The 60948-nt window shown below is 43.4% G+C and overlaps 3 protein-coding genes and 1 pseudogene across 6 annotated transcripts in view; 1 reads left to right on the top strand and 3 right to left on the bottom strand.

The window, feature by feature from the left end:
- Window positions 1-3108: 3108 nt before the first annotated feature.
- Window positions 3109-7769, top strand: LOC106581278 (serpin H1). Of its 3 annotated transcripts, none has more exons than XM_014163238.3 (6): window positions 3123-3252; window positions 4144-4187; window positions 5312-5934; window positions 6077-6175; window positions 6300-6532; window positions 6700-7769. In XM_014163238.3, the coding sequence occupies exons 3-6, from the start codon at window positions 5349-5351 to the stop codon at window positions 7000-7002; spliced, it is 1221 nt and encodes a 406-aa protein (XP_014018713.1). In that variant the 5' UTR covers window positions 3123-3252; window positions 4144-4187; window positions 5312-5348; the 3' UTR covers window positions 7003-7769. The 3 variants fall into 3 exon arrangements, with proteins under 3 accessions (XP_014018714.1, XP_014018713.1, XP_014018715.1); XM_014163240.3 differs by having other exon boundaries at window positions 3183-3252; window positions 4144-4205; XM_014163239.3 differs by lacking the exon at window positions 4144-4187 and having other exon boundaries at window positions 3109-3252.
- Window positions 7770-8411: 642 nt separating this feature from the next.
- LOC106581277 (retinal guanylyl cyclase 2) lies at window positions 8412-37943 on the bottom strand. The gene is made up of 17 exons (XM_014163236.3): window positions 37646-37943; window positions 37008-37362; window positions 36828-36912; window positions 35638-35734; window positions 35417-35551; window positions 35210-35290; window positions 34762-34938; window positions 34402-34558; window positions 33652-33801; window positions 33162-33310; window positions 22638-22801; window positions 22243-22435; window positions 21878-22052; window positions 12018-12116; window positions 11499-11593; window positions 11316-11401; window positions 8412-10318 (listed from the first exon to the last, which is right to left on the bottom strand). The coding sequence occupies exons 1-17, from the start codon at window positions 37937-37939 to the stop codon at window positions 10234-10236; spliced, it is 2577 nt and encodes an 858-aa protein (XP_014018711.2). The 5' UTR covers window positions 37940-37943; the 3' UTR covers window positions 8412-10233.
- Window positions 37944-44903: 6960 nt separating this feature from the next.
- Window positions 44904-46500, bottom strand: LOC145862380 (retinal guanylyl cyclase 2 pseudogene; annotated as a pseudogene). Its single transcript, XR_014381792.1, has 2 exons — window positions 45938-46500; window positions 44904-45739 (listed from the first exon to the last, which is right to left on the bottom strand). The product of XR_014381792.1 is annotated as a retinal guanylyl cyclase 2 pseudogene (transcript).
- Window positions 46501-55473: 8973 nt separating this feature from the next.
- Window positions 55474-60948, bottom strand: part of LOC106581275 (sialate:O-sulfotransferase 1) — a 12098-nt gene continuing 6623 nt past the window's right edge. Inside the window, exons 2-10 of the mRNA XM_082966715.1 lie at window positions 60464-60700; window positions 59896-60356; window positions 59555-59669; window positions 58527-58711; window positions 57656-57777; window positions 57318-57492; window positions 56908-57072; window positions 56507-56707; window positions 55474-56304 (exon numbers count right to left, since the gene is read on the bottom strand). Coding sequence (XP_082822841.1) covers window positions 55952-56304; window positions 56507-56707; window positions 56908-57072; window positions 57318-57492; window positions 57656-57777; window positions 58527-58711; window positions 59555-59669; window positions 59896-60325 — 1746 coding nt within the window. The 5' untranslated portion in view covers window positions 60326-60356; window positions 60464-60700 and the 3' untranslated portion in view covers window positions 55474-55951. The remainder of the gene's footprint in view (window positions 56305-56506; window positions 56708-56907; window positions 57073-57317; window positions 57493-57655; window positions 57778-58526; window positions 58712-59554; window positions 59670-59895; window positions 60357-60463; window positions 60701-60948) is intronic.

Here is a 60948-nt window from a genome sequence, read left to right as displayed (position 1 = left end):
TATTTGTTTTGATTGCCATCTAGTGTCTATGTATAGAATTGCATGGGATTAGTCCCATTGTGAATATTTACACGTTCAATTTGCCACCCTCTTTAATTTGAATGCTTATCTAAATGGGAAAAGAAACAGATTAATGAGTATAATTAATCAAATATGAAGTCCATATTTAGAAGACAGATAATGAGAATAGGAGTTCAATCAGAGCTAACCTCGGGGTTATATTAAAGCCGCAACAATATATTTACAATTCTTTTAAACTGCTAAAATGTGACCTCAATTAAAAATGAGCAAAACTTGAGTCACCCTCAAGTTTAGCACTTGCACTGTGAAGAGGAAACTTTGTTGCCGTTTATGGAAAATGTGAACCTCTTTAGACCACCAGAGGGCATGCTAATCCAATAGACAAGTATTACGAGCCCTTCCCTAGAGAACTATTTTATACAGTCTTTGAACCCACCCCCAGGCAGTTATTGGCCTATTCTGCCAGCTCAGCACAGTCACAGACCTGAAGAGGAGCAAAAGTTAATCAAATCATAATTAAGACAAATCAAATTTAATATGTTGAGCTCAAGAGTTTGGATCAAGTGCTGGATGTTGGAAAAAAATAAACTTGATTGATTCTAAGCGATGGAAGTTTAGTTACTTAAACTTGATAGAAAAATGCAATAGTTGTTTTTCCAACATATTGTTGTTGGTCAATGATTACACATACTATCAACCACAGTATCAACATTTATTGATATGGCATCAAAATGCTTCCTAATGTCACGTCCTGACCAGTAAAAGGGGTTATTTGTTATTGTAGTTTGGTCAGGGCGTGGCAGGGGGTGTTTTTCTGTGTGTTTTGGGGTTATGTTCTATGTTCTTCTATTTCTATGTTTATTCTAGGGTATCTATTTCTATGTTGGATTTGTTTGGGGGTGGTCTCTAATTGGAGACAGCTGAATCTCATTGCCTCTGATTAGAGACCATATTTAAGTAGGGGTTTTTTTTCATTGTGTTTGTGGGTGGTTATTTTCTGTTTAGTTCAAGTTAACCTGACAGAACTGCTGGCTGTCGTTTTCTTGTTTTGTTTATAGTGTGTCAGTATAATAAATACAAATATGAGCACTCAACACGCTGCGCCTTGGTCTACCTTTAACGACGGCCGTTACACCTAAAAGATAACCAGTACATAGATGTGTTATTCATGGTAGACTATTCGCGATATGTGAATTGCATGATTGTGATATATTCTTTAAATATGCTGCTCTCTACCTATCTACAAGATGCGGATCTAAAGGTAATGCCTCAGAAATGTACATCATTCAGCACCGTGGCAACATCACTGAGGTCTGACATCATACGTTAGTCTTGGCCGCACCCCCCAAGCTTCCTTTAACTGAATAGATCCCTTGTGTCTCTCATCTAGCTGAACGAAGGTACAGAATCCTGCACAGCGATACTGTTTTACATAACTCAAGCACCGAAAACACTGTTAGTGTATCTAACGTCAAACAAGCATGAGAGCAAAATTAGTTCAGCTGGGTTATGCATGGGAAAAAATATGACACTGAAGAACATTGAGATTAAAAATGAAATTAAATGTTTACGAAACCTCTTTAGTAGCAGCTGCAGACTTCTGTTTCTTGTCCTTAACCTTTTAACTTTGTGGGTTTAGTAATAAATAGTATCACCCCAAAGGCCTTTTAATTTCCTATATAAGTGTTGTGTACAGAAGAGCGACATAAATGTGTAAAAAATGTCCCTATCTCCACCAGGCGTACTAGTCCCTCCACCCTTTCACAGGAGTTTGAATTTGTATTAGTCGTATGTACAGGATACACATGGTATACACTGGCCAACAAAATGCTTAGCGCAGGTTCCTTCTCTACAATGCAACAGCAATAAGAAATAAATTATAAGAATATGAATATAGAGTAAATGGCTCAGTAGAATAAAATCTTTCACAGGAGCACCTTTCAGTCCATGTTGGTTTGCTGAATTAAAATGGAATATGCATGTATGAGGCCCTAGTGAGTTTTATAGAGTTCTCACTCAAAAACAAATGTAATGCTAATCAACAGGATAGGGGCATCTTTGCATTAGATAAGATCCATTGGGGATTGGACCTGGCTAGTTTGAACTAGGCCTGGCCTGCCTCATGCAGGTGCTGAGGAATTTCAGAGTATTTGACTCCTACAGAATGAAAAATCGGAGCCTGGGGGAAGGTGTGGGGACATGGAACAGCGGCATGGGTGTGGGAGCGAGGTTAAGTTTGTAGAAGCCTCAGGGAACCTTCTCCCCCAATCACCAAAAGGCAAGTCTCTCATCAGCTGGCAGATGTATGTTTCTGGAGAAAAACTAGCTACATGCACAGTGAAATGATGTGATTTGAACTGATGGCATCAGAATTACATTTCACTATACCTATTTCAGAGAAGTTCTACATGGTACCGGCAGAATTTCACATTGTATTACAATTAAAGCTTACTTTTAGTTTAAATGGTGTAAAAAGTGATTTAAGTTGCTTGTATTCGGACTGGTGAGGACATGTTTAGGACAGAGCTTGATTTCTAGCTGGTTTACAGCACTGTTGCTCCTGCTCCACAACCCCCATCCTAAACAAGCCTGCAATCAGCTGAGGAAGACGTGGCAGTATGGGGGAGGGGTGAGTGATGGAGAGGCTGAAACTGTAACTACTTTTACAAACTTCTAGTAACTACGGTTACAACTACTGTTATAAATGCCATGTGGATTCCCTTCCATAATCATTGATTTTGAACAGGATTATTGAAAATACAATACAGGTATACACATGTATATGAACATTGTGCCCGGTGTGCCCATTCACAACTACAAGAGGAAGCCAAAGGGATATCATCACTGACATGCACATATCCACACTATTGTACTTTACTTTTCTTGCACTTTTCTGTATAAAAACAAAATGACCACATCCATACCCATATCTATTGTGCTGGTGAAAGTTAGAAAATGTGTGAAAGTTAATATGATGAAAGCTGTGTGTGTGATTGAGTCAGTCTACAGCATTAGGACCATGCAGAGCACTGCATCAAATGGATCCAAGGGGAGGTCTGAAGTCTCCGCTCCAGAGGAGAGCCATAGGTTTGCATTTGCATACCCCATTCCCAACTTCCAGAAGTTTCTTTTCCATGGTCTATAAAGGCAAGAGAAAAACTGTAGGATCAGTCAACAGACGAGCGAACCCAGAGAGTGAGGGCTGAGAGAGATCGTGCCAAGCTCTGTCAGGTAAGGATTGGGAGAGACTGGGAGAAAGCTCTCTTTTGACCATGTTTTTTTGGGAAAGCTGTTGTTTTGTTTTAATGGTTTAAATCGAAAGTACAGTGCATGCATTTAGGTTCTGAAATGGCACTCCTTTTAACATAACTTTGTAGAATGTGGAATGTATTCTGATTCAGGCACTCTTGCACAGTCTTTACGTTTAGTAAAACGACATATTTCCTATTATCTCAACTGTTTGGTGAGATGACTGGAGTAGCTGATAGGATGCCGCATTGATTTTCATGCAATGTATCTGTAAAGGGTATTAGATACGGCAGTTATAACTGTACTTTGAGATAATATCGTTGCTTGATGATGCATGTTGATGTTTGGTTTACAATTATTCAATAAATTAAGAGAGAACTACAAATCATTGCATTAACTATATATATATATATATATATATATATATATATATGCCAGTTATTTATTGGGTAAAACACAAATGTTTCGGCATCACTGTGCCTTTTTGAGGGTAATTGCACACACAAACAAGCAGAACAGCTACTGGCTAACATTGCATAGATTATTTTGGGAGTGGTGGGATGTTATAAAAAAATCCGACTTGGTTCTCTGTGGAACTGATGCTGTTCCACTGTGGCATTTCTGATTGGATGGATGTTTTTCTGGGACATGCACTGACCAATGAGAGAAGTTTTACGTGTGTGTATGCATTATATAACTAGCTACGGATCATTATTCAAGAAAATACAAAATGTTTTCAACAATGAACCCTATATCAAGGGAAGATGGAAAGAATATCAAAATGTAGATGTAATAAAATAACTCCATATGGGTCTTACTAATGCTTTATCACCTGCTCTATGGAGATTACCACATGCACCTCTTTTCTTTCAGAATGAAAAACGAAAACCTTGACATCAGTATGAAAACATTTCAAGGTATCCCAAAAGAATGATGTAAAGACATACAAAGTGAAAAATTCAGAATCTGTGAAAAAAAGCTACACAGCCTTATATACTGCCATGTTTTTGAAGGCAGGAAAGCAATTTACAAGTAGTGGAAAATCAAAGAATTGATCAGAAGCCACTCCTCCACATGTATCCCGAGGTTACATATTTGTTCCTTTTGTTTGAACAACTCAGACAAATTAAAGAGGGCTCCTGTTAGTAACAGCTAAAAAGTACCTCCATAGGTTTTATGTTGACACGATCTATTGACACAATTGTGCTGTAATGATACCTCTGAGAAATTCTTAATATCACATTTTATTTTAGAAATTGTGAATGTATGCTTTTTTGTTTTACAGTTAACAAGAGCACAGAGAGGTATCAAATTACACCCTCAGTCAGAGCCCAGCACTCTTGGCTGCTGCTATAGCTCAAGATTTCTACAGCTGCTGACGTGGCTAGAAACATGGCTGCCTAAAATTGGGACCTATTCATTTGTGTAGCCAACGTGGTGGCTAATGTCATTCAATTGCTGAATATGTGAAACCTCATTCTAAAACCACACTGTAATAACACATTACACTCAGTAAACAAAACATTAAAAACACTTGCTCTTTCCATGATGAATCCAGGTGAAAGCTATGATCCCTTATTGATGTCACTTCTTATGAAGAGGAGACAGGCTAAAGAAGGATTTTTAAGCCTTTAGACAATATAGACATGAATTGTGTATGTGTGCCATTCAGAGGGTGAATGGGCAAGACAAGATTTAAGTGCCTTTGAAATGTGTATGGTAGGTGCCAAGCACACCAGTTTGTGTCAAGAACTGCAACACTGCTGGGGTTTTCACACTCAACAGGACATCCAGCCAACTTGAGACAACTGTGGGAAGCGTTGAGGTCAACATGGGCCAGCATCCCTGTGAAACGCTTTCGATGCCTTATAGAGCCCATGCCCCGATATATTGAGTCTTTTCTGAGGGCAAAATGGGGGGGTGCACCTCAACCTCAATATACTCAGCGTATACAGGCCATACAAAAATAGACCCTTTGAAACAATGGTCTCAAATACCAACACAGGATTTCCAACATTATTGTATTTCTGTCTGCTTTCAGGCTTCTATAGCTGCTCAAAAACCAGAAGACAGAAAGGATGTGGGTGACCAACGTTGTAGTTCTGTGCCTCCTGGCCGTTGCGGCCTCCGGAGAAGACAAGAAGAAGCTGAGCAGCCATGCCACCACCATGGCTGACAAGAGCGCCAACCTGGCCTTCAGCCTCTACCACACGGTGGCCAAGGAGAAGGACCTTGAAAACATCCTGATATCCCCTGTGGTGGTGGCCTCCTCCCTTGGCATGGTGGCTCTCGGGGGCAAGGCTTCCACCGCCTCCCAGGTCAAGTCTGTCCTCAGTGCTGACGCCCTGAAGGATGAGCACCTGCACACAGGCCTGTCAGAGCTTCTGACTGAGGTTAGTGACCCCAAGACTCGTAACGTCACATGGAAGATCAGTAACCGCCTCTACGGCCCCAGCTCGGTCACCTTCGCCGACAACTTTGTGAAGAGCAGCAAGAAGCACTACAACTATGACCACTCGAAGATCAACCTCAGGGACAAGAGGAGCGCAGTGAACTCCATCAACGAATGGGCGTCCAAGTCGACAGACGGCAAGCTGCCTGAGATCACCAAGGATGTGCAGAATGCCGACGGAGCAACGATCGCCAACGCTATGTTCTTCAAGCGTAAGTTGAGTTATTCAAAAACACACAGTAGCCTAGTAGTTAGTACCTTTGACTACTGTTATTACTGTTTATATTGGGGAGTATTCAACAGTAAGATTGTGAGATGTGAATATCTTTAGAAAACATTATCCTCTTTCTCCAGCTCACTGGGATGAGAAGTTCCATGAGAAGATGGTAGACAACCGTGGCTTCCTGGTGACCCGTTCATTCACAGTCTCTGTTCCCATGATGCATCGCACCGGTAGGTTTCACTAACCTTTTGAATAGAGACATACCTTACTATACGCCTTAATATAAGACATTATCTACATCATTATCAAGAGAACTTGACTCATCTATTCTCATCCCATGACTGTGTTCCACAGGTCTCTATAAGTTCCATGATGACACAGAGAACAGGTTGTTTGTGCTGGACATGCCACTGGGCCAGAAGCAGTCCAGCCTGGTGTTCATCATGCCCTATCACCTGGAACCCCTTGACAGGCTGGAGAAGCTGCTGACCCGCAAGCAGCTGGAAACCTGGATGGGAAAGATGGAGGAGAGGGCCGTGGCCATCTCTCTGCCCAAAGTCAGCATGGAGGTTAGCCACAACCTCCAGGTAATCACATCATTGCGATTATATTGTTTGCAATAGATTTAAGGGTCATTAAAGACTTATCTCATAAACTATGACTCAACTCGCAAGCTTGACTATAAAATAACATATTTGACTTACATATGAAACATTTCTCCATATTTCACCGTCTATTGTACTCTTCTCTCCAGAAAACTCTTGGTGAACTTGGTCTGACCGACGCTGTGGACAAAACCAAGGCCGATCTGTCCAACATCTCCGGCAAGAAGGACCTGTACCTCTCCAACGTGTTCCACGCCTCTTCAATGGAGTGGGACATCGAGGGGAACCCCTTCGACACAAGCATCTTCGGAAGCGAGAAGCTGAGGAACCCCAAGTTGTTCTATGCTGACCATCCCTTCATCTTCCTGGTGAAGGACAACAAGACCAACTCCATCCTCTTCATCGGCAGAATGGTGCGACCCAAAGGAGACAAGATGCGTGACGAGTTGTAATAGTTAATGGACAGTTTGAGAGATACTGTTACTGATTTAATCATGCCAGGAAATAGTATGTGTATTATGGTATGACTGTTACCCAAAGAACACATTCCAATAGGTCATCTGTGGACTGAATATCTAGACCTACTATTGTATCACAGACACATTAAGCACTCCCAGGGAACAGGAACATTCAAATAAATGCTGTTTGGCCTTTGCAATGCGCCATAATCAATAACATTGTCAAAGTCTGCATTTCAATACATTTCAGGAAAAAGCCAAACACCACAAGTGCCTTTTTAGAGTACCTGAACATTGAATAGCAGACGACCCAACAGCATGCTTATATTAAGTATGATCTCTCTGATTTTTGCCTTCCATAAAATCAGAAATTTTCCACCATTCTTTTCACCAGTATAGGTTTGGCTTCTCTCTCTTATTGGGTTTGTGATATGTGTAGTTAGTTGCATTATCTTTAATGTTTAAAGAGAAAAAGATTGTTGCACAAGCTAATTTCATGTCATACTGTTTTCCACTTTCCACCCTGCAAAGTACATTTCTCATGCTTTCAGTTGTTTTTGCCTCCCAGGTGCACTGAAACTGTTCCTCTGAAACTGTTCCTCTGCAGTCTTTGATTTGATTGAGTTATCTATGCCATTTGCCAACCAAACTGTGTGACTTTGTTGTAGGCATTTACCACTAAACCTTGGAAAGTTGCCATAATGCAGTGTTGTGTCATTTTTAACTCTTTTTTTTTTCAATAAAAAGAAACCTAAAATGAACTTGGTGTCTGATTAACATTGAGTTTATCCAAGTAAGAATCTGGTCAGTTTCCTCAAAGCATACTGCTACATCATGATCAAGAAAGGGTTAGAGGTAGCATAGTAAAGGGCTCATAAGGGGCCATAATCAGGATGCAAGCCTCTGAAATGAACTACATTTTGCAGTGAGTGTGCAATTCTGCAGAACGTGTCTTAACTGTCTGGCTTCAGTGAGGCGAATGATACTCGTTCCAGTCGACCTGATGGCCAACATTCCTCTGTCTACAGAATGGATGTGGAGATTCTTTCCCCGGAGACCCTAAGTTGCAAACCTGCGAAAGTCACAATTCCAAAGGATTCCCCAACCTTACAGACCTTACCCACTTTTAACACAGTAGTTAGTACTGTCAGAGTTTATGTTTTGTATAGATATCACTAAGTTAGGAAATTCTCATTATAGAGCTAATAAACCTAGCTGGGTGAGATTGGAGTGCAAGGTTAACATGGTAAACAGGGAGAAAGATCTACTCAACAAGGAAGTAAAATGTATGACACATCTCTACTGTCAATTGACAGACCTCAGACACAAAACTGATTCAGAAACTGTTAATCAACCATCATAAATAATTATGAAAAACAGACATTTTGTAGAATCTGGGGTGTTAGAAACAAAGTTGTATTCCATCATCACATGCTGGTAAACAATGTAGAGTAAAGGACAAAGAGAATGGAGGGGACAGAAAGAGCAAGAGGTGATCTCAGCGCCATCTCCTGGTGAATAGAGGAACCATGTGGAGAATACTTTCCCTTTCTTTTTGTCTAGAAGAGCCATTGAAATAAGTGTCACATACATGTAAATAAAACAGTGATTTATTTAATTAAATATATCATATTTACATTAGTCTTTGTGTCTCATAAATATCCAAGACTTATAACATAATGAATGCATCTTTACGTTACTGATTACGGATTGCATTATTGATTACTTTAGTCATGTAACTGTAATCAGTAACAAATGACATTTTTCAACACTGTGCATCTTGAAAATTAAAGTTGCATACTGTATATTATTTTAATTCATTGTTCTCATAGTCTATGAAATAGATGAAATAATAGAAGACAATAAAAGCTCACCAATATGTATCATCAAACATCCATCTGCATATATCATTGCTCATGTTATTTGGTAATGATCTATTCATGTTTTGCGCTGCATAGGTAACCCTAAAGTATGAGCTCATAGCGCCTGTAATGGACGCTCATTCATTTTCATTTATACAAGTCATACCTTCAACCAAACAAGAGATGGTACTCTTGTCCATGAAGGCATAGACATCAGACATGACAATTCTTTACTTGTCTTGTCTATGGAGAATCAGTATACTCCGTGGCTCCAAACGTCCTGCTTAAAGGAAAGACGTTTTACAGAAACATTACATAGACAATCTATAACAACGGGACACAGCATGCATATACTAATTAGGTTTTGAATTTCTAGAGGTCAATGTAAAACATAGAAATCCACAGTGTCTGTCCTTAGTTTTTGCATTGTATCATTGTCCTCAAATAGCACTCTTTTTTCTCATACAAAAAAAGGGAATTATTTACCTAGATGCCAACAAACTTGTGGTCCATTAACAATACAGTAGATATATATCCGATTTCCTCTCACAACTTTGGAACGCTAACCTTACATCCTTACAAAGCTTTTCGGCCATAACTTAAAAATGGAATATCATATTTTGCCATAACTAACAAAATGTCTTATTTCACCCCAAAACTCTCATCAGGTGGAGAGAAGTGCTCCTTTCAAAATGTTTCGAAGAGTGATGAAACATTAAAAAAGTAACATAACTCCTATTATGCATGTGATTAGAAGCTACAGTACAGTACGGGAGTGGAGTGATACAGTAGTACATCCTGTTGAGCACTGGGGCCTCAACTCCACTGGCCATGGGATATACAATTTATGTCAAATTGACGTCAAAAGTTGATATGTTTTGGATTTTAGCTAACCCTAAACCTAACCCTTTTCCTAACCTTAACTTAATTTTCCTTAGCTGCTACATTAATTATCCTAACCTGCTGCGTAAATTCTCCTAACCTGCTACGAAAAATCAATTTTGACATAAACTGTATCCCATATAGACAAAACCACTCCACTGACACGAAGCCACTTAGTGGCCAATGGGAGACCAGAGACATAAGTGTATGGTTCATTAAGAAGACACGCACTATCCCTGTCGCAGGACAGTAATACAACAACCTTCATTTCATTAGTGCTCTCTCTTTCTGCTGTGCTGGCCACAAGCAGATCACACAGACAGAAGCCAGGAAATCCTATTAAAGGAGGCCACGTAAGCTGCAGTGAGCAGGCCGGTCCATGTCCTCTGTCCTCCAGTCCTTCATCATCCCTTTCTCTTCCTCTCTCTTTGGATGTGTCCTCTTCTCCCCATGTTTGTTTCCCTCTGTCTGTCTCGTCTGCTCAGATTTTAGGCTTGTCCACCTCCCGGTTGGCCTTGCGAAATATCGTCTTGATCTCATCTGTCACCATCTCTTGCCAGTTGTCCCTGAGAATGGAAGATCAAATAACATTTAAACATACTTCACTTAAAACAGTAGTCTAGTAGGCCTATCAGATTATAGCAAACAAGACAGCTGGTGAGACAAGATGAGACGAGAGGACATGGCAGAAGAAGCATGACTAAGAATGTTAATTGTCTTAGAGAACAGGAGGCTGGAGAGGGAAGGACGGCTCATAATAATGTCTGGAATGGAGTGAATAGAGTGAATTCCATTCATTCCGTTCCAGCCATTTCTATGAGCCCGTACTCCCCAATTAAGGTGTCACCAGCCACCTGTCTCAGAGGTGCTGCCTCAAATGAGAGGGTGAGAAGAAAGGAAGGACGAAAATGAGGGTGAACCACTCACAATGGAAAGAGATTATCCAAAATGAATAGAGCTTTTCTGGGATGGTCAAGCTCTGCTTTAACGGTATTGAAGGTGATAAGATCAGAATATTAGAGAAGAGATCAGATCAAGACTGGAAGAGATCAGATCAAGAGTCTATGGATAGACAGTATAGGGGGCGGGGGTGGTAGTAGAGGGGGCTCAACAAAATCCCACAGATTGTGAAATCCACAAACTACATGCAACAGAAGAACCCACACAACAACTAGCTTTCCACCATGACACAACAGAGCACGGCATGCAAGTTGCTAGCTACCTCCTCGATTTTGACTCAGAGAATCAAGCTTTTTTCTCTGCTTTTTTCCCCTTGTACGCAGCTATATCCTCTGGGTTCAGTCCATGATTGTCATCCCTAAAGTAGGCAAAACATGTAATGCCACCATAACAGCCTCAATCACATCCTAGTATTCATTGGGGCTCCATTTTGCTCATGTAGTAAATGATGAGAAATGTGTGAAATGACTACACATAAACACATAGAACTGCTGTATAATCAATGCACAAATATTCACCAAATGAAATGTTGACATGTTAAGATTCACTTAGGGTGGTTCTCGCCAGGGTGTCAACATAAGGTACTGTATTGTGAGTTCTTACCCTGGTTTAATCTCTGGAGGGTTCGGTAAAGGCTTTGTGAAGTTTTCTTTCCCAACCAGCCAGTATGTCTCTTCAATGCCTTTACCCTGTAAGAACACATCATTATTCATGATTTATTTATAAACAGCTGAAAGAAATCCTACAGGTGAACACAGAGGATAATGTATTGTGAGGTGTTTATACCTTCAGCTCTGTCATGCCCCTGACGTCTATCTTGTAGCCCTCGTTGAGGGAGCGCAGGATCTTCACAGTGCTCATGTTCACATGAATTCTATAAGCTGAACGGAAATAACACTGTCACTACAAACCATACCATAATGCAGACATCCTGAGCAGAAATACACTGAGTGTACAAAACATTAAGAACTGTTCTTTCCATGACAGACTGACCAGGTGAATCCAGGTGAAAGCTATGATCCCTTATTGATGTCACCTGTTAAATCCACTTCAACCAGTGTAGATGAAGGGGAGGAGACAGGTTAAAGAATGATTTTTAAGCCTTGAGACAATACCGACATGGATTGTGTATGTGTGCCATTCAGAAGGTGAATGGGCAAGACAAAAGATTTAAATGCGTTTGAACGGGGTGTGGCAGTAGGTGCCAGGCCAGGTGCACTGGTTTGTGTCAAGAGGATGCAACTCAATATTAAAAAGGTGTTCTTAATGTTTTGTAAATCAACACCAAGAACCTCTGATACTCACGCAGCCCTGTGGATTCCATACGAGAGGCAGTGTTGACTGTGTCTCCAAAAAGGCAGTACCGAGGCATGGTCAGACCCACCACCCCAGCAACACATGACCCTGTACACACACAACACGAGCATCACATCTCAGATATCACATTGAGAAACCAAACCTTGGCCTGCTACTGTTTCAGCCGTCCTCATTATGACTGATGGATCCCCACATACACACAGTTAGAAAAGAAAATAGAATCAAAGTGATTGATTGTGATATGAAGAGTTTATTTCCAAAACGTTATATCCACACATTTTTCACATTTGTGTTTTTTTTCACTTTAAATGATTGCTGCTTATGGGTACCTTCATGTGTGTGTAAAATATGACTGTTTAAATTAATATATTTTAAGTGTGCATTAAAATGTAGATCTTATATTTGCAAAACGCTATATCCATTGTTTAGCTGGAATGGAATGTTTGCATACTGTATATTTGACTGTGATATTTGGTTGTCTCACCTACAGTACCAGTCAAAAGTTTGGACATACCTACTCATTCAAGGGTTTTTCTTTATTTTTACTATTTTCTACATTGTAGAATAATAGTGAAGACATCAAAACAATTAAATAACACATATCGAATCATGTAGTAAGCAAAAAAGTGTTAAACAAATCAAAATATATTTTATATTTGAGATTCTTCCAAGTAGCCACCCTTTCCCTTGATGACAGCTTTGCACACTTGGCATTCTCTCAACCCCAGTGTCACGACTCCCACCGAAGGTGGCTCCCCCTCCTGCTCGGGTGGCTCTCGGCGGTCGTCGTCACTGGCCTACTAGCTGCCACTGATTCCCTTTTGTTTTCCCCCCTTTCTGTTATTGTTTGCACCTGTTCTGTGTTGGGGTGATTAGCGGGGCTATATTAGCCAGTAGGCCCGCCTGCTCTTTGTGCGGGATTGTTTCTATATATGCTGTGCTTGGTGACACACTGATCTTGTATTTTGCCTTAGTGCGTGTGTTTGCGCCAACAGTGTTTTGTCCCCTGTGTTTGGGGCACTTTGTTTTGTGTGCGCTCATTTCGCTGTTTGGGGTGGCTTGTGTTTTAGCCGTTGTGCTCATTAAAGCCACTACCCTGTATCGCTGCTTCCTGCATTTGATTCCTCGCCAGCACAACAACCAAGCCTTACAGAATCCCGCACCACTATGGAGTCAGCAGGAGCAGCTGCCAACTCCCTTCCCTCGATGGAGGAACGCGTGGTCCATCACACCTCAGTCCTCCATCGGATTGGATCCGCGATGGACCAAATGATGGAGAGGATGGACCGATGGGAGAGGAGTGGTCTCCTCTCTCCACCTCCGGCTCCTCCGACTCAGCCACATCCTCCTCCCACTGCGTCTGGCTCCGGCGCGCTGCGTCTTGCGCTCACGAGGAAGTATGATGGAGCGGCGGCTGGGTGCCAGGGATTTCTGCTCCAGCTCGAGCTGTACCTGGCCACCGTCAGACCTGCTCCCTTGGGGGAGGAGAGTGTAAGTGTCCTCGTTTCCTGCCTGACGGGCCAAGCTCTGGAGTGGGCGAACGCAGTCTGGAATGGTCCGGACTCGGCGAGGGATCACTATCCGGAGTTCACCGGCGGGTGAGCGGCTGGTGAGCGGCGGGTGAGCGGCTGTTCCACCTCAGGCAGGAAACGAGGAGCGCGCAGGACTTCGCGCTGGAGTTCAGGACCTTGGCTGCTGGGGTGGGGTGGAACGACAGGGCCCTGATAGACCATTACAGGTGTAGTCTCCAGGCGGACATCCGCAGGGAGCTAGTTTGTCGGGACACCGCTCTCTCCCTCGACGAGTTGATCGACATGTCCATCTGACTGGACAATCTGCTGGCTGCCCGCGGGCGTTCGGAAAGGGTCCTGTCCGTTCCACCTCTGTGCACTCCCCCCCCCCCCCCTACTCCCATGGAGTTAGGGGGGCCCTTGCCGAGGGGTACCGGAGGAGGTGGCTCCTCCTGCACCAGCTGTGGTCGGAGAGGACACACGGCCGACCGGTGCTGGAGGAGTCAGTCTGGGAGTTGAGAGGGCAGGCAGAACACTTCTCGGTCACCCCAGGTGAGTCAGCACCAAACTCACCCAGAACCCCCTGTTGGTCACATGTTCGTATTCATTTTGTTTTCTGACTTTTCTCCCTCTTCCCAGCATAAGGCGCTAGTCAATTCAGGCGTAGCTGGGAACTTTATGGATCACGGACTCGCCATCAAGCTGGGCATTACGCTAGTGCCGATAGATCCCCCCTTCCCCGTGCACTCCCTAGATAGCCGGCCATTAGGGTCAGGGCTGGTCAGGGAGGCCACGGTTCCACTGGACATGGTGACGCAGGGGAATCATAAGGAACGGATTGGTCTCTTCCTTATCGATTTACCTGCATTTCCGGTGGTGCTGGGGGTTCCCTGGCTGGCTGATCACAATCCCCGGATTTCGTGGAAACAGGGGGTTCTCCAGGGGTAGTCAGAGGAGTGTTCAGGGAGGTGTATAGGAGTTTCCATAGGTGCCACGTCGGTGGACAGTCCAGACCAGGTTTCCACCATGCGCATTCCCCCTGAAAACGCCGATTTGGCGATCGCTGTTTGTAAAAAGAGGGCGACCAAATTACCACCTCATCGACAGGGGGATTGTGCGATAGATCTCCAGGTTAACGCTGCGCTTCCCAAGAGTCACGTGTACCCATTGTCACAGGAGGAGACGGTGGCTATGGAGACATATGTCACGGAATCTCTGGGACAGGGGTACATTCGGCCCTCCATTTCACCCGTCTCCTCGAGTTTCTTTTTTGTGAAGAAAAAGGAGGGAGGTCTGCGTCCGTGCATTGATTACAGAGGTCTAAATGCTATCACGGTGGGGTTTAGTTACCTGCTACCTCTCATCGCCACGGCGGTGGAATCATTTCACGGAGCAAGATTCTTCACAAAACTGGACCACAGGAGCGAGTATAACCTGGTGCGTATTAAGGATGGAGACGAGTGGAAAACCGCATTTAGTACCACATCGGGCCATTATGAGTACCTCGTCATGCCGTATGGGTTAAAGAATGCGCCAGCCGTCTTTCAATTCTTTGTAGACGAGATTCTCAGGGACCTGCATCGGCAAGGCGTGGTTGTCTATATCGATGATATTCTGATATATTCCGCCACCCGCGCATGTGTCCCTGGTGCGCAAGGTGCTTGGGAGACTGCTGGAGCATGACCTATACGTCAAGGCTGAGAAGTGTGAGTTCTCCAAACGAGCCGTCTCCTTCCTGGGTTATCGCATTTCCACCACGGGGGCGGTGATGGAGTGTGACCGTGTTAAGGCCGTGCGTAATTGGCTGACTCCAACCACGGTGAAGGAAGTGCAGCGGTTCTTAGGCTTTGCCAATTACTACCGGAGGTTTATCTGGGGTTTTGGCCAGGTAGCGGCTCCCATTACCTCACTGCTGAAGGGGGGGCCGGTGCGTTTGCGATGGTCGACTGAGGCGGACGGAGCCTTCAAAAGGTTGTGGATCGGTTTTCAAAGTCCTGCCGTCTCCTCCCGTTGCCCGGTCTCCATACGGCCCTGCAGACTGCGGAGGCCCTATTTACCCACGTCTTCCAGCACAACGGGGTGCCGGAAGACATTGTCTCTGATCAAGGTTACCAGTTCACGTCCAGGATATGGAAGGCGTTTATGGAGCGTCTGGGGGTCTCAGTCAGCTTGACCTCCGGTTATCACCCCGAGAGTAATGGGCAGGCGGAGAGGGTGAACCAGGAGGTGGGCAGGTTTCTGCGGTCGTATTGCCAGGACCGGCCAGGGGAGTGGGCGAGGTACATTCCATGGGCGGAGTTGGCCCAGAACTCACTTCGTCACTCCTCTACTAACCTGTCACCCTTTCAGTGTGTTTTGGGTTACCAGCCGGTCCTGGCACCATGGCACCAGAGCCAGCCCGAGGCTCCTGCGGTGGAGGAATGGGTGCAGCACTCCAAGGAGACCTGGAGAGCCGTCCAGGAATCCCTTAAGCAAGCCAGTGGACGGCAGAAGAGGAGTGCTGACCGCGAGGAGTGAGGCCCCCGTGTTCATACCGGGGGACATGGTCTGGCTCTCGACCCGAAACCTGCACCTCCGTTTGCCCTGCCGGAAGCTGGGGCCGCAGTGTGTGGGGCCCTTCAAAGTCCTGAGGAGGATAAACGAGGTGTGTTATAGGTTACAACTCCCTTCCTATTACCGTATTAACCCCTCGTTTCATGTGTCTCTCCTCAGGCCGGTGGTAGCTGGTCCCCTGCAGGAAGGTGAGGTGCCGGAGGTCCCTCCGCCCACTCTGGACATCGGGGCCTGTAGTACCTCGTGGACTGGGAGGGGTACCGGTGGAGGACGTCTTGGACCCGTCCCTGTTGAGGGATTTCCATCGCCTCCACCCGGATCGCCCTGCGCCTCGCCCTCCGGGTTGCCCTCGAGGCCGGTGTCGGCGCGGGGGGGATACTGTCACGACTCCCACCGAAGGTGGCTCCCCCTCCTGCTCGGGTGGCTCTTGGTGGTCATCGTCACCGGCCTACTAGCTGCCACTGATTCCCTTTTGTTTTCCCCCCTTTCCGTTATTGTTTGCACCGAACTTGCTTCCGGTTTGGAGCGAGCAGTCGCACTACGCTTCGCTCCACAGGTAAAATTACACTTCACTACATTACAACGGCTTGATTTGTTTGGTCTGAGCAATTCTTCTTAGCTAGCTACATAGCCGTCTTTGTATCAAAGATAATTGTGTAGTTTAGAGTAATTGAGTAATTATCGAGGCTAGCTATCTTCGTCCTCCTAACGTAGTCAACACTGCTAGCTGCTAGCTAGCTAGTCATCACTGCTAGCTAGCCAACTTCTACCGACTAGCAGCACTGTAGAAACTATTACATTACAACGTAACGACTTGATTAGTGTGGTGTTAGTGTTAGTTAGCCAGCTACATAGTTGTCTTTGCTGTCTCTGTATCTAAGATAATTGTGTAGTTTGAGTAATTATCGAGGTGAGATAGCCAGCCGCGACGCGGCGCCAGACTTAGTCAACACACCTAGTCATCATTAACCCACTGCTAGCTAGCCAACCGTTACCGACTAGCAGCGCTGTAGATACTAATACTTTACAACGGAACGATTTGACTAGTGCAGTGTTAGCTAGCTAGCTACTTAGTTGTCTTTGTCATAGCTTGATAATTGTGTAGTCTAGTAATTACCGAGGTTAGCTAGCCAGCCATCGAGGTTAGCTAGCCAGCTATTTCCGTCCCCCGCGACGCCATTTTTCCTAACCCAGCCAACTATTACCGACGAGCAGCATTGTAGAAACTAAATACATTACAAGGAACGTCTTGATTAGTGTTATGTTAGCTAGCTAGCTACAAAGTTGCTTTGTATCATGACAAGGTGTAGTACTGAAACTATCGAGGTTACCTAGCCAGCTACACGTTCAAAGTCAACAACGCAGCCACTGCTAGCTAGCCTACTCCACCAGCCAGCAGTACTGTATCATTTTAGTCAATAAGATTTTTGCAACGTAAGCTTAACTTTCTGAACATTCGAGACGTGTAGTCCACTTGTCATTCCAATCTCCTTTGCATTAGCGTAGCCTCTTCTGTAGCTTGTCTACTATGTGTCTGTCTATCCCTGTTCTCTCCCCTCTGCACAGGCCATACAAACGCTCCACACCGCGTGGCCGCTGCCACTCTAACCTGGTGGTCCCAGCGCGCACGACCCACGTGGAGTTCCAGGTCTCCGGCAGCCTCTGGAACTGCCGGTCTGCGGCCAACAAGGCTGAGTTCATCTCAGCCTATGCTACCCTCCAGTCCCTAGACTTCCTGGCGCTGACTGAAACATGGATTACCACAGATAACACTGCTACTCCTACTGCTCTCTCCTCGTCTGACTACGTGTTCTCGCATACCCCTAGAGCATCGAGCCGCGGGGTGGGGCACTGGCCTCTCCCCCAAGTGGACATTCTCTCTTTCTCCCCTGACCCATCTGTCTATCTCCTCATTTGAATTCCATGCTGTCACAGTTACCAGCCCTTTCAAGCTTAACATCCTTATCATTTATCGCCCTCCAGGTTCCCTTGGAGAGTTCATCAATGAGCTTGACGCCTTGATAAGTTCCTTTCCTGAGGATGGCTCACCTCTCACAGTTCTGGGTGACTTTAACCTCCCCACGTCTACCTTTGACTCATTCCTCTCTGCCTCCTTCTTTCCACTCCTCTCCTCTTTCGACCTCACCCTCTCACCTTCCCCCCCTACTCACAAGGCAGGCAATACGCTTGACCTCATCTTTACAAGATGCTGTTCTTCCACTAATCTCATTGCAACTCCTCTCCAAGTCTCCGACCACTACCTTGTATCCTTTTCCCTCTCGCTCTCATCCAACACTTCTCACTCTGCCCCTACTCGGATGGTATTGCGCCGTCCCAACCTTCGCTCTCTCTCTCCCGCTACTCTCTCCTCTTCCATCCTATCATCTCTTCCCTCTGCTCAAACCTTCTCCAACCTATCTCCTGATTCTGCCTCCTCAACCCTCCTCTCCTCCCTCTCTGCATCCTTTGATTTCCTCTGTCCCCTATCCTCCAGGCCGGCTCGGTCCTCCCCTCCTGCTCCGTGGCTCGACGACTCACTGCGAGCTCACAGAACAGGGCTCCGGGCAGCCGAGCGGAAATGGAGGAAAACTCGCCTCCCTGCGGACCTGGCATCCTTTCACTCCCTCCTCTCTACATTTTCCTCTTCTGTCTCTGCTGCTAAAGCCACTTTCTACCACTCTAAACTCCAAGCATCTGCCTCTAACCCTAGGAAGCTCTTTGCTACCTTCTCCTCCCTCCTGAATCCTCCTCCCCCTCCCCCCCCTCCTCCCTCTCTGCGGATGACTTCGTCAACCATTTTGAAAAGAAGGTTGACGACATCCGATCCTCGTTTGCTAAGTCAAACGACACCGCTGGTCCTGCTCACACTGCCCTACCCTGTGCTTTGACCTCTTTCTCCCCTCTCTCTCCAGATGAAATCTCGCGTCTTGTGACGGCCGGCCGCCCAACAACCTGCCCACTTGACCCTATCCCCTCCTCTCTTCTCCAGACCATTTCCGGAGACCTTCTCCCCTACCTCACCTCGCTCATCAACCCATCCTTGACCGCTGGCTACGTCCCTTCCGTCTTCAAGAGAGCGAGAGTTGCACCCCTTCTGAAAAAACCTACACTCGATCCCTCCGATGTCAACAACTACAGACCAGTATCCCTTCTTTCTTTTCTCTCTAAAACTCTTGAGCGTGCCGTCCTTGGCCAGCTTTCTTGCTATCTCTCTCAGAATGACCTTCTTGATCCAAATCAGTCAGGTTTCAAGACTGGTCATTCAACTGAGACTGCTCTTCTCTGTGTCACGGAGGCTCTCCGCACTGCTAAAGCTAACTCTCTCTCCTCTGCTCTCATCCTTCTAGACCTATCTGCTGCCTTTGGTACTGTGAACCATCAGATCCTCCTCTCCACCCTCTCCGAGCTGGGCATCTCCGGCGCGGCCCACGCTTGGATTGCGTCCTACCTGACAGGTCGCTCCTACCAGGTGGCGTGGCGAGAATCTGTCTCCGCACCACGTGCTCTCACCACTGGTGTCCCCCAGGGCTCTGTTCTAGGAACACTCCTATTCTCGCTATACACCAAGTCACTTGGCTCTGTCATATCCTCACATGGTCTCTCATATCATTGCTATGCAGATGACACACAATTAATCTTCTCCTTTCCCCCTTCTGACAACCAGGTGGCGAATCGCATCTCTGCATGTCTGGCAGACATATCAGTGTGGATGACAGATCACCACCTCAAGCTGAACCTCGGCAAGACGGAGCTGCTCTTCCTCCCGGGGAAGGACTGCCCGTTCCATGATCTCGCCATCACGGTTGACAACTCCCTTGTGTCCTCCTCCCAGAGTACTAAGAGCCTCGGCGTGACCCTGGACAACACCCTGTCGTTCTCCACTAACATCAAGGCGGTGACCCGATCCTGTAGGTTCATGCTCTACAACATTCGCAGAGTACGACCCTGCCTCACACAGGAAGCGGCGCAGGTCCTAATCCAGGCACTTGTCATCTCCCGTCTGGATTACTGCAACTCGTTGTTGGCTGGGCTCCCTGCCTGTGCCATTAAACCCCTACAACTCATCCAGAACGCCGCAGCCCGTCTGGTGTTCAACCTTCCCAAGTTCTCTCACGTCACCCCGCTCCTCCGCTCTCTCCACTGGCTTCCAGTCGAAGCTCGCATCCGCTACAAGACCATGGTGCTTGCCTACGGAGCTGTGAGGGGAACGGCACCTCCGTACCTTCAGGCTCTGATCAGGCCCTACACCCAAACAAGGGCACTGCGTTCATCCACCTCTGGCCTGCTCGCCTCCCTACCTCTGAGGAAGCACAGTTCCCGCTCAGCCCAGTCAAAACTGTTCGCTGCTCTGGCACCCCAATGGTGGAACAAGCTCCCTCACGACGCCAGGACAGCGGAGTCAATCACCACCTTCCGGAGACACCTGAAACCCCACCTCTTTAAGGAATACCTGGGATAGGATAAAGTAATCCTTCTAACCCCCCCGTAAAATATTTAGATGCACTATTGTAAAGTGGTTGTTCCACTGGATATTATAAGGTGAATGCACCAATTTGTAAGTCGCTCTGGATAAGAGCGTCTGCTAAATGACTTAAATGTAAATGTAAATGTGTTCTGTGTTGGGGTGATTAGCGGGGCTATATTAGCCAGTAGGCCCGCCTGCTCTTTGTGCGGGATTGTTTCTATGTATGCTGTGCTTGGTGACACACTGATCTTGTATTTTGCCTTAGTGCGTGTGTTTGCGCCAACAGTGTTTTGTCCCCTGTGTTTGGGGCACTTTGTTTTGTGTGCGCTCATTTCACTGTTTGGGGTGGCTTGTGTTTTAGCCGTTGTGCTCATTAAAGCCACTACACTGTATCGCTGCTTCCTGCATTTGATTCCTCGCCAGCACGACACCCAAGCCTTACACCCAGCTTCATGAGGTAGTCACCTGGAATGCATTTAAATTAACAGGTGTGCCTTGTTAAAAGTTAATTTGTGGAATTTCTTTCCTTCTTAATGAGTTTGAGCTAATTAATCATGTTGAGACAAGGTAGGGGTGGTATACAGAAGATAGCCCTATTTGGTAAAAGACCAAGTACATTTTATGTCAAGAACAGCAAATAAGCAAAGAGAAATGACAGTCCATCATTCCTTGACATGAAGGTCAGTCAATGCGGAAGAAATCTATAGAACTTTCAAAGTTTCTTCAAGTGTAGTCGCAAAAACCATCAAGCGCTATGATGAAACTGGCTCTCATGAGGACTGCCACAGGAAAGGAAGACCCAGAGTTACCTCTGTTGCAGAAGAGAAGTTCATTAGAGTTAGCTGCACCTCAGATTGCAGCCCAAATAAATATTTACGTCACAAATGTATCAGTTCTTTATTAAAAATGTATTTATTTGTTACAGTACATTTGACTGTGTAAAACCTGGCAGTACTACTTATTTATTGGTGAGTGAGGTGGATACATAGCGTTTTGCAAAAGAACATGATTATTTGTCTCTGAAATGAAAACATCAAGTGATAGATTTCAAACAAATACATATCTGTTATTGAACATCCCCATGTCATGATTAGATAGTGAAAAAACACACCAATCGCTTTCATAAGTTCTTTAAACTGTAGAAGCTAATTTACCAAGATTTCTGAAAATGGATATATTGCATTTTGGTAAGAAACTCTTCATCTTTATAAACACCTCACATTGGGATTCAGCCTTTGAGCAATATTGATCAACTAGCTAATATGTGACCCAACTTCAGAGTGTCTGCCAGGCAGGGATGACCCAATGCCCTCTCTCACCTGAGTGTATCCCTATTCGTATCCTGACGGGCATGCCGGGCATGTGGCGCATCTGGAAGGTGCCCACAGAGCTCAGGATGTTCAGGGACATGTTGGCTATCTCCGCTGCGTGTTTGTTGCCATTCCTCTTGGGTAGACCTGATGCCACCATGTAGGCGTCACCAATGGTCTCCACCTACACAATGAAAACAAACAGGCATACAGTAAACATTTCCACATTGATACTCAAAAAATCATCACGTCACTTGATTTGTGCTGTTGTGATGCTTCCCTAGCACCGCACCCCAACCCGTTTCCAGCAACTATGATGCCTCTGCTCAGCTCATTTTGGTTCAGCTCAGTAGTGTGAAAATAGTATAATTGACCTTGTATACGTCGTGGTTGCTGAGCACAGCATCGAACAGCGTGTACAGGTCATTGAGCAGGTCCACCACCTCGATGGGATCACTGAGGGAGGAGATGGTGGTGAAGCCTACTATGTCACTGAAGTAGATGGTGACCTGGTCAAAGTACTCTGGCTCCACCGTCGCACCCGTCTTTAGAGCCTCTGCCACAGAACTGTAATTTGACAAGGGACATTTTGTGTTTGTGGTAATGTGACACAGAGCAACAAACAATCATTAAAAGTCAAAAGTATGGTACTGTATCATGTTATGAAAGGATAATACCCTTGGCATTGTACAAGAATGATATCTTGAAATAACAAAATGGCCATTGTCTTCTTTAGTTGTCTGTGTGTGTGTTATAACATGAAGCTCACGGAGGCAGCATCTCAGACAGCAGTTTCTCCGTCCTCTGTTTCTCCACTTCCAGCTCCTCTGTCCTCTCTCTGATCAGGTCCTCCAGGTTAGATGAGTACTGTTCCAGCATCCGCAACATGGAGTCAATGATGTTGGTCTTCTTGCCCTTGTTGATCAGCTTGAACTGTGACATAACACCATCATCATCATCATTGGTGCACCACTACATTATGTAATATTATGTATGACTTATGCTCTCTGTAAAAATCTATAAAGCTATGAGCCAAGACTTTGTCCGTGTCTGAATATCCATACTAGCGTTTGCATTTTATTTTATTTTTTAAATATATATATTTCAGGGGTGGATCAGCTTTAATATTGCGGATAGATGGTTACTTCCATCAATGTAATTGTCTGCATCATTTCCAATCACCCAGATATTTTTTGGGATAAATATATATATATCCATATACGTACATACCCATACATACCCATATACAGTCGTGGCCAAAAGTTTTGAGAATGACACAAATATTAATTTTCACAAAGTCTGCTGCCTCAGTTTGTATGATGGCAATTTGCATATACTCCGGAATGTTATGAAGAGTGATCAGATGCATTGCAATTAATTGCAAAGTCCCTCTTTGCCATGCAAATGAACTGAATCCCCCAAAAAGCATTTCCACTGCACTTCAGCCCTGCCACAAAAGGACCAGCTGACGTCACATCAGTGATTCTCTCGTTAACACAGGTGTGAGTGTTGACGAGGACAAGGCTGGAGATCACTCTGTCATGCTGATTGAGGTCGAATAACAGACTGGAAGCTTCAAAAGGAGGGTGGTGCTTGGAATCATTGTTCTTCCTCTGTCAACCATGGTTACCTGCAAGGAAACACGTGCCGTCATCATTGCTTTGCACAAAAAGGGCTTCACAGGCAAGGATATTGCTGCCAGTAAGATTGCACCTAAATCAACCATTTATCGGATCATCAAGAACTTCAAGGAGAGCTGTTCAATTGTTGTGAAGAAGGCTTCATGGTTCCCAAGAAAGTCCAGCAAGCGCCAGGACCGTCTCCTAAAGTTGATTCAGCTGCAGGATCGGGCACCACCAGTACAGAGCTTGCTCAGGAATGGCAGCAGGCAGGTGTGAGTGCATCTGCACGCACAGTGAGGCGAAGACTTTTGGAGGATGACCTGGTGTCAAGAAGGGTAGCAAAGAAGCCACTTCTCTCCAGGAAAAACATCAGGGACAGACTGATATTCTGCAAAAGGTACAGGGATTGGACTGCTGGGGACTGGGGTAAAGTCATTTTCTCTGATGAATCCTCTTTCCGATTGTTTGGGGAATCCGGAAAAAAGCTTGTCCGGAGAAGACAAGGTGAGCGCTACCATCAGTCCTGTGTCATGCCAACAGTAAAGCATCCTGAGACCATTCATGTGTGGGGTTGCTTCTCAGCCAAGGGAGTGGGCTCACTCACAATTTTGCCTAAGAACACAGCCATGAATAAAGAATGGTACCAACACATCCTCCGAGAGCAACTTCTCCCAACTATCCAGGAACAGTTTGGTGATGAACAATGCCTTTTCCAGCATGATGGAGCACCTTGCCATAAGGCAAAAGTGATAACTAAACATCGGTATTTTGGGTCCATGGCCAGGAAACTCCCCAGACCTTAATCCCATTGAGAATTTGTGGTCAATCCTCAAGAAGCGGGTGAACAAACAAAACCCCACAAATTCTGACAAACTCCAAGCAATGATTATGCAAGAATGGGCTGCCATCAGTCAGGATGTGGCCCAGAAGTTAATTGACAGCATGCCAGGGCAGATTGCAGACGGTCAACACTGCAAATATTGACCCTACATCAACTTAATGTAATTGTCAATAAAAGCCTTTGACACTTATGAAACGCTTGTAAATATACTTCAGTATTCCATAGTAACATCTGACAAAAATATCTAAAGACACTGAGGCAGCAGACTTTGTGAAAATTAATATTTGCGTCATTCTCAATACCTTTGGCCACGACTGTACACATAAACATTCATACATATACACATATATACATACATATACACACTTTTTTTTTGAATATACCTTTATTATTCCCCGCAAACCCTACCACCCCTTCCCCAATTGGAGTAAACTAATAAACAATAACACTTAGGCTTCTACTGTCACGTCCTGGCCAGTATAAAGGTTAATTAGTATTGTAGTTTGGTCAGGACGTGGCAGAGGGTATTCGTTTTATGTGGTTCGGGGTGGTGTGTTTGTTGAAGGGGCATTTGATTTAGTATTCCGGGGTTTTGGGGCACTGTTTGGTTTCCATGTATTCTATGTTTAGTCTAGTATGTCTGGTTCTATGTTGGGTTAATTGGGGTTGGGACTCTCAGTTGAAGGCAGGTGTTGTCTATCTGCCTTTGATTGAGAGTCCCATATATTAGGGTGTGTTTGTGTGTGTGATTTGTGGGTGATTGTTCTGTGTTGAGCCTATGCTTTGCAGACTGTCAGTTTATCGTTCGTTTTTCTTGTTTGTTGTTTTTGTATTCGTTTTGATTTAATTAAATGTTCAAAATGAACAACTGCACACCTGCTGCGTATTGGTCTACATTCTCAGATGACGATTTCGCATTATCGTCAGAAGACGAAGATAATTGTGACATCTACCTTAAGTTTATACATACTATACACATTTTACAGACACAATCTATTTTACAATAATTATATTTTGTTTGTTTTTAGTCCTTACTCTATTTCTGATGTCCATCCAGTTTGATTTATATTTGTAACTGTGCTATTTCACAACATTTCTGAACATATTTTACATTGGTTATCTTGTTGTTATTAGTCCCACCCTTCAGCTCCATTCAACCCCTCCCATCTATCTCTTAACACCATCCATTTTGGATTTCTATTTTCCATATATTTTTCAACTGTCCTGTGATGCTTCACAACAGTACTGAACCTTTCTATTCTCATAGCTTCTACAGATTGTAAATTAAAGATAAACATTTTTGCTAAAATAATTATTATATTATTGATTGATTGAGTATGACTTTTCAAATCACCCAGAATTGCTATCTACAGCGTTAGTTCTAGGTAAATGTTGCAATTCTTCAGCCATTCCTGGCTGGACCTTTGACCAAAACTTAGGTACATATGAACAAAATAAATGATCTAATGACTCTGCCTCCTCGCAAAATCTGCAGAGCTAGGAAGATTGTATCCCCCATATACAGTTGAAGTCAGAGGTTTACATACATATACATTCAAACTCAGTTTTTCACAATTCCTGACATTTAATTCTAGTAAAAATTCCCTGTCTTAGGTCAGTTAGGATCACCACTTTATTTTAAGAATGTGAAATGTCAGAATAATAGTAGAGAGAATGATTTATTTCAGCTTTTATTTCTTTCATCACAGTGGGTTAGAAGTTTACATACACTCAATTAGTATTTGGTTGCCTTTAAATTGTTTAACATGGGTCAAACGTTTCGGGGCAGCCTTCCACAAGCTTTCCACAATAAGTTGGGTGACTTTTGGCCCATTCCTCCTGACAGAGCTGGTGTAACTGAATCAGGTTTGTAGGCCTCCTTGCTCGCACATGCTTTTTCAGTTCTGCCCACACATTTTCTATAGGATTGGGGGCAGGGCTTTGTGATGGCCACTCCAATACCTCGACTTTGTTGTCCTTAAACCATTTTGCCACAACTTTGGAAGTATGCTTGGGGTCATTGTCCATTTGGAAGACCCATTTGCGACCAAGCTTTAACTTCCTGACTGATGTCTTGAGATGTCGCTTCAAAATATCCACATAATTTTCCTTTCTCATGATGCCATCTATTTTGTGAAGTGCACCAGTCCCTCCTGCAGCAAAGCACCCCCACAACATGATGCTGTCACCCCCGTGCTTCACGGTTGGGATGGTGCTCTTTGGCTTGCAAGCCTCCCCCTTTTTCCTCCAAACATAACGATGGTCATTATGGCCAAACAGTTCTATTTTTGTTTCATCAGACCAGAAGACATTTCTCCAAAAAGTACGATCTTTGTCCCCAACCATAGTCTGGCTTTTTTTATGGCGGTTTTGGAGCAGTGGTTTCTTCCTTGCTGAGAGGCCTTTCAGGTTATGTCGATATAGGACTCGTTTTACTGTGGAAATAGATACTTTTGTACCTGTTTCCTCCAGCATCTTCACAAGGTCCTTTGCTGTTGTTCTGGGATTGATTTGCACTTTTCGCACCAAAGTACGTTCATCTCTAGGAGACAGAATGCATCTCCTTCCTGAGCGGTATGACGGCTGCGTGGTCCCACGGTGTTTATATTTGTGTACTATTGTTTGTACAGATGAACGTGGTACCTTCAGGCATTTGGAAATTGCTCCCAAGGATGAACCAGACTTGTGGAGGTCTACAATATATTTTCTGAGGTCTTGGCTGATTTCTTTTGCTTTTCCCATGATGTCAAGCAAAGAAGCACTGATTTTGAAGGTAGGCCTTGAAATACATCCACAGGTACACTGCCAATTGACTGAAATGATGTCAATTAGCCTATCAGAAGCTTCTAAAGCCATGACATTTTCTGGAATTTTCCAAGCTGTTTAAAGGCACAGTCAACTTAGTGTATGTAAACTTCTGACGCACTGGAATTGTGATACAGTGAAATAATCTGTCTGTAAACAATTGTTGGAAAAATTACTTGTGTCATGCACAAAGTACATGTCCTAACCGACTTGCCAAAAATGATACTTTGTTAACAAGAAATTTGTGGAGTGGTTGAAAAACAAGTTTTAATGACTCCAATCTAAGTGTATGTAAACGTCCGACTTCAATTGTGTATAACATTCTATTGGTTGCAAGAATTTTGTATAATAATTTAAATTGAAAAATTCGAAGTTTTTAAAACATCGTTGTTTTGCGTGTCAATTCATAAACCATGTGCCATGGAATCGGTATAGCGACAATATCTTCCCAACTATTTTGCAATTGATATGGCACAGCTGTCCATTTTTTGGTCCTTCAATTAAATTGGTATATGTTTTTATTTATCATAATTTTCTATAACCATTTATCGTCTTTAATGCAGGGCCAACAGACAAGTTCCTTACTTTTTCCCCCTTCTACTTGCCACTTCCATTTTTGTGGTAATGCTGCAATTAGTTGGTTGTAATTTTGGGTAGAGCAGACATTTCCATATGTCTTTGTTGGTTGCATGTGTGACATAACTCCACCTGTCCTATTTATGATATCATTTACAAAAATTACACCTTTTTTAAAATGTATCGAAAAATACATTTTTTTTGGATCAATTAGTATATTTGAGTTTTACCACAATATTTGTTGTATTATTTGTTCTGTCTTTTCAGGTGGATTAAACTGAAATTGCAACCAACTTTCTAAGGCTTGTTTAAAAAATAACGATATTTTGGAGATTATTTCATTTTCAAATAACCCGAAAGTGAGCGGTTGTAATCTGAATAAAGGGAAAAAGGCCATTTTTGATCATGGGGTGAGACGTTCTTACTAATTTACTACTGAACCTTTTTGGATTTAAGTATAACTTTTGTATGACCGATGCTTTTAGTGAGAGGTCTAATGCTTTAATTTTGTCTGGCTTGCCATTCCAAAATTGAAAATATTTTGTTCATATAATTTAAAAAGTAGGTCACTAGGTGTAGGCAAAACATAAGGAAATAGGTAAACTGTGATATGACTAAAGAGTTCATAGGAGTGATTTTTACACAAATAGATAGATATTTTCCTTTCCATGGTAGCAAGATCTTATCTATTTTTGCTAACTTTCTCTAAAAATGTATTGGAGTGAGATCATTTCTTTCTTTCGGGATTTGTATACCGGGTATGTCCACATCCCCGTCAGATCATTTTATTGGTAAACTACATGGTAATGTAAAAGTTTCATTTTATTTGATCTAATATGTAATATAGTACACTAATCATAATTTGGTTTTAATCCAGAGAGGTTAGCAAAAGTATCTAGATCCTCTATGAGGCTGTGGAGGGATTCTAATTGTGATTTTAAAAGAAAATATGAGTCATCAGCGTACAATGACATCTTTGTTTTTAAGCCATGGATATCTAATCCCTTAATATTATTGTTGGATCTAATTTTAACAACTAACATTTCGATGGCAATAATAAATAGACATGACGATAGTGGACGACCTTGTTTTACTCCTCTTGACAGTTTAAAACTTTCTGAGGTAGCCATTATTTTACACCTAGGGTTACTATACACACCTTTAACCCATTATTTAAGAGATTCTCCAAAATTGAAATATTCTAGGCATTTATATATAAATTCCAGTGGTACTTTATAAAAAAAATTTCAAAATCAGCTATGAAAACCAGGGCTGGTGTCACCGATATTTCATAGTATTCTAATGTTTCCAGTATTGTCTTATATTATCTCCAATGTACCGTCCATGTAAAAAACCTGTCTGATTAGGATTAATAAAATCTGACAATACCTTTTTAATTCTATGCACCAAGCATTTAGCTATACATTTTGCATCACAACACTGAAGTGTAAGAGGCCTCCAGTTTTTTAAATGGACTGGATCTTTATGTACAGTGGCTTGCGAAAGCATTCACACCCTTTGGCATTTTTCCTATTTTGTTACCTTACAACCTGGAATTAAAATAGATTTTTGGGGGGTTTGTATCATTTGATTTACACAACATGCCTACCACTTTGAAGATGCAAAATAATTTTTATTGTGAAACAAACAAGAAATAAGACCAAAAAACAGAGAACTTGAGCGTGCATAACTATTCCCCCCCCCCAAGTCAGTACTTTGTTTTTGTTTTGCAGCAATTACAGCTGCAAGTCTCTTGGGGTATGTCTCTATAAGCTTGGCACATCTAGCCACTGGGATTTTTGCCCATTCTTCAAGGTAAAACTGCTTCAGCTCCTTCAAGTTGGATGGGTTCCGCTGGTGTAAAGCATTCTATAAGTCATACTACAGATTCTCAATTGGATTGAGGTCTGGGCTTTGACTAAGCCATTCCAAGACATTTAAATGTTTCCCCTTAAACCACTCGAGTGTTGCTTTAGCAGTATGCTTAGGGTTATTGCCCTGCTGGAAGGTGAACCTCCATCCCAGTCTCAAATCTCTGGAAGACTGAAACAGGTTTCCCTCAAGAATTTCCCTGTATTTAGCACCATCATTCCTTCAATCCTTCAATCATTTCCCAGTCCCTGCCAATGGAAAACCATCCCCACAGCATGATGCTGCCACCACCATGCTGTGGGGATGATTTTCTTGGGGTGATGAGAGGTGGTGGATTTGCGCCAGACATAGCGCTTTCCTTGATGGCCAAAAAGCAACATTTTTGTCTCATCTGACCAGAGTACCTTCTTCCATATGTTTGGGGAATCTCCCACATGCCTTTTGGCGAACCCCAAACATGGTTTCTTGTTTTTTTCTAAAAGCAATAGCTTTTTTTCTGGCCACACTTCCGTAAAGCCCAGCTCTGTGGAGTGTACGGCATAAAGTGGTCCTATGGACAGATACTCCAATCTCCACTGTGGAGCTTTGCAGCTCCTTCAGGGTTATCTTTGGTCTCTTTGTTGCCTCTCTGACTAATGCCCTCCTTGCCTGGTCTGTGAGTTTTGGTGAGTTTTGGTTGCCTCTCTTGGCAGGTTTGTTGTGGTGCCAAATTCTTTCAATTTTTTATAAGGGATTTAATGGTGCTCGGTTGGATGTTCAAAGTTTCTGATATCTTTTTATAACCCAACCCTGATCTGTACTTCTCCACAACGTTGTCCCTGACCTGTTTGGAGAGCTCCTTGGTCTTCATATTGCCGCTTGCTTGGTGGTGCCCCTTGCTTAGTGGTGTTGCAGACTCTTGGGCCTTTCAGAACAGGTGTATATATACACTGAGATCATGTGACACTTAGATTGCACACAGGTGGACTTTATTTAACTAATTATGTGACTTCTGAAGGTAATTGATTGTACCAGATCTTATTTAGGGGCATCATACATTGCACGCACCACTTTTCCGTTTTTTAAAATGTTTTATTCTTTGAAACAAAATAATTTTTTAATTTCACTTCACCAATTTGGACTATTTTGTGTAAGTCCATTACATGAAATCCAAATAAAAATCGATTTAAATTACAGGTTGTAATGCAACAAAATAGGAAAAACGCCAAGGGGGATGAATACTTTTGCAAGGCACTGTATGCCACTTGGATCCTGTTTCAGTAATAATGAAATCAGACCTTCTTGTTGCGTGTCCGATAATCAACCATTTATATAGGAGTGGTTAAAACATTCTAATAACGGTCCTCTGAGTATATCCAAAAAATGTTGGTATACTTCCACTGGTATGCCATCCAGCCCTGGAGTTTTCCCAGCCTTAAAGGCTTTAATTACATCAAGAAGTTCCTCCTCTGTAATTTGGCCTTCACATGAGTCTTTCTGTACAGATGTTAATTTTACATTATTAATAGTAAAAAAAATCCATTCAATTAGCTTCGGTTAGTGGAGATGGAGGCGACTTAAACAAAAACATATTCTTAAAGTACTTTAATTCCTCTTTCAAAATATCATTTGGTGAATCATGTGTTACTCTATCACTTGTAACAAGTTTCAATACATTTTTTGGAAGCATTTCTATGTTGAAGATTGAAAAATAATTTGGTGCATTTTTCCCCATATTCCATCCAGTTTACTTTATTTTCTATAATATATTACACTGGATCTTTCTTGAATAAGTTCCTCCATTTCTTTTTGTTTTCCCTCTAACTTATTCTGTGCCTCTATGGTACAGTTTCTATTGCTATCTATCTGTTCTGTTTCTTTGCCCATAGGAGAAATATATGTTGCCCCCGCAGTCCTTTTTCCACAAAACTTCATCTAACATTGTTGAATGAGTTTCCTGTAAACAATAGATATTATATTCCTTCTCTTTTAGCCAGTTAAATACTGATTGTCTTTTCTTATTATCTGCTAAGCCATTCCAATTATAACTGGCTATACTTATTTCACCACTTACCATAATGAGACACAACTTTCAATTCTATTTATCAAAATCTATGTTTGTAAACGTACCATTAAAAAGTAACATGATGATTGAGTGTCTATATAGCTGTACCATGATATTTGCATTGCTACTAAGTAGACCTCCAATTGGTCCCCACTATTCCACCCGCTAAAAGCCCTCCTCATCCCGAGTTGGGTTGTCATCCCACTGCCCTGCAGACCACCCCCGACCCCCCCGGATCCCATAGCCCCGGAGAGACCGGGACCCATCCTTCAGAAAGAGCCACCCACAGAACAGAAGCAGATCAATCACCAAATGCATTTCCATCGCCCTCACCTCGATTTGTATTATATATAGCCATTAAAAATATCTATATATACACATACATACATACTTTAAAAATCCTGTTTATCTTATTTTCCATAATTAGCTATTAATATTTGTAGTAATGTAGGCAATTTATGCAAAGGATTTTTACCTCTCACTAGTCTCACCATTACATTATGGCAAGCAATTATATTAGCAAACAATTATTGTGAATCATCCTATATTGTCCCTAACATATTTTACTCCCTCGCAACAGTTGTGGGATAGACACACACACACACACACACACACACACACACACACACACACACACACACACACACACACACACACACACACACACACACACACACTCAACCCCTTTCCCCCACAACAACCATTGACTCATATTCTCAACAGTTGCACCATTCCAGAGCCCAACTCAAGCAAGGTCTTGATTTACGAATGCATATACAGTTGCAGCTGTATGAGAAGGTCTGCAAAACCGCAGCGTTTGCATTTTTAGGTATACGAAAATAAAAAGTTTTATGGTACTTGAAATGTCGAAAATAAAGTATGCTTCATATGCCAGGATGTTAAACTATACGGCTTTTCATCTAGTAGAATTCGCTGCACACTTTCGAGGAAGAGAATTGTCTTTTCAGACTTGGGTTGCACAATCCCGTGAACTTTCAATAAATTCCCTGGTTTTCCAGAAATCCTGGGTGGAGGATTCCGTATTTCCTGTTTACTCCCTCCTGATTCCGTGAATCCTCCAACCAGAATTTCAGGAAGACCAGAAAATTTATTGAAAGTTCTTTTAATTTTGCAACCCTATTACAGACTCGTGTGTGTTTGACAACAGCTGATAATCAGCTGATAATGAGATAAGGGAACACGCTGTACCAAAATGAATGAATGATTGGGAATCAACGCAATTGAGCATTATTAGATTACATTTTCAGGATGAGTGAGCCTAGTATGTTAATATTTGTTGCTTACTGCATTCATTTTTCCTAAACAGTACGTTTTAAACAGTATGTAATACGATTAGTACACAGTATGTTGTTTTATTAAGTAGTAGGCAAGACAGATTTCGGACATGGCCAATGAGTGCTGACAGACCAATTTCTGCTGTCCACAGCTTATAATTACGCAGACATATTCCCTGCATTACCCTGCTATGACACTGACAGCAGATAACCATGGAAACAGATGAGGGTTTCTGACCTGGTCAAAGATCTCATCGAAGGCTGGTCTGCGGTCAGGCTGTTCGCTCCAGCACTGTTTCATCAGCTGGATACACTCCAGAGGAGCCTGATCTGGGGCCACCGTGGGCCTGCACATGGGAGGAGGCTTCTTCACCTTACGGATGATCTCTGATGGTGAGGGAGAGAGAAAGAGAAGAGAGAGGTTATACTGTACAGCAGCAGCACGGGAGCATAACAACTCATTACACAGTTTATTGTCCGCTGGTCCTAGACAGCTGTCAAAGCAAAGCAGAAATTCTGTATGTACAATATGTAGCTACATTATTCACTGTAGATAGGGGAATTATTGTGATTTCCAACTCTGACATTACTCGATAGATACCAGTATAACAAATCAATCAATTGATGTTGATTCACAGATGACAGAAAAATGATCTCAAGGTAAAACAAAAAAATGCCTCTAAGAGTGGATTGTATGATTTTGCTTGTTTTGTATCCCCTAGACCTACCCGCAGGAGTCAGACCCAGCATGCAATATGGAAGTCCTCGGACAACCACCTCTTGGAGTATAATGGCAAAACTATACACATCTCCTTTATAGGTCCCCTTCCGAGAGTTCTCCATGTCTCGGAGGAACTCTGGAGCTGTCCAAAACTGATCTGAGATAAAGAGGCACAGGGTCACGATATTGGCAACGTAGTTAAATGCAGCACATGGGAAGCATACAGAATCTAAATTACATAGATTACATAGATGCTCACAAACTAGAAATACAAATGAATGTGTGTCAAGTCCATCTTTAAAGGTCCAATGCAGACATTTTTATTGAGATATCAAATCATTTCTGGGTAACAATGAAGTACCTTACTGGGATTGTTTTCAATTAAAATAGTCAAAAACAAACAGAAATAGCTTCTTAGCCAAATGCAATTTCTCAAGCAAGAATATTGCTAGGACTGTTATGGAGTGGTCTGAGAGAGGGGCCTAACTGGAGGAGCCTAATGGGAGGGATGTGTAACCTGAAAACGAACTGCTATTGGCAGAGAGGAGGGCAAACTATCTTTGTTATGATGTCACCAAGCGGTCCAAAACCCCACCCATGCAAAACAATCTGAAATGTAACTATCAATTATTTTCAAACAACTCTAACAAGGCATTAACAAAAAACATTATGTTGTTGACCCCACCGCTCCTTTAACATGATATGGAAGAGTGAACATTTTTAAAAACAAAAGTGCAGATCTAGGCATAGATGTTACCTTCAGGTGGAACTATATTTTGGGGGGATTTCTGGGATTCCAGCAGCTCGTTAAAGCCGTAGTCTGTGATCTTGAGGACGAAGCGACCGTCCACCACACAGTTCCGTGACTTCAGCCGGCCGTGAGGGAACTCTCGATGGTGCAGATACTTCATACCCTGAGAGGTCAATATGATCAGCACTGGTAAACCATTGGTGTTACTTATGACAAAGTACCAGAAAAACATTTTAAACGTTTTATCTGCTGGCCGAAACATGATCTGCTGGCCGAAACAGTTTTTAGAAGATATTTTTGATCTTATTGGGACAAATTAAACTTGTGGAAAAAGTTTTGCAACATGATGTGTCTAACATGTCATACCTTGATTAGGTCCAGCAACAGAGAAGACTTGAACATCCATTCCAGCTTGACATCGTCGTTCCTCAGGAGGTCCTGCAGACTGCCACGGGAACAATGCTCCGTCACCACGGCAAACATGTCACAGTCTGTGAAAAACCCCAGGAACGGATTGATGTTCTCATTTCGCAGATCCTTCATCTGGACACATTCACACAAAATAAAGACCCCAAAGTTAACAAAAACAAACTCACATCCCAGACATGACTCTATACATTGTAAATATGGTATTGGCACTGGTATATAGCTTAATCTTTTATTTCTCATGTTTTCTTTATTATATATACACAGTATATATTTATTTTAGATTTTTATACTATTTTAGATATTGATAACTGCACTGTTGGGTAGAGCTCGCAAGCAATTCACTGTACTTGTGCTTGAACTTACTGTTGTCATGTTTTGGTTTTACCTTTGTAAAGATCTTGGTGGTGCTCTGCTTGACTTCCTTGAAATGGCCTTCTTCAAACTTTTTCAGCCACACCCAGTCGCCCTTTGAAGCCACGGAAGAAAATATGTGGTTTTATTCTGGCTCCGTTCTCTACAAGTCACATTGAAATATTTTGGGATAGGGATGAAAAGTCGACTTGTGGTTCAACGGTAAACGTCGTCAACCTACCTCATAGACAGCTACATTTGTGGTGTCATGTGTTGCGGTAGTGATGCTGTTCACAGAGTGGTGCGGATCTCCTGAATGCATACTGTTGTTGTCTATTGCACTTTTAGAGTCACCCAGGTCCTCTAGAGTGATTTTCTATGAGGCATAAAATAGATGACTGAACATACAGTATATCAGAAAGAGGTAATGTTGTAGAGAATCACATGGGAAAATATATTTACCCTCTTGCTAAGTTGAGGGTTGATGAACGTGAGGTCCTCTAGAGTCAGTAGGATCCGATTGGGCCCCTTCACCAACTGGATCTGCTGGATTCTCCTCCTACCAGCCAATCAGAGAGCATGTCAGCCAAGGTCACAGCAAAGCAATAGCAACTATCTCTGTCTGGGTTTTTAGTCTCTATGTATCTAAACAGCAGAGGTGGGACCAAGTCATTGTTTTACAAGTCACAAACAAGTCTCATGTCTTAGCACTCAAGTCCTAAGTCAAGTCCCAAGTCAAGACAGGCAAGTCCGAGTCAAGTCTCAAGTCAAGACCGACAAGTCTTAAATCAAGTCTCAAGTCCTAAACTTTGAGTTTAGAGTCCTAAACAAGTCATAATGTGCTCTTCACCAAATGTAATACCACTTCATATTTTTAACAAGAGTAATAGTTAGTAAATTACATTGACGCAAATCATGAATGCTTTTAAAAATATATATATTTATTACTTTCCAAATATACTTTATATTGCCATTTAAATACATGGTTAACCATGAGAAAGACCCCCATAGCGATCGACTATAGAGGATCGCTGTGGGGCGCAATCGGGCGACGTAGGCTTGTACACAATCGCCCAACCTTAACAAACACACACACACACACACACACCCTCTCTGTGTGTGGTTACAGTAGGCTAACGTATGTCAATGATTTTAGGAACAGCAGTAACATCAGGCAGGATTTAGGCTACCAACTGCCTGGCCAGTTGTAGCTCAATCTTGGGTGCAATGTTCACATTCCCGCACTGACTGACTGTGTGGAGGCTCATGGATTTAACGTTATGTTAGCCTACATGCTACACTAGCAAAGATATAAATTATACAGCTGTCAGCTATATTAGCCACGACTTACCACCGTTCTTTGTGCAGCTTCAAATGTCGAACAAAGTTGGAAGTTGTTGCGCCTCTGTCTGTAATAACATAATTTTTAATATTTGAGCTTGGGGAGGGTATCAAGTCAGGTCGAGTCAAAAGGCTCAAGTCCAAGTTAAGTCACGAGTCATTGGTGTTAAAGTCAAAGTCGAGTTGCAAGTCATCATATTTATGACTCGAGTCTGACTCGAGTCCAAGTCATGTGACTCGAGTCCACACCTCTGCTAAACAGCATACAAATACAGTAAGAAACAGATGAACAGGACAGTGAGAAGAGTTACCTTACGAACAGACTTAGACCAAGTCCTCCCACGATCAGAATGAAGATGATCACAACCACCACTATGACGAAGGTTATCTCCACACCTGAGACACAGGTAAGACATAGAGACTAAATACAAGGTTTGGTTGTGTGATGGAAGAATGAAAGACACAAACTAACAGGCAAACAGGTTCTCTACCTCCAGTGCAGATTGTATTTGGTTCAAACCAACAGCTGGAGTCTGAGGGGGGAGGGGAACCCCCAGGGAAATGAATGGATTTGCCTGCGAAGCGGACCATGTCAGAGCTCAGGTCCACCAGATAGGAGCGGTACAGCTGACCCTCCCATCCGTCGGAGTCCAGGATGACATAGTTGGTCTGGCTCTCCCCTTCAGTGTCTATCTGGATCTTCTGGTTGAAGCCAGAGAACGTCATGTTCCTGGTGAAATAAGCTAGGTTGGTCCCAGAGAGCCACTGGCCAGCTCTCCTGGCATTGTGCATGGCTTTGGCAAGGAGGTAAATACCATTGTAGATGGTTCCAAACAGGGGATTGACCTGGAATGCAAGGCCATTGATAAATGGTTTATTTGGTTAAAATGATTAGCTTTTCTCAAACTGAGCGTGATACACTGATCTAAAACTCACCCCCAAAAAGTTATATATCAAATGGCCTGAAGATTTTGGTGTTTCTCTACATAACCAATGTTCAATAAATACAATCAATGGCATATTTATAATACTATTGTAATAACATTGTGATAACATAAAGATCAATTGAAACTCAGATGGAATCCACTCACATCCCACAATTGAAAACATCAAGAAACACCCTCCTTACCTGCTGTGGGACCAGTGATATGGTGAGTTCCTCAAACCTCTTGGCCATGTTGAATGCCTCGTTGAATGACATCAGATCTGAGGACACGGTGATGGTGAGCACGGCGTCGTAGGCCTGCCGCAGCTTGGTGTTGTTTTGCAGGGGGAAGTAGGATGTGTTGGCGTAGGGCAGGCTGTAGAGCAGGGTGTCATAGGGGACAAACACGTAGCGGCCCTTCGTCAGACCCATCTCATGAGCCTTCAGCAGGAAGGCTGTCTGCTGCTCCCCACCAATCAGAGCAGAGTGCATGCACATGATGATCACTGGAACACACAGGACAGAGACAGTGAGGAATCGCCACCTTAAAGGGGCAATCTGCAGTCGCTACATAACATTTGGGACATAAAAATGAATTATATGTACAGTGCCTTGCAAAAGTATTCATCCCCCTTGGCATTTTTCCTATTTTGTTGCATTACAACCTGTAATTTAAATATATTTTTATTTGGATTTCATGTAATGGACATACACAAAATAGTCCAAATTGGTGACGTGAAATGAAAAAATTATCTTGTTTCAAAGAATATATATTTTTTTAAACGGAAAAGTGGTGCGTGCATATGTATGATGCCCTAAATAAGATCTGGTACAACCAATTACCTTCAGAAGTCACATAATTAGTTAAATAAAGTCCACCTGTGTGCAATCTAAGTGTCACATGATCTCAGCATATATACACCTGTTCTGAAAGGCCCAAGAGTCTGCAACACCACTAAGCAAGGGGCACCACCAAGCAAGCGGCAATATGAAGACCAAGGAGCTGTCCAAACAGGTCAGAGACAACGTTGTGGAGAAGTACAGATCAGGGTTGGGTTATAAAAAAATATCAGAAACTTTGAACAGCCCACCGAGCACCATTAAATCCGTTATTAAAAAATGTAAAGAATATGGCACCACAACAAACCTGCCAAGAGAGGGCCAACCACCAAAACTCACAGACCAGGCAAGGAGGGCATTAATCAGAGAGGCAGCAAAGAGACCAAAGATAACCCTGAAGGAGCTGCAAAGCTCCACAGCGGAGATTGGAGTATCTGTCCATAGGACCACTTTATGCCGTACACTCCACAGAGCTGGGCTTTACGGAAGAGTGGCCAGAAAAACGCCTTTTTTTTTAAATAGGAGACTCCCCAAACATATGGAAGAAGGTACTCTGGTCAGATGAGACTAACATTTAGCTTTTTGGCCATCAAGGAAAACACTATGTGTGGCGCAAACCCAACACCTCTCATCACCCCGAGAAAACCATCCTAACAGTGAAGCATGGTGGTGGCAGCATCATGCTGTGGGGATGTTTTTCATCGGCAGCGACCAGTCAAGGAGGGCATCAATTCTGAAACTGGTCAGAATTGAAGGAATGATGGATGGCGCTAAATACAGGGAATTTCTTGAGGGAAACCTGTTTCAGTCTTCCAGAGATTTGAGACTGGGATGGAGGTTCACCTTCCAGCAGGACAATGAGATGACCCTAAGCATACTGCTAAAGCAACACTTGAGTGGTTTAAGGGGAAACATTCAAATGTCTTGGAAGGGCCTAGTCAAAGCCCAGACCTCAATCCAATTGAGAATCTGTGGTATGACTTAAATATTGCTGTACACCAGCGGAACCCATTCAACTTGAAGGAGCTGGAACAGTTTTGCCTTGAAGAATGGGCAAACATCCCAGTGGTTAGATGTGCCAAGCTTATAGAGACATACCCCAAGAGACTTGCATCTGTAATTGCTGCAAAGGTGGCTCTACAAAGTATTGACTTTGTTGGGGTGAATAGTTATGCACGCTCAAGTTTTTTTATCTTATTTCTTGTTTGTTTCACAATAAAAAATTATTTGCATCTTCAAAGTGGTAGGCATGTTGTTTAAATCACAACTGTCGTACCCCATAAGAAAATATGTCCCAAATATGTCCCAAAGTCCCAAAATACAAGATAACCTGCCTAAATGACTCCCGACCCGTAGCACTCATGTCTGTAGCCATGAAGTGAATTGAAAGGCTGGTCATGGCTCACATCAACCACATTATCTCAGAAACCCTAGACCCACTCCAATTTGCATACCACTCTAACAGATCCACAGATGATGCAATCTCTATTGCCCTCCACACTGCTCTTTCCCACCTGGACAAAAGGAACGCCTACTTGAGAATGCTATTCATTGACTACAGCTCAGCATTCAACACTATAGTGCCCTCAAAGCTCGTCACTAAACTAAGGACCCTGGGACCAAACACTTCCCTCTGCAACTGGATCCTGGACTTACTGACGGGCCGCTCCCAGGTGGTAAAGGTAGGTAACAACACATCCGCCAAGCAGATCCTCAACACAGAGGCCCATCAGGGGTGCGTGCTCAGTCCCCTCCTGTACTCTCTGTTCACCCATGACTGCATGGCCAAGCACAACTCCAACACCATCATTAAGTTTGCCGATGACACAACAGTGGTAGGCCTGATCACCGACAACAATGAGACAGCCTACAGGGAGGAGATCAGAGGCAGTGTGGTGCCAGGACAACAACCTCTCCCTCAACGTGATCAAGATTAAGGAGATGATTGAGGACTACAGGAAAAGGAGGGCCGAGCACGCCCCGATTCTCATCGACGGGGCTGAAGTGGAGCCAATCAAGTTTCAAGTTCCTTTGAGTCAACATCACCAACGAACTGTCATGGTCCAAGCACACCAAGACAGTCGTGAAGAGGGCACTACAACACCTATTCCCCCCCAGGAGACTGAAAAGATTTGGCATGGGTCCTCAGATCATCAAAAGGTTCTACAGCTGCATCATCGAGAGCATCCTGACGGGTTCATCACTGCCTGGTATGGCAACTGTTCGGCCTCCGACCGCAAGGCACTACAGAGGGTAGTGCGTACGGCCCAGTACATCACTGGGGCCAAGCTTCCTGCCATCCAGGACCTCTATACCAGGCAGTGTCAGAAGAAGGCCCTAAAATTTGCCAAAGACTCCAGCCACTCTACTCATAGACTGTTCTCCCTGCTACGCACAGCAAGCGGTACCGGAGCAACAAGTCTAGGTCCAAAAGGCTTAACAGCTTCTACCCCCAAGCCATAAGACTCCTGAATGACTAACCATTAGGTTGCTGCTAATCTCTGTTTATTGTCTATGCATAGTCACTTTACCTCTACCTACATGTACATATTACCTCAATTACCTCAATTAACCGGTGCCCCCGCACATTGACTCTGTACCGGTACCCCTGTATATAGTCTCGCTACTGTTATTTTGTTGTTACTCTTTAATTATTAGTTATTTTCGATTTTCTTATTTTTTTCATTTTTATTTATTTTTATTTCTATGTTGTTTACTTCAGTTTATTTAGTAAATACTTTCTTAGCACTTATTTTTTCTTAAAACTGCATTGTTAGTTAAGGGCTTGTAAGTAAGCATTTCACTGTAAGGTACACCTGTTGTATTCGGCGCATGTGACAAATTAAATTTGATCTGATTTGTTGTCAGTGGCGACCTGTCATTCATACCTGTTTTGAGCCCCACCTGTTCTTTTTTTATTTATTTTTTGTGCATGTTTTACATGTTATTTTGGCATTAATTTGTGTCACATATCAGTTTGCATACAATGTAAAAACACATTTATTGATTAAATAAAGCTGCATACGAACGTGGTCTCTTTCTTGCTTTATTTATTTATTCTAAAATATTTGCTTTGTCATTATGCTGTAGTGTGTAGATTGATGAGAGAAACAAAACGTAATCGCTTTTAGAATAAGGCTGTAACAACAAAATGTGGAAAAAGGGGTCTGAATACTTTCCGAATGCATTGTACTGTATTACACTCATACTAAGTGTATGTTGTGTAGTAAGCTGTTAGTAACCCATGTGCCTATTTTGGTCCCTTTCCCCCTCAGAACTTAGCCTACTGTTCTTACTTGGTGGTGAACATGTAGCCTATAATCTGTTTTTGAGAAATGTAATCGAATACTGTAAGAGCTTTCATTGTCTGCTTATACGCCCTCTATTTATCCTACAGTTCTGACTTGGTGTACAGAGAGAATACTGTAAGAACGGCCCATGTTCTGAATTCTGTCGCTGTACATTTCAAAAGTGCTGAACAAAGTTATATTGATTAGTCCATCTTAGCTCACTCATTAATGTCTTAATCGACATTATGGATTGCCTCTTATGCCCTCATCGTTCCCTTATGCCCTAGTTTGTACATCTCAATTGTTATAGGCCTATTGCTTATATAGGTCTCTCATTAGTACCTTATTCATCAATTTAGGCAATGTTGGAATGATTTCATTGTTTATCTTACTTTATGTATTATAATTAGCTCATGTGCTTTTCTTGAGGAGATACTATATAATGTTGTTGTGTCTGTAACCATGTTTGCCAGTGACATTCTCACCGTTCAAATATTTGTTATAAACAGTAACAGACCCATGTAATTCCAGTTGATATTGCGAGGGTTGTTTTGTTTGCGCAATATGCTGTGATACAACCTGGCTCAAGATAGTAACACACAATGGGAAACCACACACTGAGTAAAGGAATAACAAAATGAATTTATTCCACAATAATCAGATGAGGCATGAAGGTCAGTAAATTAGGTCTCAACTGCCAAAGACACAACAAAACAACTAAAGGTATGCATGGAGAGAGGAATCTCTTGCTGAACGGGAAAACAGTGGCTTTATGCCACAGCTGAGCTTTCACAGGTGTGCCGCCTCAGCAGTGACAACCCTCCCAGCTCTGCCCACCTCTCCTACGCCGCCCACCAATCTCCTACACCGCCCACCAAGGAAATAAGCACAGCAAAACCCAGGAGACAGAGCAGGGAGGGGCCATCACACCCCCACCCATAAAAATGGGGACCTCCCATGTCCCTGAAACAAAACAAAAATGTTTTAATAAACACAAGCACAAATATGCTTGCACTCCTTGACATCCAACCACCCAGGTCCACCACTTAACTCAACCCACACCTCCAACTTCAGCAACCATGGTGCCTGGATGCAAATTAAGAAAAGGAGGGAAGAGCGAGACCAAGAGAGAGGAGACCAAATTGTCGGAGAACAGACAACAGTATTTAACAGGACGGCTAAGGAGAGGGCACGCGGGACAACGCATCCACCAAAACATTGTCCGCCCCCTTAATATGACGAACCTCGAGAGGAAAATCTTGAATTCCTCAATGTTAGCCATAGTCAAACAGTCAACCAACTATGGACAAACAACAATCTGCTCTCACCCCAATTGAGTACACCAAACCAGACAAAACAGAAGCACAGTGCCAACCACACAGGAGAGAAAAAAAAGAATGAAACTTCCAAGACCTATTACTAGCTCAACCCTCGTCTTCATGCAGTTACTGGCGCTGGGTATTTATGCACTTCAGCCCGCTGTCACAGAAGAAGCTCCCAGCAAGCTGGTTACCCCTCTGAGCCGCAGACGTGCTCCCGGGACAACTTCTCCAGCCACGGTCACCACACAAAAATAACAAAGAATTAACACTGCCCAACATGTGTCGTAAAGGACACGCGTTGCTAAACCTACCATGGGAGAAGACAAGAGTCCAGGTAGCCAATCCACGCTACCCCAACAATCTCTCACAGCTAACATCGCACAACATAACCCCATAGACAGAAGGGTTAGCCAAACAATAATCTCAAAGCACTTTACTTTAAAATACCACCTTAACCAGTTAGCAAATGCTACCAAACAAATGCAATTCCAGGGAGTAACTCCACAGAGATCCCAGATGAGCCCCCACTTGTTACAACCTGGCTCAAGACTGTAACAAACAATGGGAAACTACACACTGAGTAAAGAAATTACTAAATTAATTTATTCCATTAATGAAGTAAACACTAACAACAATAATCAGATGAGGCATGAAGGTCAGTAAATTAGGTGTCAACTGCCAAAGACACAACAAAACAACTAAAGGTATGCATGGAGAGAGGAATCTCTTGCTGAACGGGAAAACAGTGGCTTTATGCCACAGCTGAGCTTTCATAGGTGTGCCGCCTCAGCAGTGACAACCCTCCCAGCTCACACACCTCTCCTACTCTGCCCACCAATCTCCTGCAGGAAGTAAGCACAGCAAAACCCAGTAGAGAGCTGTCTGTGCGTCAGTATATTGTATATAAAAGTGGATCCACATGATCGTATTTTCCTTTCTTTTTAGACTACATAGGCCTAATAAAATACTTCAAATGGTAGGCGAACCGAGTCTCTCTCTCTCTCTCTCTCTCTCTCTCTCTCTCTCTCTCTCCCCGTGTGTGTGTGGTGACTTAAAGCAGAGTAAAGTTAAGGCCTCAACATCTTGTTGAATTTATCTGAGATAACATCTGAATTTTTGTTGGTGTCCATCTTGAAAGTGCTGAACAAATAGGCCTACCTCAGCTTGTTGCTTGCACTTGCTTATACTTAGAGGTAAGTATTAATGATATAAGAACAAACATGATGAATTTACTGAACATAAATGTAATAATGTTTGTGCATGGTTCAAAAGTCTAAACTCATTTTGGAGTTTGTTATTATTGAAGGAGAATGTGGTTCTTATCGACTTACACAAATCCACAAGGAGTCAGCAGTAACCACATTTGTCAGCCATATCAGATATGGTTTTTAAAAAGGCAGTAAATAATCCTGAATTAACTGTTTCGCTGCCAGACAAGGCTCCGCTGATAGCCAGGTGAAGCCGTGGTAAGGATTCACTCCATGGTGCTGAAAGGAAAGATCTGCTGGTGGGACAGCTTTATGTAGGCCTTAACAGTTTGTGGGCACCGTTTGTCACCGTTATAATGCAATTAATGTATTGTTTAGTGTTGTGTAGTGGCTTTGCTGGCATGCATAAAAAAGTTTGCCCCACCAAGATTTACATGATAAAATCGCCACTGCTTGTAGTACTCCAATGTTTGTAAACAAAGTAAATGTAAACAAACACTTTATAGCCTCAAAACATGGTTAAAACTATAATGTTGTTATCATGGATGGTTAGTACTTATCCATAGCTCTTTCTATGAATTTGAGAGTGGTTACATTTTTCCAGCCCCATCCCTCAGTGATTTGTTATTGTTTCAACTGCGGATTACGCCTTTAAACTGATCAGGCTCAGATTTTCTGTTGCGTAGTTAAATAAACACAACATAAAGAACAGTCTTGTGAGGCTTGATAGCATAGCCTGCACTTATTTCACTCGTATCTTTTCAGTAAACAAAACTTTATCAAATAGAAGGTAAATATGTTGTTAAAAACACTTGCCTTTGATCTCTCCAGCAGCCTGGATTCTGCTCAGTGTGCTTTCCATCTCCGTTTCGTTCATTCCCACCGACTCTACGATGCCAACGGGAAGTCCCTGGCTCCGCAGGGAGTTGGCCGCTTTACCGGCGGTGTCTATCCAGATATCCTCATTGGAAGACACGATGCCGATGTTGGCCCAACTGAAATGCTTCAACACGGTGAACAACACCCGTGTGGGTGACGGCAGTGTCCGAGTGAAGGTTGGGTAGCTCTTGATTCGATCCAACTCATAGTTAATACAAGCCCAGGAAAAGATCGCTTTATCCCAGTTTTTGCCCAAAAGTGAGGCTGCGTCACAGTATCCTGGATTCGTGGGTCCGACGAAACCGTCCACCATCTTCTCGTAGTACACAAATGTTGTCAATGCTTTAGACGTTTCACATGCTTCTTGCAGGATCACAAAGTCCAATTTGCTGCCCAAATCTAAACTGAAATCCTCGTTTATTCTGCCCACGGCCAGTTTAGCGGCCAGCGCAGGTAGGGCCTTGGAGTAGACCGGGTCGCAGTTCCAGGGCCCAAGGACCCCAACTTTGAAGATTAAACACTGGACACAGCATGGAAACGTCAAAACCCCGAGCAGGACCCATAGCAGAAAGTTATAGAATGGCAGAGTTGCAAGGCTGTGTCTGCTCTTGAAGATGGGGCCATAGGGATAGTTGGATAAGTCCCATAGCACACCTCTAACATTTAGAGGAATATGTTGCATTATCCTGCTGGAGTATCCGTATTGGTGAACTGTGATCTGATCCTACATCAAAGCATTATACACCAAACCAAAAACATCTGCAAAAAAAGATTAAGTTAGCCTATTCATTTTAACATAACTTCTAATAAGGGTTAGGCTACTTCAACGTTTTATAAACTGCATAGTGTTAACACAAAGTAGGCTATGTGAGAGTGAGATCACTGGATTTGATAGCATGTTATCTCAAAGAGACACTCTTGAATAGCATAGCTTTAATCATAATATGTCGCACTTACCATTGCTTTCTTTGGCCTTTTTCAAAGCTGTGAAGTCTGAGGATAGTTTTGTTAACACTCTTGTTTTTTTGCAGTAATCCTCACCTCACCATTCCAGTATTCTCTATATTTTCACTCATGTGAAATGTCATACCGTTGCCCAGTTGAAGCCACAACACCTCATTATCTTTCTGGTCTGTATGATAGAGTGAGGCAGAGGCAGGAGCTCCGTTGTCTGTCAACTTCAGCACCCTGGAGAGCTCCTTACATGCCGCTGTTGGCGCTTGAAGAGGCTAGCGCGCCTTACACAGGTCTGCTCCACCCCACACAAGCAACATTTTTCTCACCTTATAATGTTAGCTCAGTAGAATCAAACAGACTAACATTATGTATCCGTGTAAAGTATCCTTCTTGACAAGCAAAGGTTACCTGATGCTCAACAGGTTGCAGAAACGTAGACTACAAAAGCATGCAAAATAAAGCGATATTGTCTTCAATGTAAAACGTATTTATATTGAATGTCTAATGAATATATATTATAAATGATAGCAGGCCAAGATCAACCACGCCAATTCAATCAAAGCCCTTTCAAAGTGACCTGTAGGCAAAACGGGTGCTGCACCCGGACCTAATCCATATTCAGTAAGGCACACTATAAGAGGATTGCCAACGTACGTTGGAGTCTCAGAAACACATCTCATCTCACAACGCCTTGTCAAGATAATAGCCTAGGCCTATATTCTGCAGAAAATCACATTTTAATTTAAATAGAGGGCTCTAAAGAAATATAATTATATGTTTTCTATTTGGCACTAATAACAGTGATGAAGATGAAAAACAAAGTATTTTATCTAGGGTCACATAACTGATTTATTTCCTTTGCCATGGAGACAGCTTGTTGCATGAACACTGTGCACCGAACAATAATTGGTCTGATGCGTTTATGTGACAATGATAGGCCTCACACTGAAGTTGAATTTGCTCTCAGGTGTAGAGGGAATAATTAACGTTAACGAAGGGTTTTCCCTGCGCGTGTATCCCCTGAGCTCCTCAATATTTGCCTGCGTCAGTCATTTCAGCTGTTTTGACGACGTGTTTCAGGAACCCAGTGCCAATTTAGACAGATTAGGCTAGTGGCAGGGCCTCCCCAAAAAATTATACCCCTACCAGAGGTCGAACAAAAACACAACCATATTTTTTCACATCTCTAATGTCTCCCATTTATGAAATGGATGGTTGTGTAAAAATATTTTACTCCAAAACTAAACTAAAAAAATGCAGATTGGAGGGGGATGGGCCACATAAACTAATGTAACCCAATATTGCAAGCTCTGATATTGCTCAAATGTGGAATACAAGTAATCAGTTGCCTGCCCTACATACACAAATAAACTGCATTAGGATATCTTAATGCATCTTGGAAATATAGACATGTATACACAGAGATACAATAGGCGGAAATATCAACTACTAATATTTATGATTTATGTAAACTAAAATGTTTGGTAGCTGATTAATAGACAACTCAAGAAGACAAATGTGCTCTCATTCAGCGCTGTGTGGTCCTGCCTGACAAAAATACATACAGTTACACGTCTTTTGATGTTGTGGCTATTCTAACTGGCTCTAAGGAAAACAAGTGGGCTCAGACATCGAAGGAAATGTTTTGGGGCCCAAGGTTCCAGCACATCTCAACGTGCATCACAATGCAGTGAGCCAGAGGGAGGTCATCTTGGATTCAGGCAGCCATATTGGAATAGCAATGAATCAAAGCTTCACAACAAATTAAAGCTTACTTCTAAATAATAAGGAGGTGACTTAAGAGCCCAATAATGGAGGCACAAGTTATACCACAGTTGGTATACCACAAGTTGTAGACCTAGGCAGAGGGTGTTCAGAGTTCTCTTTCCATTTGTGGGAGCCTCCGAGTTGCATCATTGATGCTCAAAGAGACTTGTGACTTGGAATTGTTTTAAGGTCATACCAAGGATCATTTTGCTATTTGATTTAGAATTTTAAGACCCATTGATGTATCAAAGCAAAATATAAAAACATTATTTGATGAAAATGTGTTTTTGTCCTTACTGCTTTTAGCCCATACAAATGCATTGAATAAGAGATTCACTACATGGAACAACAGATAGTCCACCCCAAAAGGAAGTTTGTTCTGAAGTGTCTGTCCTTGTATCTGAAAGATCAGGAAACATTTCTTGTTTTTTTAACATGTATTTAACCCCTTATTTTTTAAACTAAACAGTCTCCATATATACTTTAATTCATGTTTTCAACTGGTACCGGGGACCTTCAGACGGGTCTTGTCAGGCCTGTGGGCGACATGTATGTGTTCGTGAGAGTCTCACCTTTCCGCAGAGTGGTCATTTTAGTGTGTAGCCCAAACTGGACACTACAGACAAAAGTTGTCAGATCGTCTGTACCAACTTCAGACGAGTCCCAAGACACTTGTGGGGGTCGTAGAGCAAAATGAAGAAAACCATCAAGTTTGTGAGAGTCTCATGGTATTGGTATTGCGGTAGCCATATTGTATTTTGGACTCCATTATGGATTTGGAGTCAAATCTAGGGGGGCCCCTTAACATAATTGCAAGAGGCTAAACATATAAAATCCAAAGAGGAATATAAGACTGAAAAGAAATTACAGTTTTCACCATCTCAGCCCACTTGTTTTACTTAAATCTGATAAGATTACAATAGTCACAACATCAAAAAACCTGTAACTGTATGTATTTTTGTCAGACAGGACCATACAGCACTGAATTAGAGCACATTTGACTTGTCAAGTTCTCTATCAAAGATATTCTCTGGTACTTTTGTATACTTTTTAGCCAGTAGTTCTGAAAATAGCGCCCACTAGCCAAAAGTGGTCCCTGAAAATTGCATACTACACCATGTCATTGCCAGCTGTCACTCAAATAGCGAGGGGCTAAAGCTCATTGGTTGGAACTCGAATTGCTAGGGGGCTGGCCCACGTGGGGGGAAATGTGGGGAAAATGGCGCCACACAGCTTCCAGTAAACAATCACTTTCAAACTAGGGATTTTGTGGCTAATCGAGGTAAAACAGTAATTCTGCTCATAGATTATGCATGTATGAACCACAACCCCCCACCTCCTCCAGCCAATAATTACTCTGCACTTACCTAGTTTAAGGGGTGTTTTCCTTAGAGCTATTACAATAGCCGCAACATCAAAACACATGTGTAACTGTATGTATTTTTGTCAGGCAGGACCATACAGCACTGAATGAGGGCACATTTTTAGCAATATCAGTGCTTGCAATATTGGGTTACATGAGTTTATGTGGCCCATCTCCACTTGGCCCGTGTTCTGCCCTTTTTTACACAACCATCCATTTCCTAAATGGGAGACATTAGAGATGTAAAAAAATATGGTTGTGTTTTATCCTACCTTTGGTAGGAGTGTTTCAAAAACTAAAGCCCTTTTTGAGGATTGGCCCTAGCCTAGATACAAACATCTGGCTTTTGGCATCGGGACTCCCTAAAAACACTGCACTTCGATGCAGGTGACATTTCGTAGGCAGGTCAGGAGAGAATCTTTGCTAACCCTAACCATTTTCCTAACCTTAACCTAATTCTCCTAACCTGCTACGTTAATTATCCTAACCTGCTACGAAAAAGTTGTATCATGTTTTTAGGGAATCCATTTCGACATGACAACATATATTTGAATATGGACAGGCCTACTATATTTGAACCCGGATAAATATACTGCTCAAAAAAATAAAGGGAACACTTAAACAACACATCCTAGATCTGAATGAAAGAAATAATCTTATTAAATACTTTTTTCTTTACATAGTTGAATGTGCTGACAACAAAATCACACAAAAATAATCAATGGAAATCCAATTTATCAACCCATGGAGGTCTGGATTTGGAGTCACACTCAAAATTAAAGTGGAAAACCACACTACAGGCTGATCCAACTTTGATGTAATGTCCTTAAAACAAGTCAAAATGAGGCTCAGTAGTGTGTGTGGCCTCCACGTGCCTGTATGACCTCCCTACATCGCCTGGGCATGCTCCTGATGAGGTGGCGGATGGTCTCCTGAGGGATCTCCTCCCAGACCTGGACTAAAGCATCCGCCAACTCCTGGACAGTCTGTGGTGCAATGTGGCGTTGGTCGATGGAGCGAGACATGATGTCCCAGATGTGCTCAATTGGATTCAGGTCTGGTGAACGGGCAGGCCAGTCCATAGCATCAATGCCTTCCTCTTGCAGGAACTGCTGACACACTCCAGCCACATGAGGTCTAGCATTGTCTTGCATTAGGAGAAACCCAGGGCCAACAACACCAGCATATGGTCTCACAAGGGGTCTGAGGATCTCATCTCGGTACCTAATGGCAGTCAGGCTACCTCTGGCGAGCACATGGAGGGCTGTGCGGCCCCCCAAAGAAATGCCACCCCACACCATGACTGACCCACTGCCAAACCGGTCATGCTGGAGGATGTTGCAGGCAGCAGAACGTTCTCCATGGCGTCTCCAGACTCTGTCACGTCTGTCTCATGTGCTCAGTGTGAACCTGCTTTAATCTGTGAAGAGCACAGGGCGCCAGTGGCGAATTTGCCAATCTTGGTGTTCTCTGGCAAATGCCAAACGTCCTGCATGGTGTTGGGCTGTAAGCACAACCCCCACCTGTGGACGTCGGGCCCTCATACCACCCTCATGGAGTCTGTTTCTGACCGTTTGAGCAGACACATGCACATTTGTGGCCTGCTGGAGGTCATTTTGCAGGGCTCTGGCAGTGCTCCTCCTGCTCCTCCTTGCACAAAGGCGGAGGTAGCGGTCCTGCTGCTGGGTTGTTGCCCTCCTACGGCCTCCTCCACGTCTCCTGATGTACTGGCCTGTCTCCTGGTAGCGCCTCCATGCTCTGGACACTACGCTGACAGACACAGTAAACCTTCTTGCCACAGCTCGCATTGATGTGCCATCCTGGATGAGCTGCACTACCTGAGCCACTTGTGTGGGTTGTAGACTCCGTCTCATGCTACCACTAGAGTGAAAGCACTGCCAGCATTCAAAAGTGACCAAAACATCAGCCAGGAAGCATAGGAACTGAGAAGTGGTCTGTGGTCCCCACCTGCAGAACCACTCCTTTATTGGGGGTGTCTTGCTAATTGACTATAATTTCCACCTGTTGTCTATTCCATTTGCACAACAGCATGTGAAATGTATTTTCAATCAGTGTTGCTTCCTAAGTGGACAGTTTGATTTCACAGAAGTGTGATTGACTTGGAGTTACATTGTGTTGTTTAAGTGTTCCCTTTATTTTTTTGAGCAGTGTATAATGGATTATCTCCTATGACTAGATAAGTCTTTATTATTTCATTTAATCCTGGGTGGTAGGCTATGGCTGTGTGTGCGTGTGTTTGTGTTTGAGAGAGAGACACACAGAGAGATAGATTGAGAGCGAGAGAGAAAGCGAGTGAAAAAAGAGAGGGAGAGACAGCAAGAGAGAAAGGGAAGGAGAGAGAAAGTGCTGGGAGGTGGGTCGAAAAGCAACTCCACCTTTGCTGACCCATATCCCGAATAAGCTGATGAGCCTCTTAAATATAACACCTTGACACTTCTCTCCTGCTGCCAGAAATAGGGGAGAAAAATGACGCTCAGCAGAATACACCATGCAACTAAACATACAAAATCACCACACACAAATCATACTCATGAAATGAATGTGTACACATGCTTTTCTATCGTGCAGTTTTGTCAAAAACTAGTCCATGGATACAACTAATATTTATTATTGTCATACCTGGACAGTATATGCTTATGGAATGGCTATAGTGTGCATTACTTGTCCTGTTCGAATGCTTTATAGGTCTTACCCTGACCCAATCTGGTGGATTTGATATATAATCACCGATAAAGACAGGAGAATGTGAACTGGTGAGTTAGGTCTGATGTCCCTGGGACAGCATTTAGGTATATGTATTTATTAATGTTGAGGTAACTTGCAGGTTCAGACATAACACGTCTTAGTAACCTCTTGATTAAATGTTTGTTTATTCTTCCATAGTCACAGTAGTGGTATGGCGATGATGAATCGACCACAGACAAGATAAGCGGAAAAAAGTATATTTTGATGGAACTATCCCTTTACCTATAATCCCAAAATATTATTTCATGTCCACACGATGGCGCCAAGTGTACATTAGACTGGAAAAACAATAGACTTGCACATACCAATACCAATCTCCAATCTGTATTGTAGCATTCACTTTCACCAAGTGGCACTGGATAATATTAACCTGTAGCGGTGAGTGGGTAAAATCACTGGGGAAGCCAAGCCATGTTACAACCTACACTGTATGTGTTGTGATAATTGTGTTGTTTTCTGTCAATTCATATGCCTTACAACCGTGATATATAGGCCTATAGGCCGAGACAATAAGAAGACAGTGGCAGAATAAATTCAACCACACCTTTATTTTATGATAAAACCGGATAGCAACTTCTGTCCAGTGAAGTCCACGACACATATTGCATGTAACAGACAGTTAGTTACATGACCTAATGTCAATCAATCAATCACATTTATTTATAAAGCCCTTCTTACATCAGCTGATGTCACAAAGTGCTGTACAGAAACCCAGCCTAAAACCCCAAACAGCAAGCAATGCTGGTGTAGAAGCACGGTGGCTAGGAAAAACTCCCTAGAAAGGCCAGAAACTAGGAAGAAACCTAGAGAGGACACAGGCTATGAGGGGTGGCCAGTCCTCTTCTGGCTGTGCCGGGTGGAGATGTAAGAGGGGTGTTTGTTTTATGTGTTCCGGGGTTTTTGGGTATTGTTCTATGGTTTGTATTTCTATGGTTTTTCTATGTTGTGTATTTCTTTGTTGGCCTGGTATGGCTCTCAATCAGGAACAGCTGTACATCGTTGTTGCTGATTGGGAGTCATACTTAGGTAGCCCTTTTTCACCTGTCTTTTGTGGGAAGTTGTTTTTGCATTGCTGTGTGTAGCCTGCAAGACTGGTTGTCGTTCGTTTTCTTGTTTTGTAAGTGTTCAATAAAAGTAAATATGAGCACTCAATACGCTGCGCCTTGGTCTACTCCGTACAACGACCGTTACAGTTGGCTTTTCATAGCCGATCATTCAGAGTATCTCTACCGCTCCTGCTGTCTTTAGAGAGTTGAAAACAGCAGGTCTGGGACAGGTAGCACGTCCAGTGAACGGGTCAGGGTTCCATAGCTGCAGGCAGAACAGTTGAAACTGGAGCAGCAGCACGACCAGGTGGACTGGGGACAGCAAGGAGTCATCAGGCCAGGTAGTCCTGAGGCATGGTCCTAGGGCTCAGGTCCAGCGAGAGAGAGAGAAAGAAAGAAAGAAAGAAAGAAAGAAAGAAAGAAAGAAAGAAAGAAAGAAAGAGAGAGAATTAGAGAGAGCATACTTAAATTCACACAGGACACCGGATAGACAGGAGAAATACTCCAGATATAACAGACTGACCCTAGCCCCCGGACACATAAACTATTGCAGCATGAATACTGGAGGCTGAGACAGGAGGGGTCGGGAGACACTGTGGCCTTGAATGGCATTGGTGGCACAGCATGGTTAAGCAAGTTAATGTTTCCCACATTTTCGGACCACTAAACAACTATTGATTTAGAACCCCAGAGTTACCGCAAGTCCCAAAGAAAACAGGAGCTGCCTCCACTATTCCAGCACCATTTAAACTTCAACATTTCAACATCATCAAATCACCTCTGCTTCGTAAAATACAGTGACAACTAAAAGATACCAAAAACAATTTAGTCCAATCAACATAAGCTAAATATGATGCAGCTGTCTATGGTTCGGTTTCTGTTTGTGTGTGTGGGCGGGCATTCGTGCAAATACAAAAACATGGTGACTCACCCTACTTGTAGAGAAACACCAATGCCATCCTCCTCTCTTTCATGCTGATGAAACGGTCTTTCACTCTGTCATACAATACACGCTTTTATTTTATGTTGTCCTAGGCTACCTGGCTAAAATGCTTGCTCACTACTGGTAGCCTAACTTCCATTCATGGGCAACGTTAGCTAGTTAACATTAGCCTTCTACATCTAGCTGCATATTGAACTTCCATCCTCTCAGGCCAGGGGCACAACAATGTATGAATTAATGGTTGGATCAGAACTGCTGTTATAGTCATTGGCCAGTACAGAGAATTAAGTAAAAGTCCAAATCCCTATCTCCATCCATGGCTAATTTAGGACTAGCCACAGGAGGACAACAACACAACTAGATGGAACAATTCAAATTCTTTCTATTAATGATGTATGCTCTCAAAGCGATTTGATAGGAGGGACACCAAATCCAAGCTGGCTTCCCTTGACACTTTTTTTCACTTCCAGGACCATTCACAGTTGAGCTCGCACAGATCAACACTGATTGGACATTTTTTGTCTTTTTTTGTCAAGGGAGGCCAAATTCTCGCTGGCTTCCCTTGCATTCAATGCTACGTGTGGCAACAATGTCATACTCGTTTGGACCAGACAGCATCAGATAGATGGCCTACATGTAGAGAGACAGAGGGGCGCTGTTTCGCTCACTCTGATGCTTTCTCCTGTGAGATACATTCAGCCTCTTGCGAATTGAAGGAAAATTATGAAAGATAGAAAGATTATGTATAAAAAAATGTTTTTTGTACTTTGTTTGGGAAGCCTGGCTTTCCTTGGCGTCCATGAATACACGCCACTGATAATAACAACCCTACTTCGGCCCCCAATTAGAAAAATGCAGTCAGCATGAATTCCCCATTTCCCAGAATCCCACGTCAATATTTTATACCCATGGTTTCTGCTCAAATAAACCTTTTCATTTTCAGGATATACAAGCTTTATAATGTGTATTTGTGTAATAAGGCCTAATAGGAATACATGTAGTTCTGTATTTTGAACTATCACTTTAATCTGTTTTCGAAAAAACATTAAGCAAATATTTTCTATCAGTGTCGAATGCTGCAGACAGGGAGAGACAGAGAGAGAGAGACCAAGACAGAGATAAAGAGAGAGAGAAAGAGAGAGATAAAGAGAGAGAGAGAGAGAGAGAGAAAAGATACAGAGAGAGAGAGAGTACCATATTACACAATTGTAAATCCAGACACTCTGGTACATAGTGCATCGCCCACACAACCAGTGCTGCTGCGCTTATCAGCTCAGTACAGATTAGTTAGAGGACTAGCGACTTGCCCCTCTTCCCTGAGCTAAACCTGCAGGCTGGGACTGTATGTCTGTCTGGTCTTGTCCAGGGCTGCTCTCTTGAGCTGGGACAGATCATTCTGTCATGGGCCTGCTCACTCTCCCTCTCCTTCTCTCTAGGGATGTAGCACTCAAAATACAACATGACATCATTTTTCCACTTCCCTTGGCTGTAGTGTAGTTGATCCCTCAAGATAGTTTTTGAATAGTGGTATATTTTGTTTCATTCGGTTACTTGATGGTCTAATTATGTTTTATCAGTATTAACAACACCACCTTACAAACACTCCAATGTTAACTCATATTACAACAGTATCCCTTTCTGAAGACGTTGCTTGCATTAAATATTTTAAATGTCACTTTATTATGTTGTAATCCAATATATAGAGTTTTTATATTTTAATCACAATAACAAAATTCAAAAGTGGGTTGAACCACAGGATGTAGCCTATAGTTCTTATAGGATGTACCGTTTATTTAAAACAGAGGAAACCATTTCCATTGTTTGGTACACTTATAAGTTCACCCCCCAATAAGGCAATGTCCCAAAAAGCCTAACACTTCTAAAACAGAAAGGCAGTTCTTTGATAAACCAGTGCTTCTAAAACATAGAAAGTGTTCTGTGAGAATAGCCTCTGTGTATATGACTATGTTTCCTTTGCAGGGCACGCTCCTGATTTGAAACACTTTCTCTTGGGTTGGATAGGGGGTACCCATCCATCCGTGCCACCACAGCTAAAAGGCAGTGTAAACCGAGGAGGGACAGGGTAGTGGACAAGGTGGAGATTAGGGTGATCAGAGTTTAGCTGTCCATCATCTGGGCAGGTACTCCAGTGGAAGGCCTGTGTGGTTGCTGTCCCGGAGAGCCTGGTCCACCGCACGGATCAGTCCATCTATCAGTCCTCTCATGTCGGGTGTGAAGGGGTCGAAGGTGGGCTGCCGGGCCCCGGAGCGTTTGAAGTGTCCATCCTGGTTGCTCTCGGCACAAAGCAGTCTGTCCTCGGTCACTGTGGCGTTGAGGAAGGAGGTGATGGATCGTAGCTGTGGCACCAGCGCTGTCTGGAGTTCCTCAAAGTGGACCACTAAGACCCGCCGGCCGAACCGCAGCCAGTCCAGTACGTGCGACGCCCACCAGGAGGCATAGCTGCCTACAAACTCAGGCCACTCTACAAGGGGGGAGCAAGTTATTGTGCAGTACTTTTCAGAAAGAACAACGTCAACTCACACAATGCTGACAGACACACAGACCCTCCCTCCTGCAATAAAAAAAACACGGTCCCAGGAGGTCTCCTACTTTGGCTGGTGTACTATACTGTACATGACTAATACAAGCCACAATCAAACCCAGATTCCAGGCTGGCTCTGTACCTTTGGTCTTCCAGTGCTGATCAGAGGCGTATCCCAGATGTCCTGCACACTTCCTGTTGAACTCAGCCATGAGGGAACGGTACGGGTTCCTGATCAGCAGGATGACAGAGTCGTACATCTCTATCTCTCTCCTCCCACTCTCATGTGTTTTCACACAGATGGTCCGACCACTCTTCCAGTAATCCTTCTCGCCTTTGAAGCCTACACAACACCAAGACACAGATACACACACCATATGGGAAATATTTTGTTTTCGTCGTTGGCCGTATAAGCCAAGCCAGACAGAGGGGTATAGGTGATATCTTACATTTTTTTAAATCTTGAATTTATTATGGACAAATAGCTGGATCTGCACACCAGATGGCCAAGGACAGAAGTGGCTGTACAGTATAGGAGCTGACCTCTGTTGTAAAGGGTTCCATCAAAGTAGTAGCTGCCTGTGTAGTATCCTGTGGCCAACTCTATGAGGTGTCTGACCCAGGTGTTGCCTGCTCCTGGGAAGCTGGAGAGCGCTACCAATGAACTGGACTTCTCCGGTAGGAACTTCCTCTCTGTGCATCTGGAGTCTGGGAGAAAGAAGGAATTTAACATTTTAAATCAGGATGGGAATTGTACATAGTCTGCTCAGAAACATACTGAATTGCAGAAGACAAAAGCCAACACAATTTTAACAACTTGAGTGGAATTTTTATTTTGCGTGGTGCAAAGTGGAGTTTGGTGTCATGCTGGAGTGGTGCTTAAAATTATTTCACAAGGTTGGCTGTCCTGGATTTGAAGGAAGAATGCTTTTTTGGTTGTCTGACCGTGTTACCTTGGACAGGTGTCTGGTAGACCTGGTAGAAGCGCTGGAGGGTTGATGGTAAGGAGGCTTCAGTGGTGTTGCTCTGTGAACAGTGCTCCTCCTCGGCCGGCTCATGGAGAGTGAAGTCAGGAGTAGCGTAACCACAGAAACAGTCCAAACTCCTCAGCATAGCCAGAGGAAACTCCTAGGCCAGGCAAATTTGGTCACACTTTAAACAAACTAAAACTTATAATGGGTTTATAGGGCATTCAAAAAGTCTTCATAAGCACATCGTAAATGCTGAAACAATTTATTTATATGCAACGTCATACTGCAAAATCTTGACAACGGCACCCTAGGGGTCCAACCTTGTTAATGCAGGCCTCTATGCAGGACTGGGAGGTGAGGTTGGGCTGGAGCAAATGGACAAGAGATGTAGAGGAGCTGATCTCAGGCTCCCTAAAGCAGCCGCGGTAGCGCACGTTCCTGTCTGCAAACACAGGAGAGGTAGTTTGCACAGCTGCAAGTCTCAGCCATATGGCTTCAATACAGACCTATAACATATGTGAACATTCCCTGTAAGCAGAGCCCTAGACGTGTCTGTGTGGGTGTGTAGCAGATGCGTGTTCTACTGACAGTGAATGCGATGCTTTATCAGCTTGACTCAATCTCCTGCTGTTCCCCAGCTCTCAAGGTTGGACCAGGTCCCTGATACTCACATCTCCTGCTGTTCCCCAGCTCTCAAGGTTGGACCAGGTCCCTGATACTCACATCTCCTGCTGTTCCCCAGCTCTCAAGGTTGGACCAGGTCCCTGATACTCACATCTCCTGCTGTTCCCCAGCTCTCAAGGTTGGACCAGGTCCCTGATACTCACATCTCCTGCTGTTCCCCAGCTCTCAAGGTTGGACCAGGTCCCTGATACTCACATCTCCTGCTGTTCCCCAGCTCTCAAGGTTGGACCAGGTCCCTGATACTCACATCTCCTGCTGTTCCCCAGCTCTCAAGATTGGACCAGGTCCCTGATACTCACATCTCCTGCTGTTCCCCAGCTCTCAAGGTTGGACCAGGTCCCTGATACTCACATCTCCTGCTGTTCCCCAGCTCTCAAGGTTGGACCAGGTCCCTGATACTCACATCTCCTGCTGTTCCCCAGCTCTCAAGGTTGGACCAGGTCCCTGATACTCACATCTCCTGCTGTTCCCCAGCTCTCAAGATTGGACCAGGTCCCTGATACTCACATCTCCTCTGGCCTGGAAGCACATCCTCCACCGTGAACACTGACAGGCGCCCAACACCTCCACAGGGGGAGCCTTTCTCCCCTTTACAGTCCAAGTTACACTCCTCGTCTCTCACACGCAGGCTGGTGATGTGGTTGCCACAGTAACACTCCGACCCATACTCCAGACCAGCAAACTGGTAGCCACTGTAATAAATGACATTCAGATAGATATAAAACTCTGGTAACAGTTTGCATCAACACACAAAGTATTCACAACACATCCGTAATCACTAAACAATCTGGTTCTTCGTAAAATAAACATATTTTATATATTGATTGCCTAAAGAGTCTTCCTTTTTCAAGAGGAATCTTTGTCTATAACTATGCTGAATCATACGTATAACACGAGAACATACAGTATGTTAATAATGAATTCAACAGCAATGCAAATGCAGCACGCTCCTCTACCCTAGGGGTTAATTAGGGGAGCACTGAATGTCTCGCTCCCTTTGCTCTGCTGCACAATTAATACTGACAGAGACTGAAGCAGTCTGCCTGCCTGTCACTCCCTAGTCCCTCACTGTAGATCACTCCATCTCTCCAACCCCCCCTCCTCAACTCCCTCAACATCTGCCCTGGGAGACCAGAGACTACAACACTCCTCGCTGCTCCTCTGCTCACACATCCTTAATTCGGAGGCTTCAATTTCTCAGCCTGGGACAAACCACCTAGTGCTCTGCTCCTGCAACGGTAGGTCTGTGCTTGCTCTCTTCCCCCCAAAATCTCTTCCATTACTAGTTAATACAAGTCAAGTATCGTGGAACTCCTCGGGTGAGCCTATGCCTATGCTATGCTAATTGTATGGTCTGCCTACCTGTGGGTGCATTCCAGATACACCGATTCTGTGCAGTTTAATCTGCAGAGATTATAGGAGGGGAATGGGGGTTATATAATGTTGATGAAATGCTCCTCCTGAGATGTGAAATACTTCCTGTGTTATGAAAGATCTGATAATAGTGTGTTGAGGCAGGATGGAGAGACAATTACCTCGCTGAGCAGGTATCCTGGCACATGGTGCTGGTCATTTTGCGGAAATCAGTGGATACAGACCCTTTCAAAGCCCGCTTCTTGGAATTGTCCAGGAAGCAGCCCATGTAAGAACCTTGCCATGAGAGCAAACAAACAAACAAACACATATACATAAATCAGCAAATCATTAGTTACAGGTTAAGTAGTTTGCCATTGTGTTACTTCATTTTGTCAACCACTTTTTCAGGTAGTGTCTCCAAAACTTGAGAAGTTGACACAAGTAGAATACAATACCCCTTCAGAATCTCCACTCTAAATGGCAGTGAATAATTTTCCTCATTTCTGGGACAGGTAGGTACCTTTTTGAGGCACATTCCTCCTGGGGGTGCTCCTCTCCACCTGCGACATATCCTTCTCCGTCATCAGGCTGTGGAACCAGCGCCGCCGCAGGTGTCGGATCTCCAGATTCCTCGACATGAGCCAGCGTGTTCCAGTCCTGTCATCCAACGGGCTCCCAGGCTTGTACCCCTGCCCCCTAGCCATGATCTGTGTGCTCCTGCCCCCGTAGCCTCCTACCCTGACGGGTGGCATCCCCAGGGCCCGGGGTGGTGAGGGTAAGGAGGGCAGGGAGGACAGTGGAGGGCTGGTGGCCCCTCGGTGGGTCACCACCAGGTTGGCCCGTTGGAGCAGCAGGACGCTCCCGGCCATGATGTAGGCCACACCCAGGAAGAGCAGGAACAGCTGGGTCCTCCGGAGGAAACGCTGCAGTCTGTAGAGGAGCTTGGCCATCGATCCCCTCTTTATCTCAGTCTACCGCTGGCTTCAAACATATACAGAGCTCTGGTGTAAAGCATTCTATCTCAGTAACATACTCTCTTGTCTAGTCATCTCAGCAATACGATTATTGTGGACTACAATACTTCTCACCACGAGAGGAATAGGAATCAGGAGTTGGTGGAGCCTAGTCGTCAAATGTCCTTAGATGTACCTCGACCATGATCCACTCAAGCAAGAGGTTCCGCTCCATAGCTTGTTGCTGTACGTATCTTGACTGTAATGCAAAGACACAGCCTCTTGAATCAGGATGATTCAGCCCGGAGCCAATGGAAGGCAGTCTGAATGAGGTCAAGGTTCAGCTTTCTCTTCTCATCCTCAAAGATGAAACTACAGATAGGAGACACAGGAGAGATATTGTGTTATTGAGGCAGAGTGGTTATGGTTGTACAGTGAGGGAAAAAAGTATTTGATCCCCTGCTGATTTTGTACGTTTGCCCACTGACAAAGAAATGATCAGTCTATAATTTTAATGGTAGGTTTATTTGAACAGTGAGAGACAGAATAACAACAAAAAAATCCAAAAAAATGCATGTAAAAATGTTCTAAATTGATTAGCATTTTAATGAGGGAAATAA

The sequence above is a fragment of the Salmo salar genome, chromosome 20 (genome assembly GCF_965601325.2).
Source record: "Salmo salar chromosome 20, fSalSal1, whole genome shotgun sequence".
Taxonomy (NCBI): Eukaryota; Metazoa; Chordata; class Actinopteri; order Salmoniformes; family Salmonidae; genus Salmo; species Salmo salar.
The sequence above is the reverse complement of the archived record's forward strand: the minus strand, read 5'-3'. Positions and strand labels throughout refer to the sequence as shown.

Excerpts from the sequence above, each read along its gene's own strand:
- LOC106581277 (XM_014163236.3), bottom strand. The coding sequence starts at position 37,939 with ATGTGCATGCACTCTGCTCTGATTGGTGGGGAGCAGCAGACAGCCTTC. Across the intron at positions 35,735-36,827 it reads GGTCTAAGTCTGTTCGTAAG|GAGGAGAATCCAGCAGATCC; the intron begins GTAACTCTTCTC and ends ATTGGCTGGTAG. Across the intron at positions 12,117-21,877 it reads ACGAATAGGGATACACTCAG|GGTCATGTGTTGCTGGGGTG; the intron begins GTGAGAGAGGGC and ends GTGTGTGTACAG.
- LOC106581278 (XM_014163239.3), top strand. The coding sequence starts at position 5,349 with ATGTGGGTGACCAACGTTGTAGTTCTGTGCCTCCTGGCCGTTGCGGCC. Across the intron at positions 6,176-6,299 it reads TCCCATGATGCATCGCACCG|GTCTCTATAAGTTCCATGAT; the intron begins GTAGGTTTCACT and ends TGTGTTCCACAG. Across the intron at positions 6,533-6,699 it reads AGGTTAGCCACAACCTCCAG|AAAACTCTTGGTGAACTTGG; the intron begins GTAATCACATCA and ends TCTTCTCTCCAG.